Raw genomic sequence first — 72089 nt, forward strand, 5'->3', positions numbered from 1 at the left:
TCTCAGGCTAGATCACAACTCAAAGTATATATATTTTTGGAATCAACCTCAACCTTGTATAGCTAACTCCAACATTACTGCATATAGAGTGTCTATGGTTGTTCCAAATAATATATATACATGGGTCGATATGATATGTCAAAACATTTGCATACATGTCTATGGTATCCCAAGATTACATAATATATTAGAATATGTGTATAATACAATATAAGTTAGCTAGGATATGATTTGTATAGAATTGTTAATATTTCCCGTAGCTACAAAAATAAAAAATATCCAATCTTGTTTTACCCATAACTTCTTCATTTGAAATCCGTTTTGAGTGAATCAAATTGCTATGGTTTCATATTGAACTCTATTTTATGAATCTAAATAGAAAAAGTATAGGTTTATAGTCAGAAATATAAGTTACAAGTCGTTTTTGTAAGAGGTAGTCATTTCAGTCGAAAGAACGACGTCTTGATGACCATTTTGAAAAACATACTTCCACTTTGAGTTTAACCATGATTTTTGAATATAGTTTCATGATCATAAGAAAAATCATTTTCCCAGAAGAACAATTTTTAAATCAAAGTTTATCATAGTTTTTAATTATCAAACCCAAAACAGCCCGCGGTGTTACTACTACGGCGTATGTCCAGTTTTACGGTGTTTTTTGTGTTTCCAGGTTTTAAATCATTAAGTTATGTAAGACCCTAATCAGTTTGTACAGCAGTGTAAATATGTTACATAGAGTGTGGGTGATGTTGTGCTGTTAAACAGAAGTCACTGAGTGAGCTGAGCCTAGTGCGCGCCGCGCACACTAAAGGGAGCGCGCCGCGCACCCCTTACTGTAGCCGGGTTCCAGCTTTTTAAATCAGATATTTTGATGGGCATTTTGGTAAATTCACTTATGGACGAATTAAAGGCCCTAGATCAGTTTGGTTGAGCCTCATTACTCCATTTCTAACCACCAAACTTCATCCACTTAAATCCTAGTGATAGAGTGTGATTCAAGTGTGAGAAAGCTTAAATCCAAGAGGAAGGAGCTTGTTTTGGGTTAAAGTTCAAGCATTAAAGTCGTTCATCTTATCTCTAGCTTCGTTGTGGTAGTTGTGGTATGTTCTAATTTTATTTTCCTTACTTTGATTTAGTGTAAGGGTTAGGGTTTGAGTAAATGATGAACACAAAACCCATTATTGGTGATTTTGGGTGTTCTTGGGTAAAATTGAGTCTTGAATACTAATTGGTGACTAGTCTAGGGTTTCAAAGTATTAAATGATGTTTATGAACCCTAATTGGTGAGTTAATTGCTAACACACCTAGTTATTTAGTAAATGGGTGTTGGTTAGTTAGTGGATGACCCGAAATGGGTGTGTCGTCTTAAAATGGTTATTTGGGTAATAAATTGACCTAGTTTGGAAAGATGGGTATGAATTACCCTAATTATGTATTAGTTGGTGTTGTTGGACCTTAATCACTAGCTTTAAAGTGATTAGTGGTGGTCTTGATTTTAATTGGGCGGTTTTGGTATAAATGAGCGATTTAATATATTAAGTCATTAAATGCTCATGTGTAAGTGTTAGTATTGAGTCCACTTAGCTTGTGTGTTGATCAAGTACTTATTATATTAGGTACTTTGCTTTGAAGCTTGTGGAGGTTGAAATCATCATCTAATTGTTAAGGTGAGTGGAATAATTATATGCGTAGGTATATAATGTATCTATTTGTTGTAGCGTGAAATGTGTAGTGTCGAGGTGTTAAGACACCACGTTTCACGTGAAGGGTGTAGCATCGAGGTGTTAAGATGCCACTCGGGTGTAGCATCGAGGTGTTAAGATGCCACCTAGGAGTGTAGTGTCGAGGTGTTAAGACACCACTCCGTAAAATAATGAGTGTTGCATCGAGGTGTTAAGATGCCACTCGGGGTGATGTGCCGAGGTGTTAAGGTGCCACCCTAGGGGTTAGTGGTGCGAGGTGTTAAGTGCCCTAATGGATGTTATGAACACCGATGGTGTTTTCGCGAGCGCCGTTCCCTTGTACTATTGGTCGACCATGGTTACTTGTGTTGTAAGCATATTATATCATTTCGAGTTATATTATTATGCGATTGTTGCTAGCTTGTGGTATTGGAGATTATAGCTTGTTAATGTGACGATAAGCTAATTGTGTTGCTAGCATGTTTGCGGTTGGTGTAAGTGTATGCAAGTAGGTATAATTATATATGTATTCGTATAATTATTGCATTCACTAAGCTTTGCTTACCCTCTCGTTGTTTACCATTTTATAGGTTCGGTTTTGGACAAGGGTAAGGGCATCGTATTGGACTAGAGATCCCGCTTGATACTAGGGGACGCTTTTGGCTTTAGTAGCTCTTGGAGTTTGACCGGTAGTTGGGTAGTTTAATCCCAAACGCCATGCTCATTGTGTAGTTTGGAACTTAAACTTTTTGGTGGTCGAAATTCTAAACTTGTATTAAACTTGTATTTTGGGTCGTGTGGGCCCCGCTTGTAAAACGTCATTTTTATGTTTGATTCGTGTTAGTTTTACATATATAAGTTTGTTGTGAAAAGCGTATGGTCTAAAAGTGTCGGGAAGTCGAAGATCTTTTCGCGAAAAATGGACATTTTGATCAGAACTGTCTCAGGCCTTGTGCGCGCCGCGCATAGGCAGTGGTGCGCGCCGCGCACCCTCCAGATCAGTTTTAAAATTTTTTTTTCCCGCGTTTTTGGTTGGTTAACGGGTTGGGTCGTTACAAGTTAGCATAACATATAGATATAGAACATGTGTTTAGTTGATTTTAAAAGTCAAGTTAGAAGGATTAACTTTTGTTTGCGAACAAGTTTAGAATTAACTAAACTATGTTCTAGTGATTTCAAGTTTAAACCTTCGAATAAGATAGCTTTATATGTATGAATCGAATGATGTTATGAACATCATTACTACCTCAAGTTTTGTGGATAAACCTACTGGAAAAGAGACAAATGGATCTAGCTTCAAAGGATCTTGGATGGCTTGAAAGTTCTTGAAGTAGAATCATGACACGAAAACAAGTTCAAGTAAGATTTCCACTCGAAATAAGATTGTTATAGTTATGGAAATTGAATCAAAGTTTGAATATGAGTATTACCTTATATTAGAAAGATATCTTACTGTAAATAAGAAAGATTTCTTGAGGTTGGATGATCACTCTACAAGATTGGAAGTAAGCTAGCAAACTTGGAAGTATTCTTGATTTTATGAAACTAAAACTTGAAGAATTTATGAAGAACACTTAGAACTTGAAGATAGAACTTGAGAAAGATCAATTAGAAGAAGAAAATTGAAGAATGAAAGTGTTTGTATGTGTTTTTTGTCGTTGGTGTATGGATTAGATATAAAGGATATGTAATTTTGTTTTCATGTAAATAAGTCATGAATGATTACTCATATTTTTGTAATTTTATGAGATATTTCATGCTAGTTTCCAAATAATGGTTCCCACATGTGTTAGGTAACTCACATGGGCTGCTAAGAGCTGATGATTGGAGTATATATACCAATAGTACATACATCTAAAAGATGTGTATTGTACGAGTACGAATACGGGTGCATACGAGTAGAATTGTTGATGAAACTGAACGAGGATGTAATTGTAAGCATTTTTGTTAAGTAGAAGTATTTTGATAAGTATCTTGAAGTCTTTCAAAAGTGTATGAATACATATTAAAACACTACATGTATATACATTTTAACTGAGTCGTTAAGTCATCGTTAGTCGTTACATGTAAGTGTTGTTTTGAAACCTTTAGGTTAACGATCTTGTTAATTGTTGTTAACCCAATATTTATAATATCAAATGAGATTTTAAATTATTATATTATCATGATATTATGATGTACGAATATCTCTTAATATGATATATATATATACATTAAATGTCGTTACAACGATAATCGTTACATATATGTCTCGTTTCAAAATCATTAAGTTAGTAGTCTTGTTTTTACAAATGAAGTTCATTGTTAATATACTTAATGATATGTTTACTTATTATAATATAATGTTAACTATATATATAACCATATATATGTCATCATATAGTTTGTACAATTTTTAACGTTCGTGAATCACCGGTCAACTTGGATGGTCAATTGTCTATATGAAACCTATTTCAATTAATCAAGTCTTAACAAGTTTGATTGCTTAACATGTTGGAAACACTTAATCATGTAAATAACAATTTCATTTAATATATATATAAACATGGAAAAGTTCGGGTCACTACAATTGAAGTGTATATACCAATAGTAAATACATCTAGAAGCTGTGTATTGTACTAGTACGAATACGGATGAAAACGAGTAGAATTGTTGATGAAAACGAATGAGAATGTAATTGTAAGCATTTTTGTTAAGTAGGAATACTTTGATATGTGTCTTGAAGTCTTTCAAAAGTGTACTAATACATCTTAATACACTACATGTATATACATTTTAACTGAGTCGTTAAGTCATCGTTAGTCGTTACATGTAAATGCTGTTTTGAAACTTTTAAGTTAACGATCTCATTTAATGTAGTTAACCCATTATTTATTAAATCTAATGAGATATTAAATTATCATATTATCATGATAACATGGTGTATGAATATATCTTAATATGATATATATACATTAAAATGTCGTTACAACGATAATCGTTACATATATGTCTCGTTTCGAAATTTTTAAGTTAGTAGTCTTGTTTTACATATGTAGTTCATTGTTAACATACTTAATGATATAGATAATTATCATTTTATCATGTTAAACATATTGTAACAATATCTTAATATGATACATATGTATTTAATAAGAAGACGTTATAACGATAATCGTTATATATATCGTTTCGAGTTTCATAACTTAGTAGTCTCATTTTTATGTATATAACTCATTGTTAATATACCTTATGAGATACTTACCTATCATAATATCATGTTAACTATATATATATATATATATATATATATATATATATATATATATATATATATATATATATATATATATATATATATATATATATATATATATATATATATCCATATATCCATATATATATCATCATATAGTTTACAAGTTTTAACGTTCGTGAATCGCCGGTCAACTTGGGTGGTCAATTGTCTACATGAAACTCATTTCAAATAATCAAGTCTTAACAAGTTTGATTGCTTAACATGTTGAAAACATTTAATGATGCAAATATAGTTTTCATTTAATATATAATCATGAAAAAGTTTGGGTCACTACAGTACCTACCCGTTAAATAAATTTCGTCCCGAAATTTTAAGCAGTTGAAGGTGTTGACGCATCTTCTGGAAATAGGTGCGGGTATTTCAGCTTCATCTGATCTTCACGCTCCCAGGTGAACTCGGGTCCTCTACGAGCATTCCATTGAACCTTAACAATTGGTATCTTGTTTTGCTTAAGTCTTTTAACCTCGCGATCTATTATTTCGATGGGTTCTTCAATGAATTGTAATTTTTCGTTAATTGTAATTTCGTCTAATGGAATGGTGAGGTCTTCTTTAGCAAAGCATTTCTTCAAATTTGAGACGTGGAAGGTGTTATGTACACCCGCGAGTTGTTGTGGTAACTCAAGTCGGTAAGCTACTGGTCCGACACGATCAATAATCTTGAATGGTCCAATGTACCTTGGATTTAGTTTTCCCCTTTTACCAAATCGAACAACGCCTTTCCAAGGTGAATCCTTAAGCATGACCATCTCTCCAACTTCAAATTCTATATCTTTTCTTTTAATGTCCGCGTAGCTCTTTTGTCGACTTTGGGCGGTTTTCAACCGTTGTTGAATTTGAATGATTTTCTCGGTAGCTTCTTAGATTATCTCCGAACCCGTAATTTGTCTATCCCCCACTTCGCTCCAACAAATTAGAGACCTGCACTTTCTACCATAAAGTGCCTCAAACGGTGCCATCTCAATACTCGAGTGGTAACTGCTATTGTAGGAAAACTCTGCTAATGGTAGATGTCGATCCCAACTGTTTCCAGAATCAATAACACATGCTCGTAGCATGTCTTCAAGGGTCTGTATCGTCCTTTCACTTTTCCCATCAGTTTGTGGGTGATAGGCAGTACTCATGTCTAGACGAGTCCCCAATGCTTATTGCAACGTCTGCCAGAATCTTGAAACAAATCTGCCATCCCTATCAGAGATAATAGAGACTGGTATTCCATGTCTGGAGACGACTTCCTTCAAGTATAAACGTGCCAACTTTTCCATTTTATTATCTTCTCTCATTGGCAAAAAGTGTGTTGATTTGGTGAGACGATCGACTATTATCCAAATAGTATCATAATCACTTGCAGTCCTTGGCAATTTAGTAATGAAATCCATGGTAATGTTTTCCCATTTCCATTCTGGGATTTTAGGTTGTTGAAGTAGACCTGATGGTTTTTGATATTCAGGTTTGACCTTAGAACACATCAAACATTCTCCTACGTATTTAGCAATATCGGCTTTCATGCCCGGCCACCAAAAGTGTTTCTTGAGATCTTTGTACATCTTTCCCGCTCCGAGATGTATTGAATATCTAGTGTTATGTGCTTCCTTAAGTACCATTTCTCTCACATCTCCAAACTTTGGTACCCAAATTCTTTCAGCCCTATATCAGGTTCCATCTTCCCGAATAGTAAGATGTTTCTCCGATCCTTTGGGTATTTCATTCTTCAAATTTCCTTCTTTTAAAACTCCCTGATGCGCCTCATTTATTTGAGTAGTAAGGTTAGTACGAATAATTATATTCATAGATTTTACCCGCATAGGTTCTCTGTCCTTTTTACTCAAAGCGTCGGCTACCACATTCGCCTTCCCCGGGTGGTATCGAATCTCAAAGTCGTAATCGTTCAACAGTTCAATCTACCTACGCTGCCTCATGTTCAGCTGTTTCTGATCAAATATATGTTGGAGACTTTTGTGGTCGGTATATATGATACTTTTGACCCCATATAAGTAGTGTCTCCAAGTCTTTAATGCAAAAACAACCGCGCCTAATTCCAAATCATGTGTCGTATAATTCTGCTCGTGAATCTTCAATTGTCTAGACGCATAAGCAATTACCTTCGTTCGTTGCATTAATACACAACCAAGGCCTTGCTTTGAGGCATCACAATATATCACAAAAATCATCATTCCCTTCAGGCAATGACAATATAGGTGTCGTAGTTAACTTTTTCTTCAACAATTGAAACGCTTTCTCTTGCTCATCCTTCCATTCAAATTTCTTCCCTTTATGCGTTAATGCAGTCAAGGGTTTTGCTATTTTGGAAAAATCTTGGATGAACCTTCTGTAGTAACCAGTCAGTCCTAAAAATTGGCGTATATGCTTCAGAGTATTCGGGGTTTCCTACTTTTCAACGGTTTCAATCTTTGCCGGATCCACCTAAATACCTTCTTTGTTCACTATGTGACCGAGGAATTGAACTTCTTCCAACCAAAATGCACACTTTGAAAACTTAGCATACAGCTTTTCTTTCCTCAACAACTCTAGCACTTTTCTCAAATGTTCTTCGTGCTCTTGATCATTCTTTGAGTAAATAAGTATGTCATCGATGAAAACAATGACAAACTTGTCAAGGTATGGTCCACACACTCGGTTCATGAGGTCCATGAATACAGCTGGTGTGTTAGTTAAACCAAACGGCATAACCATAAACTCGTAATGGCCGTAACGCATCATGAAAGCCGTCTTCAGAATATCATCCTCCTTCACCCGCATTTGATGATACCCAGAATGTAAATCAATCTTTGAATAAACCGACGAGCCTTGTAGTTGATCAAATAAGTTGTCGATTCTTGGTAGTGGGTAACGGTTCTTGATGGTAAGTTTGTTCAACTCTCGGTAGTCGATACACAACCTGAATGTACCATCTTTCTTTTTCACAAACAAAATAGGAGCTCCCCATGGTTATGTACTTGGTCGTATGAAACCATGCTCTAAAAGTTCTTGTAATTGGCTTTGGAGTTCCTTTATTTCGCTGGGTGCGAGTCTGTATGGAGCACGAGCTATTAGTGCAACTCCAGGTACAAGATCTATTTGAAATTCAACAGATCGGTGTGGAGGTAGTCCCGGTAATTCTTTCAAAAATACGTCGGGAAATTCTTTTGCGACGGGAACATCACTGATATTCTTTTCTTCAGAATTGACCTTCTCGACGTGTGCTAGAACGGAATAGCAACCTTTTCTTATTAGCTTTTGCGCCTTCAGGTTGCTAATAAGATTTAACTTCGCGTTGCTCTTTTCTCCGTACACCATTAAGGGTTTTCTCTTTTCGCGCATAATGCGTATCGCATTTTTGTAACAAACGATCTCAGCTTTCACCTCTTTCAACCAGTCCATGCCAATTATTACATCAAAACTCCCTAACTCTACTGGTATCAAATCAATTTTAAATGTTTTGCCAATCAGTTTAATTTCTCGATTCCGACATATATTATCTGCTGTAATTAATTTACCGTTTGCTAATTCGAGTAAAAATTTATTATCCAAAGGCTCAATAGACAACTTAATTTAGCACAAAAATCTCTACTCATATAGCTTCTATCCACACCCGAATCAAATAAAACATAAGTAGATTTATTGTCAATAAGAAACGTGTAACATCCCGTCTTTTTCCGTTTACTTTTCCGTTTAACTATTTAAAGTCCGTTATATGATTATGACATCCCTCGTTAATACGCGTTTTAAAATATCTCGTTTAGGTAATTCACGCACCCGCAACTGAACTAGAGGGACCATTGTTGCCAAGAGAGTAAAGAGGTGACTAGGTCAACTAGTCAACCATTCATTCTCATCCATTCATTAATTCCTTTTCTTTTTCCTTTTTCTCTAATACTTTCACCAAATCTCTCAAACACCACTTCAAGGATTCATCATCCAAATCAAATCGAGCAAGCATCCATCTAAACAAATTGCATATTCGGAATCCTCTCATCTTCTTCTTCGATTCCATACCGATTTCATCAAGTTTGGGTAACTTTCTAAATCACTAGATTTGGTGTTCTTGATGTTTTTAACTTATAAAGTTGTTAATTAGTGTCTATGGCTCAAGTCTAACATGAATATATGATTTATATGTTCGATTTTGTTATTTGAAGTAACTAGCATGAACATAAACTTTGGTGTGTTTGATTTGGTGATTTGGTTGTTTGAATGATGTTAAATGTCATAAATGCATGTATTAAATGTGTTCCTAACATCACTAGCTTCAATTTCATGTGTAGGTTGCTTGAGAAAACTCCATAAACTTGATTAGTGATTTTGGTGAATTTGGGTTAGGGTTTGATAAGCTTGAAATGAATATTTGATGCATTGAATGCCATGAATTAGTGTTAGTAAGCAGTTAGTTGTATTGTATGCTCGATTACCTACAAAACGGCATGTTGTGTGTATGCATTAAATGCCCGAATCATAAATGCGCACTTATCAAATTTGAGTATTAAATGTGTGCATTAATTGATCATTTACTTTGGAAAGCCGATTGTTACAAATAACATTTTTGGTTGGTGAAATGTATTTAGTTGTGTTCTTTGTCAAATTACCTTTCTAACGATATAAGATACGAGTTCTAAGTATTAGCGGTTTGCGAGTTATGCTTGAAAGTGTTTTGAATTGAGACTTGGACATTTGAGACTGACCAGGTACCAGCTCCCGTGTATTGTCGCGGCGCGGCAATCCTGGGTCGCGGCGCGGCCTAAGCCGTGTTCAGGTTCTGACCTACATGTCAATTATATGAAAAATGTTTGGCACCCTATGGACCTTCGATTCACATGAGACTTGTTCTAACATGTTTATATATGAATAAAAACCTCAGAAAAATAGTTCGGGACCCGACCCGAATGTGTTGACTTTTCGTTGACTTTGACCGACCAAAGTTTGACTTTTTGTCAAACTTAACCAAATGATTATGCAACCTTCCTAACTTGTTTCTATACTTGTATCTTGCATGAAACTCGACAATTTGATTCACATGCTACATAATCGAGTCGTAACGAGCCATCGGACTAATTGAACATCTTTGACCTATCGTGTTTACCGTTATTGATACGACCTATTTGTTTAGGTCAAGACTAGCACTATCCTTCGCACACGTTACTTTGTGAAGTACTTTTCATACGTGCACTCAAGGTGAGATCATAGTCCCATCTTTAGAACAACTTTTATGCTTTAAACTATGGGATGAGAAACATATACGTATCATACTTTTACACATTGAACACAAGTACGAAAACGAACATTCCACGTACGGGTTTGAATGAAAATCCTCAATTCAATTATCATTAGTTACACTTGCAGGGTGTAAACGTGAACTTATATTATGTGATCACATGGGCTTGACGAGCCTCATTCGGACGGTTCGCTACCGTTAGCGGATGAAATATATTTTCGGGTCTCGTGTATGTTCTAACACTACGCAAAGGGTGCAAAACAGTTAAGTTTGATAATTGGGTGCCCGCGAAACAAATAACAACTTTGGAATGCAAATGATTTAGATAATCATATTATATTAAATCTTGTGGTTCAAATGCAACGTTTACTAAAACACCTATGATTTCACCAACGTTTTCGTTGACAGTTTTCTATATGTTTTCTCAGGTCCTTGAAAGCTACTTGATACATGCTTCCACACTCTTTTTGATACTTACTTGGATGTCGAGTATACATGCATAGTTGGAGCGTCTTTTGACTACTTTAAATTGTGTCGCATAGGTTTCATTCGTACGTTAAACATTGTAATGTAACTAGTCTTTTGAACTACATTTGTAAACTTGAAACATCCTTTTACTTATGAAATGAATGCGACATATTTTGGTCAAACGTCATGATAAAGACTTATTACCACGCAACGGGACCTAAGTAGTCGGCGCCGTCAAACACGTTTTGGTCGGGTCGCTACAAAACGTACCCGTAACAAGCTTCGGGTCTTCTTGCGCTTCTGCCGCATTAATATTGAAAACTCTTCCGCGGCCTTGCCCATTAGTATTCCCTTGATTCGGGCAATTTCTAATAATGTGGCCCGGTTTTCCACATTTATAACAAACTACGGCGGCATTATTTGTTCCGACATTATTTGTTCCTTTAATTCGGTTATTTATCGGTCCGTAGGCCTCACACTTCGTCGCACTATGACCATTTCTATTACACTTGGTGCAAAATGTCGTACAGAACACATTCGGATGATACTCTTCACACCTTTGACATGGCTGTTTCTGATTCTTGTTGTTATAGGAATTGTTATTGTTGCGGTTGTTATTGTTGTTGGGACGATTATTGTAGTTGTTGTTAGGACATTTGTTGTAGTTGTTATGGTGGTTATTGTAGTTGTTGTTGGGGTTTCGATTGTTGTTGTTGCGATTGATGTTGCGGTTGTTGGGATAGTTGTTGCGATTGTGATTGTGATTGTTGTTGTTGTTGTATTGGTGACCCTTATTGCTGGTTTCTTCCCACTTTCTCTTGACTTATTTCATGTTGGTTTCTTCGGCCGCCTGCTCTTTAATTCTTTCCTCAATCTGGTTTATGAGTTTGTGAGCCATTCGACTTGCCTTTTGTATGGAGGCGGGCTCGTGTGAACTTATATCTTCTTGAATCCTTTCTGGTAACCCTTTTACAGATGCGTCGATCTTTTCTTCTTCATCTTCGAACGCTCTTGGACACAATAGGCACAACTCTGTGAATCGGCGTTCGTAAGTGGTAATGTCGAATCCCTGTGTTCGTAATCCTTTAAGCTCTACTTTGAGCTTATTGACCTCATTTCTGGGACGGTACTGCTCAGTCATCAGATGTTTGAATGCTGACCACGGTAGTGCGTAAGCAGCATCTTGTCCCACTTACTCTAGATAGGTATTCCACCATGTTAACGCAGTACTTGTGAAGGTATGCGTGGCGTACTTCACCCTATCTTCTTCGGTACATTTACTTATGCAAAACACCGATTCGACCTTCTCGGTCTACCGTTTCAATCCGATTGGACCCTCGGTTCCATCGAATTCCAAAGGTTTACAGGCAGTAAATTCTTTGTAGGAGCATCCTACACGAGTTCTCGTGGCGTTAGTTCCATTGCTGGATTCGGAGTTATTGTTATTTTGCATTGCAGCCTGTACTGCGGCTATGTTTGCTGCAAGGAAAGCACGGAAGTCTTCCTCGCTCATGTTCAAATTCTGACGAGTCTTCGGTGCCATTTCTTTCAAAAATAGCCAAAAGAATTGAGTTAATCATATAGAATATTAACAATAGTCAATAGTATTTCGTAGCATAATATGAACTTATTTATAAAAGCTTTTTCTTCATATTAGCGTTTTATAATTTTTAATTCGGGTAATACCTACCCGTTAAGTTCATACTTAGTAGCTAGTATACCATTTCAACTACTACAATTCTATATAAAAAAACTGATTACAATAATATTTCACATTCAAACTTTTATACAATATTTTACAAACTTACAATACCGCTATTTTACATATAGCATGAAATATAGCACATAAAAACTTTGATATAAAGCAGTTGCGAAGACAATTCTAGTTAATACGCAAGTCGTTCAGCAAAGGCAATAAAGACACGTAATTCATACGTCCAGAAACAAGCCATGCACTCTGGTTTTACTAAGACTATTTCCAATCCTTGGTCTTGTGGAAAATAACCGTTGTGACCGTTGACAAGATAGCACGTTGTAACGTTTTCAAAAGGACGGGGTTACGTAATGCCCAACAGCGCCGTAACAATCTAAAAACCTTGTTTCTCATCCCAACTACCGAATCTGTCACTTGTGGGAATGTTTTATTTAATAGTTGTAATCCGATGTTATGTTTCTCACTTTGGTGAGAAGCGAACATCACTAACCCGTAAACATAACATGCTTCTTTAAGTTGTATGTTGGAAGCTCTTTCTAAAGAACGAAGTCCTATGTTGGGATAGGTGGAGTCAAAATAGGCTCTCAACCCGTAGCGTAAAATTGCATTTGGGTTCCCCGCATTTAATACTTTAAAGTAAACACGGCGTAACTTAAGGTCTCGCCAATGTGATATACCCCATCTTTCAAAGGAAAGCCTTTTATAAACTAAAGCATGCCTGGAACGTCTTTCAAATGTTCAACAAACTAATTTTGCTATAAATAATTGTGCCGACGAATTCTGATCGACTTTAGACTAGATTTCATCAATCATGTCCCCGGGTAGGTCTTCTAAAATATTCAGTTGTCTATCATTAACGTCCATTGTGTGTTTTTATACTGTAAAATAGATGAGGATTAGATTCGTAAAAGATAATTAACAAACAATACAAGCAATTTTTTTTATTACATATAACATAAAAATACAAGCACACAACATAACATATATTACACAACATGATTACAACTCTTTATTCCGACTCACTCGTTTCTTCCTCCTCGGACTAGGTTCGTTTCGCTAATTTCCTAGGGATATATGGGGCTCCTCTAATATGAGCCGTCATTTTCAAAAATGGTTTAGAAAAACCTGGTGGCTTAGATGTTCCCGGGTTATAGTGAAAGTTTAAGAAATACGGGTGTTTACGGTACACCCCATCAGGGTACTTCATGTTAACAAAAAGTTCATCGGTTTTGGGCTCTGGTTTTTCTATTTTGAAGCCTTTTCCCTTATTGTTTTCTTTTGATTTTTCAAATTGGGTCGAGGTAATTTCTATAACATCATCGGAATCCTCATCGGGATCCGATTCATCAGAAAATTGGTAATTTTCCCAATATTTTGCTTCCTTGGCGGAAACACCATTGACCATTATTAACTTTGGTCCATTGGTCGAGTATTTTCTTTTATTTATCTGTTTTTCTGTGGTTCCTAATATTTCCTCCTCCGGAACCTCTTCTTCCGGTTCTTCTTCTTCCGGTTCCTCTTCTTCCGGTTCCTCTTCGGGAATTTGTGAATCTTTCCAAAGTATATTCGACTCTTCATTATTATTAGGTGAATCGATGGGATTTGTACTAGAGGTAGACATCTATCACACAATATCAAACATGTTAAGAGATTAATATATCACATAATATTTACATGTTAACAATATATAGTTTCCAACAAAAAAATGTTAAGCAATCGCTTTTAAAGAAAACACGGTCGAAGTCCAGACTCACTAATGCATCCTAACAAACTCGATAAGACACACTGATGCAATTTCTGGTTCTCTAAGACCAACACTCGGATACCAACTGAAATGTCCCGTTCATATCAATTATAAACGTTTCATATTAATTGATTTCGTTGAGAGGTTTTGACCTCTATATGAGACGTTTTTCAAAGACTGCATTCAATTTTTAAAACAAACCATAACCTTTAATTTATCGATAAAGCTTTAAAACATTGCGACGATCATCAAATAATGATAATCTAAAATATAGCGTTTCACACGGCCATTACATAATGGTTTTCAATAATATTACACTTCAACTTAAGTCTTCGAATGCAGTTTTTAAACAATATTATACAAGCATGGACTCCAAATCTTGTCCTTAATTTAGTATGCAACACCGGAAGCTCTCAACAATCACCTGAGAATAAACATGCTTAAAACGTCAATAAAAAATGTTGGTGAGTTATAGGTTTAACCTATATATTGATCAAATCGTAATAATAGACCACAAGATTTCATATTTCCATTTTTCATAAATATACATCCCATACATAGAGATAAAAATCATTCATATGGTGAACACCTGGTAACCGACATTAACAAGATGCATATAGAATATCCCCATCATTCCGGGACTCCTTCGGACATGATAAAATCGAAGGACTAAAGCAGTTCAAATTCTCTGACTGGGGCTTGTTAGTGTACATAGATCTATCTTTAGGATTAGCGTCAATTAGGGGCCAGTTCCCTAATTCTTAGGCTACCAAGCAAAAAGGGGCATATTCGATTTTGATAATTCAACCATAGAATGTAGTTTCGCGTACTTGTGTCTATTTTGTAAAACATTTATAAAATTGCATGTATTTTCATCCCAAAAATATTAGATTTTAAAAGTGGGACTATAACTCACTTTCACAGATTTTTACTTTGCCGGAAATAAGACTTGGCCACTGGTCGATTCACGAACCTATAACAAATATATACATACATATGAAAGTATGATCAAAATATAATTATACTATATTTTATTATGTTTTAATGATTTAAATGTGTTAAGTTAACAGTCAAACGTTAGTAATCTACAACTAGTTGTCCACAGTTAGTAGTACAGAAATAAATCAATATATATTATCTCGAATCAATCCACGACCCAGTGTATACAAGTCTCAGGCTAGATCACAACTCAAAGTATATATATTATTTTGGAATCAACCTTAACCCTGTATAGCTAACTCGAGCATTACTGCATATAGAGTGTCTATGGTTGTTCCAAATAATATATATAAATGACGTCGATATGATATGTCAAAACATTGTATACGTGTCTATGGTCTATCAAGGTTATATAATATGTTAGAGTACATGTATAATACAATATAAGTTAGTTAAGTTATGGTTAGTATAGATTTGTTGCAAATTTCACGTAGCTACAACTAGAAAAATTATCCAATTTTGTTTTACCCATAACTTCTTCGTTTTAAATCCGTTTTGAGTGAATCAAGTTGCTATGGTTTCATAATGAACTGAAATTTATGAAACTAAACAAAAAAAGTATAAGTTTATAGTCAAAAATACAGGTTACAAGTCAATTTTGTAAGAGGTAGTCATTTCAGTCGAAAGAACGACATCTTGATGACCATTTTGAAAAACATACTTCAACTTTATGTTTAACCATTATTTTTGGATATAGTATCATGTTCATATGAAATATTATTTTTCCAAAAAATAAACTTCCAATTCAAAGATTAAGATAGTTTTTATTTTTTTACCCAAAACAGCCCCGGTTTCACTACGACGGCGTATGTCCGGTTTTACGGTGTTCTTCGTGTTTCCAGGTTTTAAATCATTAAGTTAGCATATCATATAGATATATAACATGTGTTTAGTTGATTTTAAAAGTTATGTTAGAAGGATTAACTTTGTTTGTGAACAAGTTTAGAATTAACTAAACTATGTTCTAGTGATTACAAGTTATAATCTTCGAATAAGATAGTTTTATATTTATGAATCGAATGATGTTATGAACATCATTACTACCTTGATTTAGAAAGATAACCTACTATAAATAACAAAGATTTCTTGAGATTGGATGATCACTTGAAATGGATTTGCAAGATTGGAAGTAAGCTAGTAAACTTGAAAGTATTTGTGAAGTGTTCTTGATGTGTTCTTGAGTGATGATGTTTCTTGATTGTAATTGAAGCTAGATCGACCTAGATGATCAATATTACTGAAGTATAGACGTTCTTAAGCTTAGAGAGAGTTAAGATGGAGAGAATTTGGATTAGAAAATCAAAGAAATGTGATGTGTGTGTTGTTTGAAAAAAATGCCTAATGCTTAGTCAATATAAGGTTACTAGTTTTTGTTTTCATGCTCATAAGTCATGCTAGTTATCAAATGATGGTTCCCACATGTCTTGGTGACTCACAAGAGCTGCTAAGAGCTGATCATTGAAGTGTATATACCAATAGTAAATACATCTAGAAGCTGTGTATTGTACGAGTACGAATAAGAATGAAAACGAGTAGAATTATTGATGAAAACGAATGAGAATGTAATTGTAAGCATTTTTGTTAAGTAGGAATACTTTGAAATGTGTCTTGAAGTCTTTCAAAAGTATACTAATGCATCTTAATACACTACATGTATATACATTTTAACTGAGTCGTTAAGTCATCGTTAGTCGTTACATGTAAATGCTGTTTTGAAACTTTTAAGTTAACGATCTCATTTAATGTAGTTAACCCATTGTTTATTAAATCTAATGAGATGTTAAATTATCATATTATCATGATAACATGGTGTATGAATATATCTTAATATGATATATATACATTAAAATGTCGTTACAACGATAATCGTTACATATATGTCTCGTTTCGAAATTCTTAAGTTAGTAACATACTTAATGATATATATAATTATCATTTTATCATGTTAAACATATTGTAACAATATATTAATATGATACATATGTATTTAATAAGACGTTGTTATAATGATAATCATTATATATATCGTTTCGAGTTTCATAACTTAGTAGTCTCATTTTTATGTATATAACTCATTGTTAATATACCTTGTGAGATACTTACCTATCATAATATCATGTTATATATATATATATATATATATATATATATATATATATATATATATATATATATATATATATATATATATATATATCATCATCATATAGTTTTTATAAGTTTTAACGTCCGTGAATCGCCGGTCAACTTGGGTGGTCAATTGTCTACATGAAACTCATTTCAAATAATCAAGTCTTAACAAGTTTGATTGCTTAACATGTTGGAAACATTTAATCATACAAATATAGTTTTCATTTAATATATAATCATGGAAAAGTTCGGGTCACTACATATGGTATGCGATTTAAGTGTTTACGGTTCATTAGTTATGCTTAAATGAAGTTTGGTTCGAGACTTGTCAAATTTTCAGCATTTCCACTGGAGTCAGGTATTGGTGCGGCGCATCACTATTGGATGCGGCGCATCAGTGGACTGATGCGGCGCATCACTAAGGGATGCGGCGCATCAGTAGTGGGCTGTCCAAAATTGCCGTTTTTCGTTTAATTCCAACTATACTACGCACCTCCGATTAACCTGAAACTTGGCCAACATACTTATATATGCTTATCTTTCATAGAAAAATTATTGGATACCCGACCCGACCCCGTTGACTTTGAATTTGACGAAGTTTGACTTTTAGTCAAACTTAACTAAACACTTATGCAATCGTTTTAATCTTCTTTTATACTCGATTCTTGCATGAAACTTGACAATGTGACTCACATGCTATATTAATCGAGTCGTAACGAGCCATAGGACTAATTGAACACATTTCGACCGACCTTGAATCGTAACCGGTAGTTGATATAACTTATTTGTTTAGGTCAAGGCTAAGCAACTTTTATTTGCACAACGTTTAATTACAAGTACTTTGGCATGCAACAACGGTGAGATCATAGTTCCACCTTTTCAACAACTTTTACTCTTTAAACTATGGGATGAGAAACATATACGTATCATACTTTTATACTTTGAACACAAGTACGAAAACAAACATTCCACAGCGAGTTAGAACAAAAAGCCTCAATTCAATTATCATTAGTTACATTTGCAGAGTGTAAACGTGAACTTATGTTATGTGATCACATGGGCTTGACGAGCCCTCATTCGGACGGTTCGTTACCGTTAGCAGATGAAATATATTTTCGAGTATAGTGTATGTTCTAACACTACGTAACAGGGTACAAAACAGTTAAGTCTTAATAATTGAGTGCTCGCGAACATACTTTTGGAATGTAAACGATTTGGATAATCAACTATACAAAATCTTGTGGTTCAAAAACAACGTTTACAAATACACCTATGATTTCATCAACGTTTTTCGTTGACAGTTTTCTATATGTTTCTCAGGTTCATACAAGGCTACTTGATACATGCTTCCGCACACTTTGTTTACATGCTTGGGGTCAAGCATACATGCATACACTCTGATTACATGCTTGGGGTCAAGCATACATACGCACACTTTGATTACTTACTTGGGGTCAAGCATACATACATACGCTATTGATAGCATTCGTGATTTATGTCATACCCCGTCCTAATCCACCTAGACGAACACAATAACATTTGGTACCATCGCGAGGTTCTGACTTCTATATGCCATGAACAACTCCAAGCAATATCTCTAAAATGAGCAAATGCACAGCGGAAGATTTCTTTCATACCTGAGAATAAACATGCTTTCAAGTGTCAACCAAAAGGTTGGTGAGTTCATAGGTTTATCGTAAACAATAAAATTCATCATTTTGATAGACCACAAGATTTAAATATAGTACACCTATCTCGTGTACAAAAACATTTTTCATAATGCTTAACAGAGTAGGTTCGTATACTTTTCTCCCCCGTAGGTTGCCTCACAATTTTTAAATAACCGTACACATATCTCGTGCACAAAAATAATACACATAACCTGTGTATAAAAATCATTCTCTCGATACATAACATTCAATTTGCTTTCATAGCTTGGCTTGGTAACCGACCTTAACATACAATGCGCATCAATAATATCCCCAAAATAGAACATCTCGTCTATATAATATATAAACTTCGAAGTACTAAACACCATGCCCACTAGCTCTTCCGTCTAGTGAACATTCCTGGTGGGGGTGTTTAACCCGGTAGCTACCTTTAGGATTTGCGTGAATTAGGGCCATACCCATTTCTAATTCTTAGGTTACCAAGCAATAATAATCAGGGGAAAATATTCGCAACAATTAGTGGCAATTATAACGTCCAACTAATTCAATAATAATCCACAGAACTCCTGTCTGCATAATAATTCATTCAAGGAATGTTTTGCTTGTGTCTATCTCGTCAAACATTTATAAAAGCATCTCATGTATTCTCAGTTCAAAAATATATTTCAAAAGCATTTAATAGAACAGTTATTAAAAATAGCGCATGTATTCTCAGTCCCAAAAATGTAAAGAGTAAAAGGGAGCAAATGAACTCACGATACGATATTTTGTAGTAAAAATATGCATACGACGATACTGAACAATGCAGGGTTTGTGACGACCCAGAAATTTCTGACAAAATTTAAACTTAATCTTTATATGGTTTCGACATGATAAGAAAAGTCTATTAAATTGAATCTCAAAATTTCTGAACTGTTTTATGAAATTATTGGACTTTGACCACTCCCGAGGATTCACGAACAATTGTGTGTAAATGAATATGTAAATATAAATATATGTATTTATAATAATTTTAAGTAATAGAAAACAACTTAATCATTTGAATTGAAGAAGTAAAATATATATAAAATGATAAAGTAGTGATTAAAATAAATCTATATGTAAATATGATTTCTATATGTAGTTAATGTTATATGTAGTTAATGTTATATGTAAATTGTAATATATATAAATATAAAGGTTATATATATGTTATTATATATATGTCATAATTAATAATATGTGATATCAAGTTTGATTGCGGGTTAAAAATATAATTAAAAATAATTGTTATAGTTACTTCTGATATTTTTACTAATATAGATATGAGTATTAGTATTATTAATCCTATTATTATTATTATTATTATTATTATTATTATTATTATTATAATTATTATTATTATTATTATTATTATTATTATTATTATTATTATTATTATTATTATTATTATTAATATAATTAAAAATTCTAATAATTGTAAAGTATGTTTATCAAAATAAAAAGTTAAAAATATAAGTATTATTATAAAAATGAATAAAATTATAATCTAATTAAGATTTAAATATTATTAGTAAATATCATTTATTATTATTATTATTATTATTATTATTATTATTAATATTAGTTCTATTATTATAATTATAATTAGTATTATTTGATTAGTAATGATGTTATTATTATTATTGTTATTGTTATAATTATCAGTATTTTTATTAATTATAATACTATCAATATTATTATTAATATTATTAATATTATTAATATTATTTTTATTTAGATTATTATTAATATTGTTATAAAATATCTAGATTGGATGTTAATTTTATTATTATTATATTTCTTGCATAGTAATATTTTATACTATAAATAGACATGTATGGTAGCCATTTAAGGTGTACCATTTCTCTTGAAATATTAATATCAATATTTCTTCTCTCTTTCTTCTCTCTTTTTCTCTCTTTGTTCTTATAACCATTAAAGGTAGTTATAAGCCTACTGAATTATAACACGTTATCAGCACGAAGAGCTCCCGCAGGCCACCGTCCTCAGCTGCTAAAACCGTCGGAAGATCTAGAAACCTCCGATGTGTCTTCTGATCAAGAATTTATCAGCTTGATTTCTTCCACTACTGAGTTATACTCATCGGGTTACATCTCCTGCATTTCTTCCTCTTCATATTTCAATCCATTCATATCATAAATCATAAAAAAAAATATTATTATATCATATTCTGAAAAAAAAATTGAGATCAATCGAACCTTTATTTGATCTTTTCCATTTACACCACACTCTGCCAAATGTTTGCAACATTTAACCAGTGTATTGTACACAAAATCCAGTCCACAATACTCCTCTACTTTTCTTGTTGTCATGTGGAACGTTAAAATATAAATACTTTATTAAAAAATCAATCACTACTATGCCATACAAAAGAGTCCTACTTTATGAAAACCAATTATTAGACAAATGACTTCGACTCGCCTATTATCTCAAATCATGTCTTCTTATATTCATGAAAAGAACATAGGCAGATTTAATTAAGCATTCTCCCTCACGAAGTGCTCCGTATAATCAAGGTTTATCTAAGCAAGCACAAGTCACTAATCAAGGTAACAAAAAAAAAATTCTTATTTATGTTATTTAAGTTATATATGGTCGGTTATACCGCCTGAATTATATTTTCTGTAATCTAACTTTTATTAACTTCACTAACATTTATATTTAAGTTATATATGGTTGGTTATACCGCCTGAATTATATTTTCTGTAATCTAACTCTTATTAACTTTACTAACATTTATATTTATGTTATTTAAGTTATATATGGTCGGTTATACCGCCTGAATTATATTTTATGTAATCTAACTCTTATTAACTTCACTAACATTTATATTTATGTTATTTAAGTTATATATGGTCGGTTATACCGCCTGAATTATATTTTCTGTAATCTAACTCTTATTAACTTCACTAACATTTATATTTATGTTAATAAGACCTCATGATTGTACGCAACACGTCATTTGACAACACGGTACTTTATGTACGCAACACGTCATTTGACAACACGGTACCATGGGTCGAGATTAATTCCGATCAATACGAATACGATGGGGTCTTTATATGTTATCTAACATTTATGATTACTTATGCAATTAATCATTATTTATTTCATGCATACTAATGTTTATTCTTAAATTTATAAATCTTAAAAGTTAAAATAAGAAAAAGTAGTTTGTATTTTTATTAAAAGTAAATCTTAAAAGTTAAAATACAAAAAGTAGTTTGTATTTTTATTAAAAGTAAATCTTAAAAGTTAAAATACAAAAAGTAGTTTGTATTTTTATTAAAAGTAAATCTTAAAAGTTAAAATAAAAAAAGTAGTTTGTATTTTTATTAAAAAGTAAATCTTAAAAGTTAAAATAAAAAAAAGTAGTTTGTATTTTTATTAAAAGTAAATCTTAAAAGTTAAAATACAAAAAGTAGTTTGTATTTTTATTAAAAGTAAATCTTAAAAGTTAAAATAAGAAAAAAAAGGAATGGTAAAATGGAGTAGCTTTTTATCAAAAATGAAGTATTGAAAATGAAGTGGTCTCCTTCTATAATTAAAAAAAAATATAATTTCATCAAATGAATTTTTTTTTGTGGCCGACAATTCCAAACACGAGTCAGTGTTTAGTTTATCAAGAATATCTCTTGATTTGGTGAAAGGTCACGATCACGATATCGGGTGTTGTGAAAGAATTAAAAAAATTAGTCAAGTGGCCTTTTAAAAACTAGAAAGTTTTTTTTTTTAACAAAAAGTTTTTATATATTTATAATTTACAGGTAACGTAAAAAAAGGAAGTTTTTTTTTAAAAACAAAGAAAGTGTTTAAATGAGTTTTATAGAAAGGGGGAAAGCAAAGTAAAAAAAAAAAACTTTTTTCAAAACTTGTCAAATGTTTTGTTAAAAACGTGACCGTTGAAAAAAGGAGGTTAAATAATAAAACTTAAAAAAACAAATTATTTTTTTAAGAGTGTGCATCAAAATGGCCCGTTTAATAATGGGGAGTTAAAAAAGATAGTCAAATTGTTTCAACGAACAAGGGTTCAATTGGATGTTTCTTAAAAAAAAAAAAAATCCAAATTTCCAGTTATTTGATTTAAAAAAAAAAACCGTCACCTATTACCCCAACCATACAACACCACTGATGCCACGTTATTTCTTTTTCTATTTCAAACGACCATAAACCATTGAATGGATCCTTGCAAAAATTATTAACATTGTTGTTTGGAAACAAGTGACGAGTATTAATATTATACCCTCGACAAGCTGATAATGACAAGGAATTTGTGGCATGTTTAAATGTGATATATAATTTAATCAAATGAAAGTGCACCACTTGATATAATTTACCCCACATGTACGTAAAATAAGAATGGGTTGATTGGTAGCATAACCTTTCTTGGTCCACCAATATCCTTTTTCTTTAATGAGCCGTGATTTGTGGAAATGTGTATTGGAATTATTAGTCTACTATGATTAATTTTGGCCGTGAACATGATAAGGAGAATTAGGATATAATTGAAACATTTACAAGTGGGGGTAGTTACAAAAGTAAAAAAAAATAAAAAAATCCGCGGGTACGGGTAATGGATCCAATGAATCCGCATCCACGACCCGCGGGTGCTATCCCTAATTGTGACAAATACAAATCAACTAAAAGTCTAAAAGATAAATGCTCTTATAGGGACCAAATGTTCACAATAATTGCCTAAGCTAGATATGAAACAAATAGTTCATCAAGAAAAAAATATGCATCTAAAGCTTCTACTGAAAATTAATGTGCAAGGTACAACATATAACTATATGGTCAAATTCATTTGAGCCTTCGGAGTCACAAGTATATGATGTATATATATTACTCAATTAACAAAATAGTAAATCGAAATTAATTCATATGAATAGTAAAACAAAATTAATTAATTTACTATTCACATAAAAAGCGCATATGATTAAAAAGCGCATATGATGAAAAGCGCATATGATGAAAAGCGTAGCGCATATAATAAGTGCATATGATAAAAAGCGAATATGATGAAAAGCGCAGCGCATATGATGAAAAGCGCATATGATTAAAAGCGCATATGGTGAAAAACACAGCGCATATGATTAAAAGCGTATATGGTGAAAAGGATATATGATGAAAAAGCACATATGGTGATTTATGAAAAAAAAAAAAACACATATGGTGATTAATGGAAAGCACATATAGTGATTAATGAAAAGTATATTGTGAAAAAGAATCACAAATGTTTCTTGAAAGAATTCAAGGTAAGATATATGAACCAATTCATCCATCATGCGAACCATTTTGATATTTCATGGTTCTAATAGACGCATCTAGCGGATGGTCTCATATTTGTATGTTATCAAGCCGTAATATGGCATTTGCAAAGTTTCTTGCACAAATTATTAAATTGAGAACACGTTATTCTGATTACACCATTAAAAGGATGAGACTTGATAATGCTGGTGAGTTAACATCTCAAGCATTTAATGATCATTATATATCTACAGGGATTGTTGTTGAACATCCAGTTGCTCATGTGCATACACAAAATTGGTTTAGCTGAATCAATAGATAAACGCTTGCAGCTAATAAATAGACAATTGATAATGAGTACAAAACTCTCAATATTTATATGTGGACATGTAAATTTACATGCTGCGACATTAATTCGCATTATACCATGTGGAAGTCATAAATATTTTCACTTACTACTTGATTTTGGCCAAGAGCCAAATATTTTCCACCTTAGAACATTAGTTGTGCAGTGTATGTTCCAATTGTATCACCACAACACAATAAAATGTTTTTTCAAAGAAAGATGGTAATATATTTTGGATATAAAACATCTTCAATCATAAGATATATTGAACCCATGATGGGTGATGTTTTTTACAGCACGTTTTGCTGATTGTCATTTTAATAAAACATTGTTCCCTAGATTAGGGGGTGAAGTAAAAAAAATAAATAAAATGATGCTTCATATTAAGGTATATTGAACTCGCACAAAAGAATGTGAAACGAAAGTTCAAAAATAATGCATATGCAAGAACTTGCAAATTAATTACTTTATGCATTTACAGATATAAAAAAAGTGACTAAATCATATATACCAGCGATAAATGCTCCAGCTCGAATTGAAATTCCAAAAGCTGGCAATAATGTCACTGTTGAGTCTTTGCCACGCATCAAACGTGGAAGATCAATTGGTTCCAAAGATAAAAATCCTCGAAAAAAAATCAGCTGATAATGAGGTAAAAGAAAGTGTTCAAGAAGAACCACAAATCAATATTCCTTCTGCAGAGGATATTGATAAATGTAAATACTAAAATTGAGATAAATTATGCAATATTATGGAACCGAAATGAAATTAAAATCTCTATGAGATATTTTCATATAATGTTACAATGACATCATGAATAAAGATGATGATCTGGAACTAAAATCTGTCATTGAATATACAAAATGGACATGATTGAGCTCAATGGAAAGGAGCAATACGAGCTGAATTAGAATCGCTCGATAAAAGAAAAGTTTTCGGATCAATCGTTATCACTTTTAAAGATGTGAAACATATGGGATACAAATGAATTTTTATCCGAAAAGAAATGTGCAAATGAAGTTACAAGGCAAAACTAGACTTGTAACTCAATATTTCCCACAATGACCAGAAATGAATTAGGAGGAAAACTTATCCTCCTGTAATGGATACAATTACTTATTAGATACTTAATCAACCTGGTAGTTATTTAAATGCATCTCATGAATGTTGTTACTACTTATCTGTATGGATTACTTAATAGTGATATATATGAATATACCTAAAGGGTTAAGGTATCATAAGCATCTAATGTAAAACCCAAGGGAATATATTCCATTAAATCACAAAGATTTCTAAATGGGTTTATACAAACGGGACGTATGTGGTATAACCGATTAAATGACTACTTGATAAAAAAAAGGGTATACATATAAACTTATTTTGCACGTTTGTTTTATAAAAATAATGTCCGGATATGTGATCATAGCTGTTTATGTTGATGATCTTAATATCATAGGTACAAATAAAGAAATCTATGAAATTATTCAACTTCTAAAGAATTATTTTGAAATAAAATTTTTTGAAAAAACCAAGTATTACCTTGGATTGCAAATTGAGCATATGCCTAATGGTCTACTTGTACATCAAACAACTTATACTGAAAAGATTTTAAAACATTTTTTTTTAAAGATAAAACCAATTGGTTGTTAGATCACTCAATATTGACACTGATCCATTTCATCCTAGTGAAGATCATGAAGATATTACCGGATCAGAAGTTCCATATATTAGTATAATTGGGACTGTTATGTATCTTACAAATTGTAGAAGACCTGACATTTCTTTTGCAGTTATTTTGTTGACAAGGTTCAACTCAGCCCTTACAAAAAGACATTGGAATGGGACAAACACATATTTTGATACCCTTGAGAAACTGCTGATTTAAAATTATTTTATTCTAATGTTTCAAAACAAGATTTGGTTGATTATGTATATGCAGGTCATTCATCAAATCCTCATAAAGATAAATCTCAAACTCGATATGTATTCCTAAATGGAGGTACCACAAAATCATGGCGTTCTTAAAACAAACACTTGTTGCAACATCATCAAATCATGACGAAGTGATTGCATTATATGAAACTACTCGAAAATGTATTTGGTTGAGATCAATGACACAAATCATTATTGATTCTTGTGGACTAGAACGCTATAAAAGACTAACAACTATCTTCACCAACTACTATATATGAAGATAATGCAGCTTGCATAATACAAATGAAAGAAGAGTATCAAAAGTGACTGAACAAAATATAAATACTGACGAGGCGCCAAAGCCATAGACGGTCTTAACGGTCATAAGTTTGATGGAAAAGAAAGGTATGTTGGTAAGGCTCAGAAAAGACTACAAGGGAATAGGAATTGAAACAATGGTTTGAGCAAACCATGAAGGAGACTGTAGACAAATAACAGGGGCTAAACTTGTACATAAAAGATTTAGATGATACAGTTTCAGATGAAAACCTCAGATTCTTCTCATATACTCAAGATCTCGTAAAAGACAACCAGATTAAAATGAGATACGTTTCAATCAACAACTCTGCTGATCTTTATACCAAAGCACTGCCAACTGCTATTTTCAGAACACACATTCATAATATTGGCATGAGGCATGTTCAGAAGATGTAACAACTCAGGCGTTGCCTACTTGAGGGGGAGTCAACTCTATGCTGCACTCTTTTTTCCTTAGCTAAAGTTTTATCCCAATGGGTTTTCTTTAGTAAGTTTTTTTAATGAGGCAGTACTAGTTTTTCTCTAATAAAATTGTCATCCAAGGGGGAGTGTTATAAAATATCTAGATTGGATGTTAATTTTATTATTATTATATTTCTTGCATAGTAATATTTTATACTATAAATAGACATGTATGGTAGCCATTTAAGGTGTACCATTTCTCTTGAAATATCAATATCAATATTTCTTCTCTCTTTCTTCTCTCTTTTTCTCTCTTTGTTCTTATAACCATTAAAGGTAGTTATAAGCCTACTGAATTATAACAAATATAAATATAATTAATAATTATTAACTATTAATAAAAATGGGATGAGACCTTACGTACATCTTCTTGTTTGGATTCAGAATCTGTTACATGTTATTTTCATACTGTTGTTGATTTATAAAATCGTACAAATCAGGAACTAACTACTAGAACCAAACAAAATTTCCATGATCTATCCAGTTCAGCTTTTTTTGTATTTATATTCTTGACAAAATTTCCTGTCGACCATCTTCATTAAAATACAATTAAATGTACTGCTTTAATAATTCAATTAACCTTTTCATTTTTGGTTATATACGATTCATCCCTGTAACTAATGGGAAGGAAAACAGATTTTTTTTTATTTTCATTACTGCACGATAATCCTCATCCTAACTTCACCTTCGGTTCACCACTTTCATCAACCCCATTTTTTATTTCCTTCTTATTCGAGTTCAATCAACCACCACAGCCACTAACGACAACCTTCTTTCTCCTAACCTTTCTATCTCCCCCTCTCTACTTTTTCTGCTTTAAAACCCGCCACGGCACCACCACCATCAAACCTAAACGTTGTACATATTTCTATGTTTGATTCTTACGCTACAAACAAATACCACTTCACCTCCAATATTACTAATATCTGATTCAGCTGTGAACCGAGAACCAAATGCATTTTTTTACGGTAACCTTTATTAGGTGAAATATCCCCACATAACTTTATGATATCATAGTGGGTAACATGATGATAAAGATGATAATATTGTCATAAAATAGAACGATCAATGAAAAGCCAATACAATACTTTTGTATATCTTATTCTTAATGGAATGCTTAGCTGTATACCTTTGTGTAAAGATGGTTACCAATTTGAGATTAAAAAATAAAGGAACAAAGAAAGGTGGACAGCATGGGAAGCATGGAACGGTATTTTTAATTTTTTTTATCGAGCGATCATTATTTCAGTTAAATTAACCTATACTTTTCCTACATGGGTCATGCTTAGTTTAGGACGGTTTAGGGAGTCGTGTTCCTTCTTCTAAAAACTAGGATCCAGCTTCTTTGGGGCGATGTAAAATTAGGGACACCTTAAACTAAATTAATTCTATAACGGCCCAAGAAATTTCACTCGTGTAGCTATTGTATTCTCTTGTTGTGAGGATGACGGTAAACAACAATGTAAGATAATGGTAGCGATAAGTTGAGGAAGATAACGCATAAAATGATAAGTTGATACACATAACGAAGTTGATGATGATGGATAAAAGTTAGTGACGATGGTATGATAATGATAGATAAGTAACGATGATGATCGAGATATATGATGTTGATATAGATGATGATGCTCGATGTTGATCATGGAGAATGACTATGTTAACAATTACGAGTTATAAGTAGACGATGGTGATTATGATTATGATATAAACATGATTATAATATGATTATGATTATGTTATGATTACTTTTATGATCATGAAATGATCACGGTTATGATTATAAATGATGGGTAGTTATGGTTTTAATGGGTTGATAATATTGGAAAATAATGATATGAAGAAGAAGAAATGGGAAAACAGACGAGATTGGATATATAAAAATTATGTCGCGCATTAAAACAGAAAGAATCTGATGGTTCAGTGGTTTAGGAGTTTGTTTGTTGAATCAGGAGGTCGTGATTGGATATATAATGATAGGCTGCACAATTTATTTTATTTTTTCCAATAGATAGCTGCACAGGGTGGGCTAAGGGTGATTGGGCTGTTGGGCCAAGAGTGGCTAGACTGTTCGGGCTCGAAACAGAAAACAGATTAATAGAATTATTTTGGGTGTTGAATCAAGAAAAGCAGACTAGATCAGGTGGTTGGGGTTATATCGGGTTAATGAGAGGTTGCGTGTTCGAGTCTTGGTAGAGACAATTTTATATTATTTTGGGAGATGATACCCTTAAGGTAGTTTATCTTTATTTTTTTATTATTAGTATTATTATCATTATTATTATAATTAATATTATTGCTACTACTAACATCATTATATATATTTTTATTAAATCATTAAGATTATTAGTATTATTATTGAAAATTATCATTATTATTATCATTTTTATTATTAACATGATCCTTATGATTATTATGATTATTATTATTATTATTATCATTACTAACATTATTTTATTAAATAAATATTAGATACATAAAAATATATTCGATACATACTATAATTATATTAATATTACATAAAATATTAGAATGAACATATTGGCATTTATTATATAAATATTACCTATAACAAATTATTGATATTTCTTTTTCATCTAACTAGCTCTATACATATATTAATATAACTATATGTATAAATATTAATTATTTTACAAAATAAATATATGTAACACATAATTGAAAATATAAGTAAAGTATATATATATATATATATATATATATATATATATATATATATATATATATATATATATATATATATATATATATATATATATATATATATATATGTACCTTAAATAGGAATGATCACGATTATTATATAATTAAACTACTTAATTAAATATCATATGATTAATAAATGGAATTATGTGATTATATGTTTTAATATATATTACTGGTATAGGTTCGTGAATCCAAGGCTAACCCTGCATTGCTCAATATCGTCATATGTATTTTTACTACAAAATACAGTATGGTGAGTTTCATTACTCCCTTTTTAAATGTTTTTGCAATATATACCTTCTCGGTCCACCGTTTCAATCCGATCGGTCCTTCGGTTCCATCAAATTCCAAAGGTTTGCAGGTAGTGAATTCTTTGTAGGTGCATCCTACACGATTTCTTGCGCCGTTAGCTGCATTGCTAGATTCGGAGTTATTGTTGGTATGTAGCGCAGCATGTACTGCGGCTATGTTTGAAGCAAGAAAAGCACGAAATTCCTCTTCGCTCATATTCAAGGTGTGTCGAGTAGTCGGTGCCATTTCCTTCAAAATAGTCAAATGAAACGAGTTAATCATATAGAATATCAAGAGTAGTCAATAGTATTTCGTAGCGTAATATGAACTTATTTATAAAAGCTCTTTCTTCATATTAGCGTTTTATACTCTTTAATTCGGGTAGTACCTACCCGTTAAGTTCATACTTAGTAGCTAACATACCATTTCAACTACTACAATTCTATATGAAAAACTAATCAAAAAAAAAAAAATATCATATCCAAACCTTTATACAATAACTTGCAAACTTACAATACCACTTTTTTTACATATAGCATGAAATATAGCACATAAAACTTTGATACAAAGTAGTTGCGAAGATAATTCTAGTTAATAAATAAGGCGTTCAGCAAAGGCAATAAAGACACGTAATTCATACGTCCAGAAACAAGTCATGCATTCTGGTTTTACTAATACCACTTCCCATCTTTGGTTTTGTAGAACATAACCATTGTGATCGATAGTAAGACAATGTGTTGTAACATCGTCAAAAGGATGAAGGTTACGTAATGACCAACAGTCTCGTAATAACCTAAAAACCTCATTTCTTACCCCAATTACCGACTCCGTCACTTGTGGGAACGTTTTGTTTAATAGTTGTAGCCCGATGTTCTTGTTCTCACTTTAGTGAGAAGCGAAAATTACTAACCCGTAAGCATAACATGCTTCTTTATGTTGCATGTAAGCTGCTTTTTCTAAATCACGAAGTCCTATATTCGGATATATTGAGTCAAAATAATTTCTTAACCCGTTGCGTAAAATAGCATTTGGGTTCCCCGCAATATATGCGTCAAAGTAAACACACCGTAACTTATGGATTTCCCAATGTGATATCCCCCATCTTTCGAACGAAAGCCTTTTATAAATCAAGGCATTCTTGGAACGTTCTTCGAATGTCTTACTAACTGATCTCGCCTTAAATAGTTGTGCCGAGGAATTCTGATCGACTCTAGACAAGATTTCATCAATCATGTCTCCAGGTAGGTCTCTTAAAATATTGGGTTGTCTATCCATTTTGTGTTTTTATACTGTAAAATAGGCAAGAGTTAGATTCATAAAAAAATACTTATTAATACAAGCAATTTTTACATATATCATAAAGCATAAGCACACTATATTACATATATTACACCACATGAATACAACTATCTTATTCCGACTCGCTCGTTTCTTCTTCTTCGGTTTTGGTTCGTTTTGCCAAGTTTCTAGGGATATATGATGTTCCCCTAATACGAGCCGTCGTTTTCCACATTGGTTTAGAAAAACCTGGTGGTTTAGAGGTTCCCGGGTTATTGTCACAACTTAAGAAATACGGGTGTTGACGATACATATAAAGTTCATCGTGATTGGAATCAAATTTCTCTATTTTTATACCCTTTCCCTTATTGTTCTCTTTTGTCTTATTAAATTGTGTTGGGGTAATTTCTATAACATCATCGGAATCCTTGTCGGGATCCGTTTCATCGTAGAATTGGTAATCCTCCCAATACTTTGCTTCCTTGGCGGAAACACCATTGACCATAATTAACTTTGGTCGGTTGGTTGAGGATTTTCTTCTACTTAACCGTTTTATTATTTCCCCCACTGGTTCTATTTCTTCTTCCAGTTCCGATTCTTCTTCCGGTTCCGATTCTTCTTCCGGTTCCGACTCTTCTTCCGGTTCCTCTTCGGGAACTTGTGAATCAGTCCACGAATCATTCTAATTTACATTTGACTCTTTATTATTATTAAGTGAGTCAATGGGACTTGTTCTAGAGGTAGACATCTATCACATAATATCAAACACATTAAGAGATTAATATATCACATAATATTCACATGTTAAAAATATATAGTTTCCAACAAAAATGTTAAGCAATCATTTTTAAAGAAAACACGGTCGAAGTCCAGACTCACTAATGCATCCTAACAAACTCGATAAGACACACTAATACAAATTTTCTGGTTCTCTAAGACCAACGCTCGGATACCAACTGAAATGTCCCGTTCATATTGATTATAAACGTTCCATATTAATTGATTTCGTTGCGAGGTTTTGACCTCTATATGAGACGTTTTTCAAAGACTGCATTCATTTTTAAAACAACCATAACCTTTATTTTATCAATAAAGGTTTCAAAAGCATTACGTAGATTATCAAATAATGATAATCTAAAATATACTGTTTACACACGACCATTACATAATGGTTTACAATAGAAATATATTACATCGACATATGTTTCTTGAATGCAGTTTTTATATAATATCATACAAACATGGACTCCAAATCTTGTACTTATTTTAGTATGCAATAGTGGAAGCTCTTAATATTCACCTGGGAATAAACATGCTTTAAACGTCAACAAAAATGTTGATGAGTTATAGATTTAACCTATATATATCAAATCGTAACAATAGACCCCAAGATTTCATATTTCAATATACATCCCATACATAGAGATAAAAATCATTCATATGGTGAACACCTGGTAACCGACATTAACAAGATACATATATAAGAATATCCCCATCATTCCGGGACACCCTTCGGATATGATATAAATTTCGAAGTACTAAAGCATCCAGTACTTTGGATGGGGTTTGTTAGGCCTAATAGATCTATCTTTAGGATTCGCGTCAATTAGGTGTCTGTTCCCTAATTCTTAGATTACCAGACTTAATAAAAAGGGGCATATTCGATTTCGATAATTCAACCATAGAATGTAGTTTCACGTACTTGTGTCTATTTTGTAAATCATTTATTAAACCTGCATGTATTCTCATCCCAAAAATATTAGATTTTAAAAGTGGGACTATAACTCACTTTCACACATTTTTACTTCGTCGGGAAGTAAGACTTGGCTACTGGTCGATTCACGAACCTATAACAAATATGTACATATATATCAAAGTATATTCAAAATATATTTACAACACTTTTAATACATTTTGATGTTTTAAGTTTATTAAGTCAGCTGTCCTCGTTAGTAACCTACAACTAGTTGTCCAACGTTAGATGTACAGAAAAAAATTGATATATATTATCTTGGATCAATCCACGACCCAATGTATACACGTCTCAGGCTAGATCACAACTCAAAGTATATATATTTTTGGAATCAACCTCAATCCTGTATAGCTAACTCCCACATTACTGCATATAGAGTGTCTATGGTTGTTCCAAATAATATATACACATGGGTCGATATGATATGTCTAAACATTTGCATACGTGTCTATGGTATCCCAAGATTACATAATATATTAGAATACATGTATAATACAGTATAAGTTAGCTAGGATATGATTAATATAGATTTGTTACCAATTTTCACGTTGCTACAACAAGAAAAATTATCCAATCTTATTTTACCCATAACTTCTTCATTTTAAATCCGTTTTGAGTGAATCAAATTGCTATGGTTTCATATTGAACTCTATTTTATGAATCTAGATAGACGAAAATATAAGTTACAAGTCGTTTTTGTAAAGGTAGACATTTCAGTCGAAAGAACTACGTCTAGATGACCATTTTAGAAAACACACTTCCACTTTGAGTTTAACCATGATTTTTGGATAGAGTTTCATGTTCATAAGAAAAATCATTTTCCCAGAAGAATAACTTTTAAATCAAATTTTATCATAGTTTTTAATTAACTAACCCAAAACAGCCCGCGGTGTTACAACGACGGCGTATGTCCGGTTTTACAGTGTTCTTCGCGTTTCCAGGTTCTAAATCATTAAGTTAGCATATCATATAGATATAGAACATGTGTTTAGTTGATTTTAAAATTCAAGTTATAAGGATTAACTTTTGTTTGCGAACAAGTTTAGAATTAACTAAACTATGTTCTAGTGATTACAAGTTTAAACCTTCGAATAAGATAACTTTATATGTATGAATCGAATGATGTTATGAACATGATTACTACCTCAAGTTTTCTGGATAAAGCCACTGTAAATAAGAAAAATGGATCTAGCATCAAAGGATCCTTGGATGGCTTGAAAGTTCTTGAAGCAGAATCATGACACGAAAACAAGTTCAAGTAAGATTTCCACTCGAAATAAGATTATTATAGTTATAGAAATTGAATCAAAGTTTGAATATGAGTATTACCTTGTATTATAAAGATATCTTACTGTAAATAATAAAGATTTCTTGAGGTTGGATGATCACTCTACAAGATTGGAAGTAAGCTAGCAAACTTGGAAGTATTCTTGATTTTATGAAACTAGAACTTGTAGAATTTATGAAGAACACTTAGAACTTGAAGATAGAACTTGAGAGAGATTAATTAGATGAAGAAAATTGAAGAATTAAAGTGTTTGTAGGTGTTTTTGGTCGTTGGTATATGGATTGAATATAAAGGATGTGTAATTTTATTAACATGTAAATAAGTCATGAATGATTACTCATATTTTTGTAATTTTATGAGATATTTCATGCTAGTTGCCAAATGATGGTTCCTACATGTGTTAGGTGACTCACATGGGCTGCTAAGAGCTGATCATTAGAGTGTATATACCAATAGTACATACATCTAAAAGCTGTGTATTGTACGAGTACGAATACGGGTGCATACGAGTAGAATTGTTGATGAAACTGAACGAGGATGTAATTGTAAGCATTTTTGTTAAGTAGAAGCATTTTGATAAGTGTCTTGAAGTCTTTCAAAAGTGTATGAATACATATTAAAACACTACATGTATATACATTTTAACTGAGTCGTTAAGTCATCGTTAGTCGTTACATGTAAATGTTGTTTTGAAACCTTTAGGTTAACGATCTTGTTAAATGTTGTTTACCCATTGTTTATTATATCAAATGAGATGTTAAATTGTTACATTATCATGATATTATGGTATATAATATATCTTAGTATGATATATATAGAGTTAAATGTCGTTACAACGATAATCGTTACATATATGTCTCGTTTCGAAATCATTAAGTTAGTAGTCTTATTTTTACATATGTAGTTCATTGTTAATACACTTAATGATATATTTACTTATAATTTAACATAATTAACCAAGTGTATCAATATCTTAATATGATTCATATGTACCTAGTAAGACGTTGTTATAACGATAATCGTTATATATATCGTTTTCGAGTTTTTTAATTTAATAAACTCAATTTTATGTATATAACTCATTGTTAAAATACCTAATGAGATACTTACTTATCATAATATCATGTTAACTATATATATAATCATATATATGTCATCATATAGTTTTTACAAGTTTTAACGTTCGTGAATCACGGGTCAACTTGGGTGGTCAATTGTCTATATGAAACCTATTTCAATTAATCAAGTCTTAAAAAGTTTGATTGCTTAACATGTTGGAAATATTTAATCATGTAAATATCAATTTCATTTAATATATAAGAACATGGAAAAGTTTGGGTCACTACAGTACCTACCCGTTAAATATATTTCGTCCCGAAATTTTAAGCTGTTGAAAGTGTTGACGAATCTTCTGGAAATAGATGCGGGTATTTATTCTTCATCTGATCTTCACGCTCCCAGGTGAACTCAGGTCCTCTACGAGCATTCCATCGAACCTTAACAATCGGTATCTTGTTTTGTTTAAGTCTCTTAACCTCACGATCCATTATTTCGACGGGTTCTTCAATGAATTGAAGTTTTTCATTGATTTGGATTTCGTCCAACGGAATAGTGAGATCTTCTTTAGCAAAACATTTATTCAAATTCGAGATGTGGAAAGTGTTATGTACGTTCGCAAGTTGTTGAGGTAACTCAAGTCGGTAAGCTACTGGTCCAACACGATCAATAATCTTGAATGGTCCAATATACCTTGGATTTAATTTCCCCCGTTTACCAAATTGAACAACACCTTTCCAAGGTGCAACCTTAAGCATGACCATTTCTCCAATTTCAAATTCAATGTCTTTTCTTTTAATGTCGGCGTAGCTCTTTTGTCAACTTTGGGCGGTTTTCAACCGTTGTTGAATTTGGATGATCTTTTTGGTAGTTTCTTGTATTATCTCCGGACCCGTAATCTGTCTATCCCCCACTTCACTCCAACAAATTGGAGACCTGCACTTTCTACCATAAAGTACTTCAAATGGCGCCATCTCAATACTTAAAATGATAGCTGTTGTTGTAGGAAAATTCTGCTAACGGTAGATGTCGATCCCAACTGTTTCCGAAATCAATAACACATGCTCGTAGAATGTCTTCAAGCGTTTGTATCGTCCTTTCACTCTGCCCATCAGTTTGTGGATGATAGGCAGTACTCATGTCTAGACGAGTTCCTAATGCTTGCTGTAATGTCTGCCAGAATCTTGAAATAAATCTGCCATCCCTATCAGAGATAATAGAGATTGGTATTCCATGTCTGAAGACGACTTCCTTCAAATACAGTCATGCTAACTTCTCCATCTTGTCATCTTCTCTTATTTGCAGAAAGTGTGCTAACTTGGTGAGACGATCAACTATTACCCAAATAGTATCATAACCACTTGCAGTCCTTGACAATTTAGTAATGAAATCCATGGTAATGTTTTCCCATTTCCATTCCGGGATTTTAGGTTATTGTAGTAGACCTGATGGTTTCTGATGTTCAGCTTTGACCTTAGAACATGTCAAACATTCTCCTACATATTTAGCAATATCGGCTTTCATACCTGGCCACCAAAAATGTTTCTTAAGATCCTTGTACATCTTCCCCGTTCCAGGATGTATTGAGTATCTGGTTTTATGAGCTTCTCTAAGTACCATTTCTCTCATATCTCCAAATTTTGGTACCCAAATTCTTTCAGCCCTATACCGGGTTCCATCTTCCCGAATATTAAGATGCTTCTCCAATCCTTTGGGTATTTCATCCTTTAAATTTCCCTCTTTTAAAACTCCTTGTTGCGCCTCCTTTATTTGAGTAGTAAGGTTAGTGTGAATCATTATATTCTTAGATTTTACTCGAATGGGTTCTCTGTCCTTTCTGCTCAAGGCGTCGGCTACCACATTTGCCTTCCCCGGGTGGTAACGAATCTCAAAGTCGTAATCATTCAACAATTCAATCCAACTACGCTTCCTCATATTCAGTTGTTTCTGATTAAATATGTGTTGAAGACTTTTATGGTCGGTATATATAATACTTTTGACCCCATATAAGTAGTGCCTCCAAGTATTTAATGCAAAAACAACAGCGCCTAATTCCAAATCATGCGTCGTATAATTTTGCTCGTGAATCTTCAATTGTCTAGACGCATAAGCAATCACCTTCGTCCGTTGCATTAATACACAACCGAGACCTTGCTTTGATACGTCACAATAAATCACAAAATCATCATTCCCTTCAGGCAATGACAATATAGGTGCCGTAGTTAGCTTTTTCTTCAATAATTGAAACGCCTTCTCTTGTTCATCCTTCCATTCAAATTTCTTCCCTTTATGCGTTAATGCAGTCAAGGGTTTTGCTATTTTGGAGAAATCTTGGATGAATCTTCTGTAGTAACCAGCCAATCCTAAAAATTGACGTATATGCTTCGGAGTTTTTGGGGTTTCCCACTTTTCAACGGTTTCGATCTTTGCCGGGTCCACCTGGATACCTTCTTTGTTCACTATGTGACCGAGGAATTGAACTTCTTCCAACCAAAATGCACACTTTGAAAACTTAGCGTACAGTTTTTCTTTCCTCAATACTTCTAGCACTTTTCTCAAATGTTCTTCGTGCTCTTGATCATTCTTTGAGTAAATAAGTATGTCATCGATGAAAACAATGACAAACTTGTCAAGATATGGCCCACACACTCGGTTCATAAGGTCCATGAATACAGCTGGTGCGTTAGTAAATCCAAACGGCATAACCATAAACTCGTAATGACCATAACTCGTCCTAAAAGCAGTTTTTGGAATATCATCTTCCTTTACTCGCATTTGATGATATCCAGAACGTAAATCGATCTTCGAATAAACTGACGAGCCTTGTAGTTGATCAAATAAGTCGTCAATTCTCGGCAGTGGATAACGGTTTTTGATGGTAAGTTTGTTCAACTCTCTGTAGTCAATACACAACCTAAATGTACCATCCTTCTTCTTGAAAAATAAAATAGGAGCTCCCCATGGTGATGTGCTTGGTCGAATGAAACCATGTTCTAATAGTTCTTGCTGTTGGCTTTGCAGTTCTTTCATCTCGCTGGGTGTGAGTCTATAAGGAGCACGAGCTATTGGTGCAGCTCCTGGTACAAGATCTATTTGAAATTCAACAGATCGATGTGGAGGTAGTCCCGGTAATTCTTTCGAAAATACATCGGGAAATTCTTTTGCGATGGGAACATCATTGATGCTCTTTTCTTCAGTTTGTACTTTCTCGACATGTGCTAGAACAGCATAGCAACCTTTTCTTATTAGTTTTTGTGCCTTCAAATTACTAATAAGATGAAGCTTCGTGTTGCCTTTTTCTCCATACACCATTAAGGGTTCTCCTTCTTCTCGTACAATGCGAATTGCATTTTTATAACATACGATCTCTGCTTTCACCTTCTTCAGCCAGTCGATGCCAACTATTACATCAAAACTCCCTAACTCTACGGGTATCAAATCAATCTTAAATATTTCGCTACCCAGTTTAATTTCTAGATTCCGGCATATATAATCTGCTGAAATTAATTTACCGTTTGCTAATTCGAGTAAAAATTTACTATCCAACGGCATCAATTGACAACTTAATTTAGCACAAAAATCTCTACTCATATAGCTTCTATCTGCACCCGAATCAAATAAAACGTAAGCAGATTTATTGTCAATAAGAAACATACCCGTAACAAGCTCCGGGTCTTCCTGTGCCTCTGCTGCATTAATATTGAAAACTCTTCCACGACCTTGTCCATTCGTGTTCTCCTGGTTTGGGAAATTTCTAATAATGTGGCCCGCTTTTCCACATTTATAACAAACTACATTGGCATAACTTGCTCCGACACTACTTGCTCCGCCATTACTCGTTCCGACACCATTTGTTCCTTTCGTTCTGTTAACCCCTGGTTCGTAGACCTCACACTTCGCCGCGCTATGACCATTTCTTTTACACTTGTTGCAAAATTTGGTGCAGAACCCCGAGTGATACTTTTCACACCTTTGGCATAGCTGCTTCTGATTGTTGTTGTTGTTGCGATTGTTATTGTTGTTGGGATGATTATTGTAGTTGCTGTTGCTGCTGTTGTTGTTGTTGTTGTTGTTGTTGTTATTGGGCCGTTTGTTGTAGTTGCGATTGATGTTGTGATTGTTGGGATAGTTGTTGTGATTATTGTTGTAATTGCTGTTGTTGTTGTATTGGTGATTCTTATCACCGTTTTCCTCCCACTTTCTTTTGACTTGCTTCACATTGGCCTCTTCAGCCGCCTGTTCTTTAATTCTTTCCTCAATCTGGTTCACTAGTTTGTGAGCCATTCTACATGCCTGTTGTATGGAGGCAGGCTCGTGTGAACTTATATCTTCTTGGATTCTTTCCGATAATCCTTTCACAATCGCGTCGATCTTCTCTTCCTCATCTTTGAACGCTCTCGGACACAATAGGCACAATTCTGTGAATCGTCTTTCGTACGTGGTAATATCAAATCCTTGGGTTTGTAACCCTCTAAGTTCTGTCTTGAGCTTATTGACCTCGGTTCTGGGACGGTACTTCTCGTTCATCAAGTGCTTGAATGCTGACCACGGTAGTGTGTAAGCATCATCTTGTCCCACTTGCTCTAGATAGGTATTCCACCATGTTAACGCAGTACCTGTGAAGGTATACGTAGCGTACTTCACTTTGTCCTCTTCAGTACACTTACTTATGGCAAACACCGATTCGACCTTCTCGGTCCATCGTTTTAATCCGATCGGTCCTTCGGTTCCATCAAATTCCAAAGGTTTGCAGACAGTGAATTCTTTGTAGGTGCATCCTACACGATTTCTTGCGCAGTTAACTGCATTGCTAGATTCGAAGTTATTGTTGGTATGTAGCGTAGCCTGTACTGCGGCTATGTTTGAAGCAAGAAAGGCACGAAATTCCTCTTCGCTCATATTCAAGGTGTGTCGAGTAGTCGGTGCCATTTCCTTCAAAATAGTCAAATGAAACGAGTTAATCATATAGAATATCAAGAGTAGTCAATAGTATTTCGTAGCGTAATATAAACTTATTTATAAAAGCTCTTTCTTCATATTAGCGTTTTATACTCTTTAATTCGGGTAGTACCTACCCGTTAAGTTCATACTTAGTAGCTAACATACCATTTCAACTACTACAATTCTATATGAAAAACTAATCACAAAAAAAAAATATCATATTCAAACCTTTATACAATAACTTGCAAACTTACAATACCGCTTTTTTTTACATATAGCATGAAATATAGCACATAAAACTTTGATACAAAGTAGTTGTGAAGATAATTCTAGTTAATAAATAAGGCGTTCAGCAAAGGCAATAAAGACACGTAATTCATACGTCCAGAAACAAGTCATGCATTCTGGTTTTACTAATACCACTTCCCATCTTTAGTTTTGTGGAACATAACCGTTGTGACTTATAGTAAGACAATGTGTTGTAACGTCGTCAAAAGGATGAAGGTTACGTAATGACCAACAGTCTCGTAATAACCTAAAAACCTCATTTCTTACCCCAATTACCGACTCCGTCACTTGTGGGAATGTTATGTTTAATAGTTGTAGCCCGATGTTCTTGTTCTCACTTTAGTGAGAAGCGAACATTACTAACCCGTAAGCATAACATGCTTCTTTATGTTGCATGTTAGCCGCTTTTTTTAAATTACGAAGTCCTATATTCGGATATATTGAGTCAAAATAATTTCTTAACCCGTTGCGTAAAATAGCATTTGGGTTCCCCGCAATATATGCGTCAAAGTAAACACATCGTAACTTATGGATTTCCCAATGTGATATCCCCCATCTTTCGAACGAAAGCCTTTTATAAATCAAGGCATTCTTGGAACGTTCTTCGAATGTCTTACAAACTGATCTCGCCTTAAATAGTTGTGCTGAGAAATTCTGACCGACTCTAGACAAGATTTCATCAATCATGTCTCCGGGTAGGTCTTTTAAAATATTGGGTTGTCTATCCATTTTGTGTTTTTATACTGTAAAATAGACAAGAGTTAGATTCATAAAAAAATACTTATTAATACAAGTAATTTTTACATATATTATAAAGCATAAGCACACTATATTACATATATTACACCACACGAATACAACTATTTTATTCCGACTCGCTCATTTCTTCTTCTTCGGTTTTGGTTCGTTTTGCCAAGTTTCTAGGGATATATGATGTTCCCCTAATACGAGCCGTTGTTTTCCACATTGGTTTAGAAAAACCTGGTGGTTTAGAGGTTCCCGGGTTATTGTCACAACTTAAGAAATACGGGTGTTGACGATACATATAAAGTTCATCGTGTTTGGAATCAAATTTCTCTATTTTTATGCCCTTTCCCTTATTGTTCTCTTTTGCCTTATTAAATTGTGTTGGGGTAATTTCTATAACATCATCGAAATCCTTGTCGGGATCCGATTCATCGGAGAATTGGTAATCCTCCCAATACTTTGCTTCCTTGGCGGAAACACCATTGACCATAATTAACTTTGGTCGGTTGGTTGAGGATTTTCTTCTACTTAACCGTTTTATTATTTCCCCCACTGGTTCTCTTTCTTCTTCCGGTTCCGATTCTTCTTCCGGTTCCGACTCTTCTTCCGGTTCCTCTTCGGGAACTTGTGAATCAGTCCACGAATCATTCCAATTTACATTTGACTCTTCATTATTATTAGGTGAGTCAATGGGACTTGTTCTAGAGGTAGACATCTATCACCTAATATCAAACACGTTAAGAGATTAATATATCACATAATATTCACATGTTAAAAATATATAGTTTCCAACAAAAATGTTAAGCAATCATTTTTAAAGAAAACACGGTCGAAGTCCAGACTCACTAATGCATCCTAACAAACTCGATAAGACACACTAATGCAAATTTTCTGGTTCTCTAAGACCAACGCTCGGATACCAACTGAAATGTCCCGTTCATATTGATTATAAACGTTCCATATTAATTGATTTCGTTGCGAGGTTTTGACCTCTATATGAGACATTTTTCAAAGACTGCATTCATTTTTAAAACAACCATAACCTTTATTTTATCTATAAAGGTTTCAAAAGCATTACATAGATTATCAAATAATGATAATCTAAAATATACTGTTTACACACGACCATTACATAATGGTTTACAATAGAAATATATTACATCGACATATGTTTCTTGAATGCAGTTTTTACATAATATCATACAAACATGGACTCCAAATCTTGTCCTTATTTTAGTATGCAACAGCGGAAGCTCTTAATATTCACCTGAGAATAAACATGCTTTAAACGTCAACAAAAATGTTGGTGAGTTATAGGTTTAACCTATATATATCAAATCGTAACAATAGACCACAAGATTTCATATTTCAATATACATCTCATACATAGAGATAAAAATCATTCATATGGTGAACACCTGGTAACCGACATTAACAAGATGCATATATAAGAATATCCCCATCATTCCGGGACACCCTTCAGATATGATATAAATTTCGAAGTACTAAAGCATCCGGTACTTTGGATGGGGTTTGTTAGGCCCAATAGATCTATCTTTAGGATTCGCGTCAATTACGGTGTCTGTTCCCTAATTCTTAGATTACCAGACTTAATAAAAAGGGGCATATTCGATTTCGATAATTCAACCATAGAATGTAGTTTCACGTACTTGTGTCTATTTTGTAAATCATTTATAAAACCTGCATGTATTCTCATCCCAAAAATATTAGATTTTAAAAGTGGGACTATAACTTACTTTCACAGATTTTTACTTCGTCGGGAAGTAAGACTTGGCCACTGGTCGATTCACGAACCTATAACAAATATGTACATATATATCAAAGTATATTCAAAATATATTTACAACACTTTTAATACATTTTGATGTTTTAATTTTATTAAGTCAGCTGTCCTCGTTAGTAACCTACAACTAGTTGTCCAACGTTAGATGTACAGAAAAAAATTGATATATATTATCTTGAATCAATCCACGACCCAGTGTATACACGTATCAGGCTAGATCACAACTCAAAGTATATATATTTTTGGAATCAACCTCAACCCTGTATAGCTAACTCCCACATTACTGCATATAGAGTGTCTATGGTTGTTCCAAATAATATATACACATGGGTCGATATGATATGTCAAAACATTTGCATACGTGTCTATGGTATCCCAAGATTACATAATATATTAGAATACATGGTTTCATATTGAACTCTATTTTATGAATCTAAACAGAAAAATTATAGGTTTATAGACGAAAATATAAGTTACAAGTCGTTTTTGTAAAGGTAGTCATTTCAGTCGAAAGAACGACGTCTAGATGACCATTTTAGAAAACATACTTCCACTTTGAGTTTAATCATGATTTTTGGATAGAGTTTCATGTTCATAAGAAAAATCATTTTCCCAGAAGAACAACTTTTAAATCAAAGTTTATCATAGTTTTTAATTAACTAACCCAAAACAGCCCGCAGTGTTACTACGACGGCGTATGTCCGGTTTTACAGTGTTCTTCGTGTTTCCAGGTTTTAAATCATTAAGTTAGCATATCATATAGATATAGAACATGTGTTTAGTTGATTTTAAAACTAAAGTTAGAAGGATTAACTTTTGTTTGCGAACAAGTTTAGAATTAACTAAACTATGTTCTAGTGATTACAAGTTTACACCTTCGAATAAGATAGCTTTATATGTATGAATCGAATGATGTTATGAACATCATTACTACCTCAAGTTTTCTGGATAAAGCTACTGGAAATGAGAAAAATGGATCTAGCTTCAAAGGATCCTTGGATGGCTTGAAAGTTCTTGAAGCAAAATCATGACACGAAAACAAGTTCAAGTAAGATTTCCACATAAATAAGATTGTTATAATTATAGAAATTGAATCAAAGTTTGAATATGAGTATTACCTTGTATTAGAAAGATATCTTACTGTAAATAATAAAGATTTCTTGAGGTTGGATGATCACTCTACAAGATTGGAAGTAAGCTAGCAAACTTGGAAGTATTCTTGATTTTATGAAACTAGAACTTGTAGAATTTATGAAGAACACTTAGAACTTAGAGATAGAACTTGAGAGAGATTAATTAGATGAAGAAAATTGAAGAATGAAAGTATTTGTAGGTGTTTTTGGTCGTTGGTATATGGATTAGATATAAAGGATGTGTAATTTTGTTTACATGTAAATAAGTCATGAATGATTACTCATATTTTTGTAATTTTATGAGATATTTCATGCTAGTTGCCAAATGATGGTTCCCACATGTGTTAGGTGACTCACATGGGCTGCTAAGAGCTGATCATTGGAGTATATATACCAATAGTACATACATCTAAAAGCTGTGTATTGTACGAGTACGAATACGGGTGCATACGAGTCGAATTGTTGATGAAACTGAATGAGGATGTAATTGTAAGAATTTTTGTTAAGTAGAAGTATTTTGATAAGTGTCTTGAAGTCTTTCAAAAGTGTATGAATACATATTAAAACACTACATGTATATACATTTTAACTGAGTCGTTAAGTCATCGTTAGTCGTTACATGTAAATGTTGTTTTGAAACCTTTAGGTTAATGATCTTGTTAACCCATTATTTATTATATCAAATGAGATGTTAAATTGTTACATTATCATAATATTATGGTATATAATATATCTTAGTATGATATATATACAGTTAAATGTCGTTACAACGATAATCGTTACATATATGTCTCGTTTCGAAATCATTAAGTTAGTAGTCTTATTTTTACATATGTAGTTCATTGTTAATACACTTAATGATATATTTACATTTCATTTAACATAATTAACCAAGTGTATCAATATCTTAATATGATTCAAATGTACCTAGTAAGACGTTGTTATAACGATAATCGTTATATATATCGTTTTCGAGTTTTTTAATTTAATAAACTCAATTTTATGTATATAACTCAATGTTAAAATACCTAATGAGATACTTACTTATCATAATATCATGTTAACTATATATATAGTCATATATATGTCATTATATAGTTTTTACAAGTTTTAACGTTCGTGAATCACCGGTCAACTTGGGTGGTCAATTGTCTATATGAAACCTATTTCAATTAATCAAGTCTTAACAAGTTTGATTGCTTAACATGTTGGAAATATTTAATCACGTAAATATCAATTTCATTTAATATATAAGAACATGGAAAAGTTCGGGTCACTACAGAAAGCATGTTTATTCTCAGGTATGAAAGAAATCTTCCGCTGTGCATTTGCTCATTTTAGAGACATTACTTGGAGTCATTCATGACATATTTCAAAAGACGTTGCATTCGAGTCATTGAGTTCATCAAGATTATTATTAAGTCATTTATAGTTTAGATATATTATGAAATGGTATGCATGTCGTCAACTTTCAATGTAAATGAAAGTTTGTTTTTTTTAAAAATGAATGCAATGTTTGTAAAATGTATCATATAGAGGTCAAGAACCTCGCGATGTAATCAACTATTGTGAATCGTTTATAATCAATGTGGACTTCGTCCGGATGGATTAAGACGGGTTTTCACAGGGTTGGCCTCGGATTCACGAACCTATATCATTTATATATATATTAACACATATAATGGTAATCGAACAAATTCGTATTTTATTAGTGATATACTTTTTATATTAATAAATTAAATGTTCCATCACTTAATTAACTATATTTATTTTATATATTTAAATAAATACTTAATATTTATCATAAAAATATTAATATAGTTTTGTTTTATATATAAATTATACTTTTATATAACTATTGTTTATTTGATAAAAAAATTGTATTATAGTAATGATAATAATAATATTAGTAATTCATTAAATTATAACTTAATTGAAATTTTAATCATTTCCATAGTAATATTTATATCTATAATCTTTATATTTGTAATCATAATAATAATAATAATGTTAATAGCAATAATAATAATATTATTATTATTAACAATGAAAAAAATAATGAAATAATAATAAGAGTTTTAGTAATGACTACCTCAAAGGAGTAGCCCAAAAAAAATGCCCAAGTCTGGGTTTGAACCCGCGACGTCCCGCTAACCCGATAACACTCCTTAACCATTTGCTCTATCACCCTTTTCTGTATTATATCATATCCTACTCTATTTGACCCAAAATTTCGTGTTCCCAATTTCTTCTTCAAATAAAATAAAAAAAATGTCTCAACCAAGACTTAAACCCGCGACCTCTAGCTCCCTTACACATACACTAAACCATCTGCTCTATCTGTTACTTCTTACTATACTCTACCTGTTTAAACATTTAATACGTACAAAACCGTTTGCCTTTCTCTTAAACTAAAACCCATTTAGTATCTTCATAGTATCACATAAAATCATGATCATAACCTCATCTAATATTAACTATTTATCATCATCGTATGCATCAATATATCGTATCATCATCTTTATAACTTATTCTCCAAACCATTCTCATCGTCACTCAATACCTGCTACACTTTAGATTTCAGCCCAATATTCCTCATAAGCCCAAAAGTTTAAATGAGTCCATATAGCCTAGTAGCTCAACAAATAAATTTGTTACGGCCTAAGCTAGGGGTTCACAAGCTCATCTACTATCTACAGCCCACTTGCAGGTTCGTGGCTTTTAAAGGGATTCGATAGCAGCAAAAAGAAAATAGAGGATTCGAAGGTTAAAGGTGCCGGCTAAGAAGAGGAATAAAGAATACGCGCTACCAGCTTTAATTCATTTTCAATCTCTTATTCGTAATCATCATCGTACATCTGTTATCATCTTAATTATACTATCTTGTCTTCAACATAACAATAATGTCATTAATAATTAAAAGATGGGTGAATTAGTTGTTAGCCGAATAGGAACCCATAAAAGATCTTGGCTTTAGCAAATCGTGACTTAGTACATGTCTTAACAGTTAAATTAATTCCAGTTGATTTGTGAAGTTGACCTCTACTCAACTTGGCCAGATAAGAAGTACATGAGTTATATTCAGAAGAAATAAAAAAAAAATTGATAGTTATATCTAACCGATTCGTACGATTTAGATACAGATATTTAACAAGAAACAAAACTTATAAAGGTTGAGAGTGATCTGCAAATTTGGATTGGAATCTGTCTGAATATTTTTATATATATAAATAACATTAATAATTAACAAATATAATTATATATTCATAATAATGATTATTTTAATATTAGTAATAATAAATAATAATAATGAAGCTAATAATAATTATTATTAATAATGTTAATGATAATATTAATAATGATAACATTAATGGTAATAAGTTGTATCTTAATAAAAATAATAATACTTATAATAATTTTAATAGAAATAATAATTTTATTAATTATAATAATGTTACAAATAAAAATAAGACAATAATAATAATGCCAATACTTGAAGATAATAATTTTTAATATAACTCAATAATATTACTACATACCTATATATATATATATATATATATATATATATATATATATATATATATATATATATATATATATATATATATATATATATATATATATATATGGAATGAAGTATTATAAGTTTCTATATATATATATATATATATATATATATATATATATATATATATATATATATATATATATCATTTACAAATTTCTTATTTTACAATATATATATATATATATATATATATATATATATATATATATATATATATATATGATTATGTATAGAACATCTTACAAATTTATATTTATAAGTATTCGTTTCTAACTTCGTTTAATATCAATCAACCAACAATTGAGTGTTACTATTGTTTAATAACTAGATTCGAAGCCATATATGTATATTCAATATACTATATATATATATGAAATCATTTTAATTATCAAGTCTTGTTACATATCTGAAAATACTATTTATATATTTTAAACATATAAATTTGATATCATTATATATATTTATATTTACAAGTAATATTCTTATATATATATATATATATATATATATATATATATATATATATATATATATATATATATATATATATGTCTAAAATAATAATTTCATTACTTACTATATTATTTTACATAAATATTTATAACAACCATCTCATAATATAGTTTAATAACCTTTCAAGTTAATAACAATATATCTATATATCTCCATATCAATTTACAATTAGTTGTTCATGAATCGTCAGAACTAGTCAAAGGTCAAATGAATTCATACAACGGTTCAAAATTTTTGAGACTCAACCTAACAGACTTTGTTTATCGTGTCAAATATAATAAATCCTATCGAGAGTTTGGCTTAAAATTAGTCGAAAATTTCCGGGTCGTCACAGTACCTACCCGTTAAAGAAATTTCGTCCCGAAATTTGAGTGGTGATAGTTGGAATTGAAATCGGGAATGTTTTAGTACCAGATTTTGAACTCAGATTCTTAATAGAAAATTTTTAATCGTTTAAGAATGTTTCATTGAAGAAGGAAATGATAAGGTTAGAGATTTTCTTCAAGATTAATACGCTGATAGTTTTATGAATAACCTTCTCAGGTTGAGATTGGTTTCATGAGGAATTTAAATCAAGTCACATGGTTCATGATGAATACAAGTCAAGTAACACGGTTCGTGGTGATGGTAATGTTGATCAAATATTACCATCATCACAATCTATTAGAACTTCCGCATGACTTACTGTAATATAATTACGTTGATCAAGTGTCATTATATAACATTAACTCATGCTTTCATTCCAATATTACTCAATAATATCCATGGATTTAAAACTTCTAGGGTTTCACTAGAATTTAGAAGTCAAAGTAGTTTTCGATGCAGTGTACTAAGGGTAAAATGAATGTGAAAATAATTACGAACGAAAATGATATAAAGATACCTTCTGAAATGTCCAGGATATTCACAGTTAAGGATGATATAACGATATCATAGAAATATTGAAGATATTATGATGAGGAAAGAAGATTTTGATCGTTTTTCCAAGCTTTTCCAACGTGCCATTCTTTTGTTATCAAGCTTTCGGTCATTAAGACCATCTACTGCTTTTGCTGCTTCATCAGCATTCTCATATCTGAATCATTGGTTATCGATCCAAGGTGTTGTCAAGAATTTTGGAGGGTTTGAACGCAGATGGTAATCGTCAATATACAAATGATGTTTAAGATGGAATCAAGTGGCAAACTTGAGGAAATATTTAACTGTAGTAGATGTAACTTATTAACGATATTTTAAATCAAAATGTGTTATAATTACTATTTCCTATTCTTTTAATACTTTTTAATTGTCCAAGGTTAGTATAGGTTTAAAGTTTTACGTAGTTAATTAATTGGTTACTAATCAATTTTATTTTGTCCATTATTTTCTTCATTATGCCACTTGTCAAATCTTGACTTGGATTCTGATCGGTCAAAATCCGAATATGAAATTGAATTTGAATGAAATTAGTTGTTCTTTGGCGAATAGATACGTATATCTGTGGATGTAAGTAGGATAGTTAATGACTGTTGAATCAGAATTGAAGAATTTATAGTGTAACATATTAATGTGAAATCTAAATATTTCTCGGGTATTACCTACCCGTTAAAATATTCTCATCATTAATAGTTTGTACAAGAGAATTTTTAATTACAATCTTTATAAAAATATTCTTACATAAATATCTTCTTCAGATGTAATCATGGATTTAATGAGTTAATATGATATTAAACTCATCTGATTTACGGTTAGAACTAGAGTATATAATCTCTAAAACATTAGAGATTATATAATCTCCATGTAAAACGAAGATAAATGATGTAGAACGATAGGTAGAACGATGATTAGATTCGAGGTATAAGTTGTGATGTTGAGGCATGTGATGTTAAAACTTGGGTTGTTGGTGGTACTGTTGGTGCTGGTGATGTTGCTGAAGCTGGTAAGTTTTGCACCATATTCTCCAAATTGATCACTCGAGCGCGAAGTTCGTTGACTTCTTTTATCACATCGAGATGATTATCGGTTGGGACGAACGGATGAATAAGGTTTAGAATTGAAGATATTATGTAATCGTTGCGAGCTATTCTGGAAATGAGGGTGAAAATGGTGTTTTGGACTGGTCCGTCGGTAAGCACTTCAGGTCCCTCGCCAAAAGGTGAATTCGGTTGGTGGAAAGGATCACCTTCTTCATGTCTCCATTGATCAAGTCGACTACGAACCCATCCCCAATTCATCCAGAATTGATGATGGCTAATTGGTTGATCCATTCCGATTACACTGCTTTCGGAGCTCAGGTAGAAATCCATATCGGAATAACTGTCGGAATCCGAGGAGCTTGAACTGGTTGCAGAATTCATCTTGCACGGTTGGATAAAGGGTTTTCGATATGAAATGATTTTCGGATATCAGATGATATTCTAATTACATAGAATACCTATATATAGTACAGGAGATTCCGTAGATTACGGAGGGAATTAAGGAAATGTGTCAGACAAGGTCTGTGATGGGATATGAATTTGTCTGTGCACCTTTTATGCAATAATTGCAATAAAACATGTCGAGACTAAAAATGATAGCAAGATATTTTTTGACGAAGAATGATATGCAAACTTTTGACATGCAGACTAGGTTTAAGTCCAGACTTATTAATGTATCCTAACAACTACTAGGCCGAAGTCCAGACTCATTAATGCATCCTAACAACTACTAGTTAGACACACTAATGCAAGACCTGGTTCACTACGACCACCGCTCTGATACCACCTGTCATACCTTGTCCTAATCCACCTGGACGAATACAATAACATTTGGTACCATCGCGAGGTTCTGACTTCTATATGCCATGAACAACTCCAAGTAATATCTCTAAAATGAGCAAATGCACAGCGGAAGATTTCTTTCATACCTGAGAATAAACATGCTTTCAAGTGTCAACCAAAAGGTTGGTGAGTTCATAGGTTTATCGTAAACAATAAAATTCATTATTTTGATAGACCACAAGATTTAAATACAGTACACCTATCTCGTGTACAAAACCTTTTTTCATAATGCTTAGCAGAGTAGGTTCGTATCCTTTTCTCCCTCGTAGGTTGCCTCGCAATTTTTAAATAACCATACACATATCTCGTGCACAAAAATAATACACATAACCTGTGTATAAAATCATTCTCTCGATACATCACATTCAATTTGCTTTCATAGCTTGGCTTGGTAACCGACCTTAACATATAATGCGCATCAATAATATCCCCAAAACAGAACATCTCGTCAGTATAATATATAAACTTCGAAGTAATAAACACCACGCCCACTAGCTCTCCCGTCTAGTGAACATTCTGGGTGGGGGTGTTAAACCCGGTAGCTACCTTTAGGATTCGCGTGAATTAGGGCCATACCCGTTTCTAATTCTTAGGTTACCAAGCAATAATAATCGGGGGAAAATATTCACAACAATTAGTGGCAATTATAATGTCCAACTAATTCAATAATTATCCACAGAACTTCTGTCTGCATAATAATTCATTCGAGGAATGTTTTGCTTGTGTCTATCTCGTCAAACATTTATAAAAGCATCTCATGTATTCTCAGTTCAAAAATATATTTCAAAATCATTTAATAGAACAGTTATTAAAAACAGCGCATGTATTCTCAGTCCCAAAAATGTAAAGAGTAAAAGGGAGCAAATGAACTCACGATACGATATTTTGTAGTAAAAATATGCATACGACGATACTGAACAATGCAGAGTTGGCCTCGGATTCACGAACCTATATCATTTATATAAATATTAACACATATAATGGTAATCGAACAAATTCGTATTTTATTAGTGATATACTTTTTATATTAATAAATTAAATGTTCCATCACTTAATTAACTATATTTATTTTATATATTTAAATAAATACTTAATATTTATCATAAAAATATTAATATAGTTTTGTTTTATATATAAATTATACTTTTATATAACTATTGTTTATTTGATAAAAAAAATTGTATTATAGTAATGATGATAATAATATTAGTAATTCATTAAATTGTAACTTAATTGAAATTTTAATCATTTCCATAGTAATATTTATATTTATAATCTTTTTATTTGTAATAATAATAATAATAATATTAATAATAATAATAATAATAATAATAATAATAATAATAATAATAATAATAATAATAATAATAATAATAATAATAATAATAATAATAATAATAATAATAATAATAATAATAATAATGTTAATAGTAATAATAATAATAATATTATTATTAACAATGAAAAAAAATAATGAAATAATAATAAGAGTTTTAGTAATGACTACCTCAAAGGAGTAGCCCAAAAAAAAATGCCCAAGTATGGGTTTGAACCTGAAATGCCCCGTTCATATTAATTATAAACGTTTCATATTAATTGGTTTCTTTGCGAGGTTTTGACCTCTATATGAGACGTTTTTCAAATCTTGCATTCGTTTTTAAAAACAACCATAACCTTTATTATTGAATAAAGGTCTTAATGACATAATTTAGATTGTCTATCAAAGACAATCTCCTCAAATAAATAAGTTTTTACACAACCCATTACAATATGATCAAATATATTACAACAAATACTCCGAATGCAAGTTTAAACAATATAAACAATTATGCCGACTCCAAATCTTGACCTTGGGTTGGCATACGACAGCGGAAGTGTTTTTAATATTCACCTGAGAATAAACATGCTTAAAACGTCAACAAAAATGTTGGTGAATCATAGGTTTAATTTCTATATAATAATCATAACATTTAATAAGCCACAAGATTTCATTTAATCAAATGCGCAGGATCATTACAACTACAAAAATTTTTCATACGATGAGTTGCCTGGTAACCGACCTTAACATAGAGCGCTTAAGATATCTGGCATCATACATTCCACTATTCAAATGTGTGACAAGAACCCTTCGAAGTACTAAAGCATTTCCACTATTCAAAAATGGGGGTAGTTGGTGCCCGTAGATCTACCTTTAGGATTCGCGTCAATTAGTGTTTTTCACTAATTCTTAGATTACCAAGCATAATAATAATAAGTACAGATATCCGGTATAACAAAACAGTCGTAAAATGTAGTTTCATGAACTTGTGCTTATTTTGTAAAATATTTATAAATTTGCATGTATTCTCATCCCAAAATAATTTAGATAGTAAAAATGGGACTATAACTCACTTTCACAGATTACTAATTCGTCGAGAATTAGACTTGGCCACGGGTTGATTTATGAACCTATAACAATATATACATATATTAAAATATGATCGAAATATATTCACAATATTTTCTTTATTACGTGTTGATGATTTTAGTTGTCCAGTTAGCAGTCCAATGTTACTAGTCCATAATTTGTCGTACATGAATAACTTAATATATATCTTGAATCAATCCACGACCCAGTGTATACATATCTCAGTATTGATCACAACTCAAACTATATATATATTTTGGAATCAACCTCAACCCTGTATAGCTAACTCCAACATTTGCATATAGAGTGTCTATGGTTGTTCCGCAATATATATATAGATGGGTCGACATGATAGGTCGAAACATTGTATACATGTCTATGGTATCTCAAGATTACATAATATACAATATAAGTTGATTAAGTTATGGTTGGAATAGATTTCTTACAAATTTTCACGTAGCTAAAATGAGTAGTTTTTACCAATTTTGTTTTACCCGTCATTTCTTCGTTTCAAATCCGTTTTGAGTGATTTAAGAAGCTACGGTTTCATATTGAACTTAAATTTATGAAACTAAATAGAAAAATTATAGGTTTATAGTCAGAAATATAAGTTACAAGTCATTTTTTAAAGAGGTAGTCATTTTCGTCGAAAGAACGACATCTTGATGACTATTTTAAAAAACATACTTTCACTTTGAGTTTAACCATGATTTTTGGATATAGTTTCATATTCATAAGAAAAATCATTTTCCCAGAAGTATAGCTTTTAAATCAAAGTTTTTCATAGTTTTTAATTATCCAAACCAAAACAGCCCCCGGTTGTACTACGACGGCGTATATCCGGTTTTACGGTGTTCTTCGTGTTTACAGGTTTTAAATCATTAAGTTAGCATATCATATAGATATAGAACATGTGTTTAATTAATTTCAAAAGTTAACTTAGAAGTATTAACTTTGTTTGCGAACAAGTTTAGAATTAACTAAACTATGTTCTAATGATTACAAGTTTAGCTCTTCGAATAAGATAGTTTTATATGGATGAATTGAATGATGTTATGAACATCATTACTACCTCAAGTTTTCTGGATAAACCTACTGGAAATGAGAAAAATAGATCTAGCTTCAAAGTATCCTTGGATGGCTTGAAAGTTCTTGAAGTAGAATCATGACACGAAAACAAGTTCAAGTAAGATTTCCACTTGAAATAAGATTGTTATAGTTATAGAAATTGAATCAAAGTTTGAATATGAATATTACCTTGAATAAGAAAGATAACCTACTGTAAATAACAAAGGTTTCTTGATCTTAGATGATGAGTTGGAATGGATTAGAAAGCTTGGAAGTAGTCATGAAGACTTGATATGATTCTTGAAGTGTTCTTGAAAGATGGTTGTTTTTATGATGATTAAAGCTTGTAATTGTAGTGACCCGAACTTTTCCATGTTTATATATATTAATTGAGATTGATATTTACATGACTAAATGTTTTCAACGTGTTAAGCAATCAAACTTGTTAAGACTTGATTAAATGAAATAAGTTTCATATAGACAATTGATTACCCAAGTTGACCGACGATTCACGAACGTTACAAATTTGTAAAAACTACATGTTGTGGTATATATAGACATATATATATGGTTGACATGATATTATGAGGAGTAAGTATCTCACTAAGTATATTAACAATGTGTGATATACATAAGAAATGAGATTACTAAGTTAAGAAACTCGAAATGATATATATAACGATTATCGTTATGATAACGTCTACTAAATACATATGTATCATATTAAGATATTGATACACTATATTTAAGATGATAAAATGATATTTAAATATATCATTAAGTGTGTTAACAATGAACTACATATGTAAAAACAAGACTACTAACTCAAGAATTACGAAACGAGACTTATATGTAACGATTATCGTTGTAACGATATTTTAATGTATATATCATATTAAGAGATATTCATACATCATAATATCATGATAACATAATAATTTAACATCTCATTTGATATAATAAACATTGAGTTAACAACATTAATTGAGATCGTTAACTTAAAGGTTTCAAAACAACACTTACATGTAACGACTAACGAAGACTTAACGACTCCATTAGAATGTATATACATGTTGTGTTTTGATATGTATTCTTACACTTTTGAAAGACTTCAAGACACATATCAAAGTACTTCTACTTAACAAAAATGCTTACAATTACATCCTCGTTCAGTTTCATCAACAATTCTACTCGTATGCACCCGTATTCGTACTCGTACAATACATAGCTTTTAGATGTATGTACTATTGGTATATACACTCCAATGATCAGCTCTTAAAAGCCCATGTGAGTCACCTAACACATGTGGGAACCATCATTTGGCAACTAGCATGAAATATCTCATAAAATTACAAAAATATTAGTAATCATTCATGACTTATTTACATGAAAACAAAATTACATATCCTTTATATCTAATCCATATACCAACGACCAAAAACACCTACAAACACTTTCATTCTTCAATTTTCTTCATCTAATTGATCTCTCTCAAGTTCCATCTTCAAGTTCTAAGTGTTCTTCATAAATTCCTTAAGTATAGTTTCATAAAAATCAAGAATACTTCCAAGTTTGCAAGTCTACTTCCAAACTTTCTAATCCATTTCAAGTAATCATCTAAGATCAAGGAACCTTTGTTATTTACAGTAGGTTATCTTTCTAATTCAAGGTAATATTCATATTCAAACTTTGATTCAATTTCTACAACTATAACAATCTTATTTCGAGTGAAAATCTTACTTGAACTGTTTTCGTGTTATGATTCTGCTTCAAGAACTTTCAAGCCATCCAAGGATCCTTTGAAGCTAGATCTATTTTTCTCATTTCCAGTAGTTTATCCAGAAAACTTGAGGTAGTAATGATGTTCATAACATTATTTGATTCATACATATAAAGCTATCTTATTCGAAGGTTTAAACTTGTAATCACTAGAACATAGTTTAGTTAATTCTAAACTTGTTCGCAAACAAAAGTTAATCCTTCTAACTTGACTTTTAAAATCAAATAAACACAGGTTATATATCTATATGATATGCTAACTTAATGATTTAAAACCTGGAAACACGATGAACACCATAAAATCGGATATACGCTGTCGTAGTGAAACCGGTGGCTGTTTTGGTTTGGATAATTAAAAACTATGATAAACTTTGATTTAAAAGTTTTTCTTCTGGGAAAATGATTTTTCATATGAACATGAAACTATATCCAAAAATCTTGGTTAAACTCAAAGTGAAAGTGTGTTTTTCAAAATGGTCATCAAGATGTCGTTCTTTCGACGGAAATGACTACCTCTTTAGTAATTGACATGTAACTTAAATTTCCGACTATAAACCTATACTTTTTCTATTTGGATTCTTAAATTAGAGTTCAATATGAAACCATAGTAATTTGATTCACTCAAAATGGATTAAAAATGAAGAAGTTATGGGTAAAACAAGATTGGATATTTTTGATCTTTTTAGCTACGGGAAATGTTTAACAAATCTATACAAATCATATCCTAGCTAACTTATATTATATTATACATGTATTCTAATATATTATGTAATCTTGGGATACCATAGACACGTATGCAAATATTTTGACATATCATATCGACCCATGTATATATATTATTTGGAACAACCATAGACACTCTATATGCAGTAATGTTAGAGTTAGCTATACAGGGTTGAGGTTGATTCCAAAAATATATATACTTTGAGTTCTGATCTAGCCTGAGACGTGTATACACTGGGTCGTGGATTGATTCAAGATAATATATATCAATTTATTTCTGTACATCTAACTGTGGACAACTAGTTGTAGGTTATTAACGAGGACAGCTGACTTAATACACTCAAATCTTTAAAACATAATAAAAATGGTTGTAATTATATTTTGATCATACTTTGATATATATGTACATATTTGTATAGGTTCGTGAATCGATCCGTGGCCAAGTCTTATTTCCGAGGAAGGAAATATCTGTGAAAATGAGTTATAGTCCCACTTTTAAAATCTAATATTTTTGGGATGAGAATACATGCAGGTTTTATAAATGATTTACAAAATAGACACAAGTACGTGAAACTACATTCTATGGTTGAATTATCAAAATCGAATATGCCCCTTTTTATTAAGTCTGGTAATCTAATAATTAGGGAACAGACACCCTAATTGACGCGAATCCTAAAGATAGATCTATTGGGCCTAACAAACCCCATCCAAAGTACCGGATGCTTTATTACTTCGAAATTTATATCATATCCGAAGGGTGTCCCGGAATGATGGGGATATTCTTATATATGCATCTTGTTAATGTCGGTTACCAGGTGTTCACTATATGAATGATTTTTATCTCTATGTATGGGATGTGTATTGAAATATGAAATCTTGTGGTCTATTGTTACGATTTGATATATATAGGTTAAACCTATAACTCACCAACATTTTTGTTGACGTTTAAAGCATGTTTATTCTCAGATGAATACTAAGAGCTTCCGCTGTTGCATACTAAAATAAGGACAAGATTTGGAGTCCATGTTTGTATGATATTGTGTAAAAACTGCATTCAAGAAATATATGTCGATGTAATATATTTCTATTGTAAACCATTATGTAATGGTCATGTGTAAACAGTATATTTTAGATTATCATTATTTGATAATCTACGTAATGCTTTTAAAACCTTTATTGATAAAATAAAGGTTATGGTTGTTTTAAAAATGAATGCAGTCTTTGAAAAACGTCTCATATAGAGGTCAAAACCTCGCAACGAAATCAATTAATATGGAACGTTTATAATCAATATGAACAGGACATTTCAGTAATTGAAGCTAAAAGATGGTGAAAATGCTTGGAGATGATCAAGTATGATGTTAGGAGTATTTTGAGAGATAAATTAGAGTGTAAGTATGAGAAAATGGAGTGAAGAAATGGTGTGCATTCATGAATACGTCTTTTACATTTTATAAAGAAAAAAAGATACTTAAGTTTGTTTTCTTGCTAAATAATTCATGGAAGTTGACAAATGATGGTTCCCACATGATCCTTAATCATTTAAGGCTGCTAAGGAGCAGATTTTTATTAGTATAGATGAATAGTAAATACATCTAGAAGCTGCGTATTATACGAGTACAATTCCATATATGTACGAGTAGAATTTTTGATGAAAATGAATGAGAATGTAATTGTAAGCATTTTTGTTAACTAGAAGTACTTTGATATGTGTCTTGAAGTCTTTCAAAAGTGTATAAATACATCATAATACATTACATGTATATATATTTAACTGAGTCGTTAAGTCATCGTTAGTCGTTACATGTAAGTGTTGTTTCGAAACCTTTAGGTTAACGATCTTGTTAAATATAATTGACCCATTGTTATTACACTTAAATGAGATGTTAAATTGTTATGTTAACATGTTAACATGGTGTATTATCATATCTAATATCATATATATATATATATATATATATATATATATATATATATATATATATATATATATATATGTGTGTGTGTGTGTGAAATACTATTACAACGATAATCGTTACATATATGTATATTGTTTCGAAGTCTTTAAGTTAGTAGTCTCATCTTATATATATAACTCATTGTTATTATACTTAATGAGATACTTAAATATCATTTAATCAAATCATAAATATATATATCCAAATATATATTCCTTTAATTAATTATTACGATATATGACGTTCGTGAATCGTCAGACAGACTGGGTGTCCAAACGTTTGTATAAAATCCATTCCAAATAACCAAGTCTTAATGAGTTTGATTGCTTAACATGTTGGAAACATTTAATTATGTAAATATTAATCTTATATATATTAGCGGAAAAATCCGGGTCGTTATATTATACACCCGTTAAATTAAATTTCGTCCCGAAATTTGGAATAGTACCTAGTTAACGTGCGATATCGGTAAACAGATGTGGATACTTCTGCTTTATTTGGTCTTCTCGTTCCCAAGTGAATTCAGGTCCTCTACGAGCATTCCACCGAACCTTAACGATTGGTATCTTACTTTATTTGAGTCGTTTGACCTCACGATCCATAATTTCGACGGGTTCTTCGACGAAATTTAGTTTCTCCTCAATTTTAATCTCGTCTAAAGGAATAATGAGATCTTCGGTAGCTAGGCATTTCTTCAGGTTTGAAACATGAAAGTTGTTATGAATCTTTTCTAATTGTGGAGGTAGCTCAAGTCGATAGGCCACTGGCCCAATACGTTTTTCAATCTTGAATGGCCCAATGTATCTTGGGCTCAATTTCCCTCGCTTTCCAAAACGAATAACCCCTTTCCAAGGTGATACCTTAAGCATAACCATATCACCCTTCTCAAACTCTAAAGGTTTCCTTCTAACATCCGCGTAGCTCTTTTCCCGACTCCGAGCTGTTTTCAATCGTTGCTGAATCTGAATGACCTTGTCGGCAGTTTCCTGGATAATTTCTGGGACCTGTAATCTGTTTTTCCCCCACAACACTCCAATAAATCGGAGACCTGCACTTCCTCCCATAAAGTACCTCGAATGGTCCCGCCTCAATACTAGAATGGTAGCTGTTGTTGTAGGAAAACTCAGCTAACGGTAGATGTCGATCCCAACTGCTTCCAAAATCAATAACACATGCTCGTAGCATGTCTTCGAGTGTCTAAATCGTCCTTTCACTCTGCCCATCAGTTTGTGGATGATAGGCAGTACTTAAATCTAGACGAGTTCCCAACGCTTCGTGTAATGCCTGCCAGAATCTGGAAGTAAATCTGCTATCACAATCAGAGATAATAGAGATTGGTATACCATGTTTAGAAACAACTTCTTTCAGGTATAATCGTGCTAATTTCTCTATACCATCCTCTTCTTTTATTGGCAGAAAGTGTGCTGACTTAGTAAGACGACCGACTATTACCCAAATCATATCATAACCACCTGCGGTTCTCGGTAACTGATAATGCTAAAAACGAACATATATTTCATAGCATTATTCCTCAAGAAAGACAAGCTTTTAGTTGCAATTGTTCTATTTACAAGTGATATTCTTTTAAATAATAAAAGGTGAAGACAAAAGACAGATTCGACGAATTGAAGACGCAAACGACCAAAAAGCTCAAAAGTACAAAAGACAATAAAAAAGGTTCCAATTATTGACAAGAAACGTCTCGAAATTACAAGAGTACAAGATTCAAAACGCAAAGTACAAAATATAAAATTGTACGCAAGGACGTTCGAAAATCCGGAACCGGGACCAGAGTCAACTCTCAACGCTCGACGCAACGGACTAAAAATTACAAGTCAACTATGCACATAAATATAATATAATATTTAAATAGTTTCTATAATTATTTATATATTATATAAATATTTAAAACCGTCGGTAAACAAAGAGCCAAACTTGTGTGAGCTGTAAAAGCAAACTCCGCGACTCGCGGAGTTTGAAGGCAAAAAGGGTCGCGAGTCGCGGAGCCCCAAGTTTTGAAAGTCCCTATAAAGCCAACTGAATTCTGATCATTTTTCATAACATATATCATCCATCTCTCTATCTATATCGTAATATTTATATTTATAATTTATATTTTAATTTTAATTTTAATTTTAATCCTAATAATAAGGGTATGTTAGCAAATGTTGTAAGGGTATAAGTCGAAATTCTGTCCGTGTAACGCTACGCTATTTTTAATCATTATAAGTTATGTTCAACCTTTTTACATTAATGTCTCGTAGCTAAATTATTATTATGCTTATTTAATCCGAAGTAATCATGATGTTGGGCTAATTACTAAAATTGGGTAATTGGGCTTTGTACCATAATTGGGGTTTGGATAAAAGAACGACACTTGTGGAAATTAGACTATGGGTTATTAATGGATTTTATATTAATTAAACAATACCTTGTTAATTTAATATACAAACTTATAATTCGACGTATTTATATATAACCACATACGCTTTACTGGGTACGGTGGGCGGGATATCTATAAATACCAATAATTATTCATTTTACCGGATACGGAACTGGATTAATAGTTAATAGACTTGTTGAAACAGGGGTGAATTACATTCAAGGGTAATTGGTGTAATTGTTAACAAAGTAGTAAAATCTTGGTTTACACGCAGTCGATAACCTGGTGTATTCGTTAAATAAAGTATTAAAACCTTGTTACAATTCGAATCCCCAATTAGTTGGAATATTTGACTTCGGGAATAAGAGTAATTTGACGAAGGCTTTCGCTCTTTATATTTATGACTGATGGACTATTATGGACAAATCCGTATGGACATATTAAATAATCCAGGACAAAGGACAATTAACCCATGGGCATAAAAATAAAATCAACACGTCAAACATCATGATTACGGAAGTTTAAATAAGCATAATTCTTTTATTTCATATTTAATTTCCTTTATTTTATATTTAATTGCACTTCTAATTATCGCATTTTTATTGTTATTTTATTTAATTGCACTTTTAATTATCGTACTTTTTAATTATCGCAAGTTTATTTTATCGCATTTTTATTAATCGCAATTTCATTATCGTTATTTACTTTACACTTTAAATTAAGTCTTGTATTTATTTATTATTTTACATTTGGTTTTAACTGCGACTAAAGTTTTAAAATCGACAAACCGGTCATTAAACGGTAAAAACCCCCCTTTATAATAATAATATTACTTATATATATATTTGTATTTTTATAAAAGTAAACTAATATAGCGTTAAGCTTTGTTTAAAAAGATTCCCTGTGGAACGAACCGGACTTACTAAAAACTACACTACTGTACGATTAGGTACACTGCCTATAAGTGTTGTAGCAAGGTTTAAGTATATCCATTCTCTAAATAAATAAATATCTTGTGTAAAAATTTATCGTATTTAATAGTATTTTCTTGTAAAATTTAATAGTATTTTTATACCACTCTGCTAAAACATCAAGTATTTTTGGCGCCGCTGCCGGGGAACTTCTTAAACGTCGGAAGCGCAACGCTAATAAAAAAAAAGATTTTTAGTTTACTTTTATTAAAATTCGTTTTTATAAAAATACGTTTTTAATTATTCAAAAATATAAAAAGAAAAACAAAAATATAAATATTTTTAGGAGTTTGATAAATATTTAAGTTTTATAAAGTTTCTTTAGTTTGTAAAAATATAAGTTTTATTTAATTTATTTTATAAATATATTTTATAAAAATCAAAACCGAAAAAAAAAGAAAAAAAATATATATATATAAATCTAGTTTTACAATTTTTATTTATAAAATTATAAAGTAGTTCTATTTTTATTTTAGTTTTTAAATATAAGTATTTTATTATATAAATATTTAGATTTTAAAACAGAAAAATATAAAACAGAAAATAAAAAAATAATAAAAAAAAAACGCTTAAAATTCAAAACTGTACCTGAGTTGAATTCTGAACCCCGCGACTCGCGGAGTTTTCTGCTAGGAATACCGCAACTCGCGGAGAGACTCTGACACGCGACAGAACCCTAATTCAGCATTAATTACGGGTGATTATTAATTATTATTATTATTAACCCTAATTATTATTATTATTATTATTATTAGTTTTATTTTTATTTTTACTTTTTATTTATTTTATATTTTAGTTAAATTAGTTTAATTAAATTGTAAAATTAATAGTTTTAATAAATAAATAATATAAAAATAATATTTTTTATAAAAATTGTACTTTTTACAACTTTTTGTATATTTTTATATTTTGTCCCTTTTCAATCGTTTTAGCGTAATTTTTAGCTCATATTTAGTTTTAAACTTAGTTTTTGCCATAGTTATTTTTACTTCTAGATTTTTAGGCTTTGCCGTAAAATCCCTTAAGTGCTTTTTCTTTAGACTAAGATTTAGGTGCTTTAGAATTTTGCGACGCCTTTTTAAGTTTTAGTTTCTTTTTAAGTTATTTCCATTTGGGATTTAGTTTTTCCTGTAAGCTTTAATATTTTTAGACGACTTTTACCTATGTATCAATTATCATTCCAATTAGTAATCTCAATTTGCGATTATAATTTTAAGTTAGTTGTAGTAATAAGGTTAGGTTAGTCAAGTATTTTAAGTTTTATAAGTTTCTTTTATTTTTCCGTCACCTTTTATTTTTCAACCATTTTTCTTTTTTGACCTTTTTCGACGAACTCTTTTTCTTTCTTATTTCTCGCTATTCTAGTTTTAGGACATAGATTTTTATTCTACTTCTTATCTAAATTTCTTAAAATTACGAAAATTTATTTTAAGTAGTTAAATTAATAGACATCAAAATTTTCTGGTTCGTAGTAATAGTTGGATTTGTACGTGGACCGGGTTATTGGAGCCAAACAGTCCTCAATTATATTGAGACCAAACGAATCCTGCCCCTCTGCTGCATCTTTTGGCTATTCGAAACGTGGGCAAAATCAGAAAAGTCTATTGATTGGATAACTTATTATAATTTTTCTTTCCTTTTTAAAACTAATAGGATATTCAGTGAATGCACCGAGCAAGACGTTCACCACCTTTTGTACGTTCACCACCTGTAACTAGATCAAGACATTTAGCAAATATTACTGCTGTTGATTTTTCTTTAGAATCGTCATCCAGTCGACCAAGTACTTCAGTTCAAATTTCCGATAATCCATTTTTTGAACCCGACCTCACAATTGAGAATCCGGAGAATATTCAGGAACGATTCGTAGATCCTGAACCACTAAACTTTCCTCCGGAACCACCAATCATTCAAACAGAGATTGTTGAGGAACGAACCATTAAATCAGAATCCTCTAGTGATTCCGATTCAACAAATTCAATTATGGAGAATCTGGAACCTTTAAGTATGGAAGACCGAATGAGAGCTAAACGCACTGGCCAAGGTCACGCAATTACTCATCCAGACATTAATGCGCCAGATTATGAAATCAAAGGATAAATTCTACATATGGTGACTAATCAATGTCAATTTAGTGGTGCGCCGAAGGAAGATCCAAATGAATATCTACGTACCTTTAATAGGATCTGCACACTATTTAAAATCCGAGAAGTTGAGGATGAACAGATATATCTCATGTTATTTCCCTGGACTTTAAAGGGAGAAGCCAAAGATTGGTTGGAATCGTTACCTGAAGGGGCGATTGATACATGGGACGTTTTAGTTGAAAAATTTATTAAACAATTCTTTCCTGCATCTAAAGCGGTAAGACTTCAAGCAGAAATTGTTACGTTTACACAGAAGCCAAATGAAACTCTATATGAGGCGTGGACAAGATATGGAAAGTTGTTAAGAGGATGTCCGCAACATGGTTTAGACACCTGTCAAATAGTACAAATATTCTACCAAGGATGCGACATCACTACAAGGAAAGACATAGATATAGCAGCTGGTGGTTCTATTATGAAGAAAACCGAAACTGATGCTTGCAAAATTATTGATAACACTGCTTCCCACTCACACGAGTGGCACCAAGAAAAAGATATCGTTAGATCATCTAAAGCAGCTAGAGCCGATTCTAGCCATGACTTAGATTCCATTTCCGCAAAGATAGATGCTGTCGAGAGACGAATGGAAAAGATGACTAAAGATATTCACTCAATACGAATTAGTTGTGAGCAGTGTGGAGGACCACATTTGACAAAAGATTGTCTCAGTATTAAATTAACAATGGAACAAAGAGAGAATATTTCATACATAAACCAAAGGCCTGGAAATAATTATCAGAATAATTATCAACCGCCAAGACCGATTTACAATCAAAACCAGAATTATAACCGAAATATTCCATACAACAACCAACAAGGTCCTAGCAATCAACAAGTATCCAATAATACTTACAATCAGCAAAGACCTAATTTTCAAAACAAACCACCACAACAAACCGATGATAAAAAGTCGAATTTAGAAGATATGATGACAAAGCTAGTTGAAACTCAAACGCAGTTTTTCACATCTCAAAAACAAACCAATGAACAAAATGCTCAAGCATTTAGAAATCAACAAGCTTCTATTCAAAATCTGGAACAAGAAGTAAGTAACCTAGCAAGGTTAATAGGTGAAAGAAAACCGGGAAGTCTACCTAGTGATATAAATGCTAACCCCCGGAATGAAATAGCTAAAGCCATTACCACAAGAAGTGGTACAACACTTAAACCACCTGAAATACCTGTAACTTCTGATGAAGCTATTCCTACTCCACCAGAACCACAACCTGATCAAGATAAGGAAAAAGAGCCAGTAGTTGAAAAGGTTAATGAAGATAACACAGTTAAGGCTAAACCTTATGTTAAACCATACCAACCACCACTTCCTTATCCGAGTAAAATGAAGAAAGAGAAACTTGAAGCCGAGCAACCCAAATTCTTGGATATGTTTAAACAGATAAATGTAAATCTTCCTTTCATTGATGTGATTTCAGGAATGCCTAGATATGCTAAATTCTTGAAAGATCTAATCTCAAATAGAAAGAAAATGGAAGAACTCTCGGCTGTTACTATAAATGCTAATTGTTCAGCAGTGCTGTTGAATAAGATACCAGAAAAATTATCTGATCGAGGAAGTTTCACAATTCCATGTTTTCTGGGTAGTCTTAGTTCAATAGAAGCATTGGCAGACTTAGGTGCTAGTATAAATCTAATGCCGTATTCACTATACGCTAAACTAGACCTTGGAGAATTGAAACCAACCAGAATAAGCATACAACTAGCCGATAGATCAATAAAATATCCTAGAGGGATAATGGAGAACATGCTAGTTAAAGTTGGTACTTTAGTATTTCCAGTAGATTTTGTTGTTCTGGACATGGAAGAAGATTCTCAAGTTCCTCTCATATTAGGAAGACCATTCTTAAACACGGCTAAAGCAATGATAGACGTGTTCGGTAAGAAACTGACCCTAAGTATAGAGGACGAGAGTGTTACCTTTTCAGTTGATAGAGCAATGCAACAACCACAATCTGCAGATGATACATGTTATTATATTCAAACTATAGATGCACATGCAGAATTATTAGAAGAATTTCCAGAACTACAAGGAACGGGAGAATGTTCTTTAGGAGAAGGTAATGAACCAATTGATGAAGCTGAAATGTTAGCTACACTTATAGCTAATGGATATGAACCAACAACAGAAGAAATTCAAATGCTAAAAGAAGAAGACAGATATCGATACAAATCATCGATAGAAGAACCACCGAAATTAGAGTTAAAACCACTTCCAAACCATTTGGAATACACTTATTTACATGGTGAATCTGAATTACCTGTAATAATATCGTCTTCTCTTACTGAAAATGAGAAATCACAACTCATTTCTGTGTTGAAAGCTCATAAACCAGCCATTGCATGGAAGATTCATGATATTAAAGGAATAAGTCCTTCGTATTGCACACATAAAATTCTTATGGAAGAAGGTCATAAAACGTATGTGCAACGCCAACGAAGACTAAATCCTAATATGCAAGATGTAGTTAAGAAAGAGATTATTAAACTGCTAGACGCAGGTTTAATTTATCCAATCTCTGATAGTCCCTGGGTAAGCCCAGTTCAATGCGTGCCTAAGAAGGGTGGCATGACTGTCATTACAAATTAGAAAAATGAGCTTATTCCTACTAGGACTGTAACAGGATGGCGTGTATGTATTGATTATAGAAAATTAAATGACGCCACCAGAAAAGATCACTTTCCCTTACCTTATATATATATATATATATATATATATATATATATATATATATATATATATATATATATATATATATATATATATATATATATATATATATATTAGCCGGAAATAGTTACTATTGTTTTCTAGATGGATTTTTCGAATATTTTCAAATTCCAATAGCACCCGAAGACCAAGAGAAAACCACATTCACGTGCCCTTATGGTACTTTTGCTTACAAACGCATGCCATTTGGACTTTGCAACGCCCCTGCAACCTTTCAAAGGTGCATGATGGCGATTTTTCACGACATGATAGAAGAATGCATGGAAGTTTTCATGGATGACTTTTCAGTCTTCGGTGACACATTTGAATCATGTCTAGCTAATCTTGAACGAATGCTTATTAGATGCGAACAATCAAATCTAGTTCTTAATTGGGAGAAATGCCATTTCATGGTTAAAGAAGGCATCGTTCTTGGACATAAAATTTCAAAAGAAGGAATTGAAGTGGATAGAGCTAAAGTAGATGTAATTGCTAAACTTCCACATCCCACCAATGTTAGAGGAGTTAGGAGTTTTCTAGGGCATGCCGGCTTTTACCGACGTTTCATAAAAGATTTTTCTAAAATTGCCACTCCTATGAATAAACTCCTAGAAAAAGATGCTCCATTCATCTTTTCATATGAGTGTATCAAATCTTTTAATATTCTTAAAGAGAAACTCACTAATGCGCCGATCATGATAACACCAAATTGGAATCTACCATTTGAACTAATGTGCGATGCAAGTGATTTTGCAATGGGAGCCGTTTTAGGACAAAGGATTGAAAAACGATTTCAACCTATATATTATGCTAGTAAGACGTTACAAGGAGCACAAACGAACTATACAACTACTGAAAAAGAACTCCTTGCTATTGTCTTTGCTTTTGACAAATTTCGATCATATCTCGTTCTAGCAAAAACGGTGGTCTATACCGACCATTCTGCTCTTAGATACCTATTTTCGAAACAAGATGCTAAACCAAGATTAATCCGTTGGATATTACTCTTACAAGAGTTTGATATTGAAATCCGAGATAAAAGATGAGCAGAAAATCTCGCCGCTGATCATCTTTCTCGTCTTGAAAATCCTGAAATAGAAGTTCTAATTGAATCGGCCATACAAGACAACTTTCCTGATGAATATCTATTGAAGATAGATTATAATGAAATCCCATGATTTGCAGACTATGCAAACTACTTAGTATGTGGATTCCTTGAAAAAGGATTATCGTACCAAAGACGAAAGAAATTCTTCAGTGATATAAAACACTATTTTTAGGAAGATCCACATTTGTTTAAAAGTTATCCCGATGGAATAATACGCCGATGTGTATTTGGAGATGAAGCTAGTAAAATATTAAACCATTGTCACACAGGACCAACAGGAGGGCATTATGGGCCTCAACTAACAGCAAGAAAAGTTTATGATGCTGGATTCTATTGGCCTACAATTTACAAAGACGCACACCTTCTTTGCAAATCCTGTGATGCTTGTCAAAGGGCCGAAAAAATAAGTCAACGTGATGAAATGCCACAAAATGTCATCCAAGTATGTGAAGTATTTGATATTTGGGGAATTGACTTTATGGGTCCATTTCCAAAATCTCATAATAATCTATATATACTCGTAGCCATTGATTATGTATCTAAATGGGCGGAAGCACAAGCTCTCCCAACTAACGATGCACGAGTTGTAGTCAACTTTTTAAAATGTCTTTTTGCAAGGTTTGGAACACCGAAAGCTTTAATAAGTGATCGGGGTACTCATTTCTGTAATAATCAACTGGAGAAAGTTCTTAAAAGATATGGAGTAACTCATAAAATCTCCACCGCGTATCATCCACAAACAAGTGGACAAGTTGAAAATACCAACCGAGCTTTAAAACGTATTCTAGAGAAAACCGTAGGATCAAATCCGAAGGAATGGTCCATTAAATTGGAGGATGCACTCTGGGCTTTTAGAACAGCCTACAAAACTCCAATTGGAACCACACCTTTTAGACTTGTTTATGGAAAAGCATGTCATCTTCCAGTAGAAATTGAACACAAAGCATTTTGGGCTTTGAAGACATGTAATCTTGATTTACATGAAGCCGGACGTCTACGATTAAGTCAACTAAACGAATTAGAAGAATTAAGACATGAAGCATACGATAATTCGTTAATCTATAAAGAAAGAACGAAGAAATGGCATGATAAAAGAATCAGAAGTTCAAAAGAATTTAAAAAAGGAGACAGAGTTCTTCTTTTCAATTCACGATTCAAGCTATTTCCTGGAAAATTGAAATCAAGATGGTCTGGACCATTCATAGTCAAAAAAGTTTTCCCATACGGAACGATAGAATTAATAAATTCAAATGGGATTGAATTTAAAGTTAATGGTCACAGAGTTAAACATTACATACATGGTCCGATGGAAGTTGACAATGAAGTTAATCATAATTTCACCACCCAAGAAAACCTTCAAAATGAAAACATAAATATGTTATCAACAACATATGAAAAATCAAAATTGGAATATAGGGAGGATTCAAATTTGAGTGATGAAGAAGAATTCCTATACAAACCTCCCATTCCAAGAAACGAAGAAAAATGTGAACAAGAAATTCAAATAGAAATGAAAGAATCAAGGAAAAAACACCCGAAAAAAGTTTACAAACCAACTCGACTTACTAAAGCAGGAGACCCGGGTGAATTTATCATTTCTTGCTTACTTAATGATGGTGCTGTATATAATGGACTCGCAGATTTAGGAGCAAGTGCAAATATTATGCCTCTTTCCTTATACAAAAGATTAGGCATGGGTAAATTAAAACCAACCAAAATAGGTGTTCAATCATTTGACCAAACCATTAAACACCCGGTTGGAATAGCAAATAATTTACTTGTTAACGTGGGAAGTTTGACCTTTGTTGCAAACTTCATAGTGATTAATATGGAGGAAAACCTTGATGTTCCTCTAATTCTAGGTCGCACATTTTTAGCAACCACCGAGGCATTCATTGATGTAAGAGAAGGTAGAATGACACTTAGAGATGGTGATACATCGATCACCTTTGTGAACCGAAAGTTTAGATCTCCACAAACCAAAACTGTTAGACCAATAAAAATGCATAAGTGTGGGGAAGATGAAGAAACACTTAATGATGATCCAATCACAAAGAATGCCGTTGATGATACGAAATTAGATGAACCCATTTTTAACAGTTCAACGAAGAAACTTTATAAACGGATTCACGATGCTAAGATTAAAGGAAACTTTAAGTTATATAACCGATTAATATCCAATTTATCGTCAAAAGAAAAGGAAATGTTAGTTGAATTTGTGAAAGTTACAGAGGAAATCAACAAATGGATTGAAGTAAAAGTCAAAGATATACAAGTTGTTGATGATTCAATTGAAAATGATGTTAATCACAATTTCAACTAAGTATAGGGGGTTTATGTATTTCTGTTAGAGTTAGATTGTCTGTTTTCGTGTAGTTCTCGAAAATGGAACCCGAATGGTCTTTCCCTAGCAGACCCTAAAGAACTAGTCTTCTCCCCCCATTCTGAATTTTTAATTTTTTTAGGTTGTTAGGAAATGAAGACTGCCTGTGAACTAAACCATGGTCTAATGCTACACACTTTGATCACTAAACATAATAATGACACACTTCCGAGTGAAATAGTATCAGTAATCAGAGAAAGAATGGACGGAGTTAGAAAAGAATCCAGATGCGAAGATAATAAGTTACAATTTGGTAAAGGAAAATCAAAATCCGCAGCGAAAAGAAGAGCACGACACCTAGAACGATGTCACAAATGCGGAAAATGGTCACATGGAGGTAAATGTTCAAATAATCAAACCTATTCAAACACCGAATTTGTTACTTTATGCAGAGACGGACCGTTCATATGTTTAGAAGAAAAGACGCTGAATGCTCGAGGTTACGCCTATGTAGCTATGGAAAACCAATTAAACCGACTATCTTATGAATGGGATAGATCATATAACTAAGAAATCTATTTCACAGGTATGTTTGCACAGTTTTTTTTATTTTTTTTTTTATTTTTATTTTTAACCTTTTGATAATAAACGCTAATTTGTTCGCTATAAAGTATTAAACTGGTATTGAATAAAATTAGGTTTGGCGACCGAAATTGTTGATATCATACAAAAATTTATTACATCACTGCGAAATTTAACGTTTATTCTTAAGGTATAAATATCTTTAATCAATCAACCCAAAATATTTCAAAAATTCATCATGAGTTAAATTAGGTCTTGGAACCGAAATTACTTTACCGAAAAGAGGGGCGCATATTTTTGATAATATTTGATTGATAAAAGTGGGATAAAAAGCCAAAAAGATTTTTAATTTTATTTTTACCATGTTTCTAAAAATTAATATTTAAATCTTAAATTAATATTGTAAACTTTGTAAAAACAATATATTTAAAATTGTAAATATTTGAAAAATTAATATAAGTTTGGTGTGAATTTATAATATGAATTTT

The sequence above is a fragment of the Rutidosis leptorrhynchoides genome, chromosome 10 (assembly GCF_046630445.1).
Source record: "Rutidosis leptorrhynchoides isolate AG116_Rl617_1_P2 chromosome 10, CSIRO_AGI_Rlap_v1, whole genome shotgun sequence".
In the NCBI taxonomy this organism is placed as follows: Eukaryota; Viridiplantae; Streptophyta; class Magnoliopsida; order Asterales; family Asteraceae; genus Rutidosis; species Rutidosis leptorrhynchoides.